This window comes from Phoca vitulina, unplaced genomic scaffold (genome assembly GCF_004348235.1).
Source record: "Phoca vitulina isolate PV1807 unplaced genomic scaffold, GSC_HSeal_1.0 scaffold9, whole genome shotgun sequence".
Classification (NCBI taxonomy): domain Eukaryota; kingdom Metazoa; phylum Chordata; class Mammalia; order Carnivora; family Phocidae; genus Phoca; species Phoca vitulina.
Genome location: NW_022589712.1, coordinates 31,148,223 through 31,220,311, shown reverse-complemented (window position 1 = coordinate 31,220,311; position 72,089 = coordinate 31,148,223). Strand labels below are relative to the sequence as shown.

The following is a 72,089-nucleotide window of genomic DNA, read 5'->3' as shown; positions in this document are numbered from 1 at the left end:
ATGGTGCTCAAAAGAGATACAGGATTTAAAATATGCTAGGAAAAAGCCATACAGTCTGTGTGAATCCAGTGAATAGTTCTCAAGTTTGTTTAGAGACCATAATTGACTTCTCGCAATAGATGGGACTGGAAACTTGTTATCCTGCATTTGGTTCCAGAACCAAGAAAGCAGGATGTTATTAACCATGCTTTAAAATGAAAAAATAATTCTTAGAATAACATCTTCTGAAAGGGTTTTCAAGTCCCCACTAAAAGAGCAGTGGGTTGGGCGCCTGGGTGGCTCAGATGGTTAAGCCTCTGCCTTTGGCTCAGGTCATAATCCCAGGGTCCTGGGATCGAGTCCCAGTTGGGTCTTCTTGCTCAGCGGGAAGCCTGCTTCTTCCTCTCCCTCTCCCTCTGCCTGCCGCTCTGCCTATCTGTGCTCTCTCTCTCTCTCTCTACGTCTCTGTCAAATAAATAAATAAAATCTTAAAAAATTTTAAAAAAATAAAAGAGCAGTGGGTGTAGCAAGCCTAAATTTTCTAATCTAGCAAGACCCCATCCTACGAGAGATTGTTGCCAGAGGCTATGTGTCCCCCCGTCAGAGTTTCTGGAGAATCTAAAACTGCTGATATTTGCAGGGCTCGCTCACTTTCTTCTCTAATTAAAGATACCTGGTAAGTACATGCATTCACAGTCAATACAGTCCAGAATTTAACTTGATAATACAGTAGATATAATTTGGTATCTTCCTACAAATCCAAAACCCCAAAATAATGTACCTTTACAGGAACAAAAATAAGGCTGACTTCAGTATATATAGAGCTATGAGGAGAAAAATTTGAAACTAGAGAATTTTATATGCAGGAAATGTACTTATGGACTGTGAAAGATGGTGTACTATATTCAAATGTTCATAAAACATACTACCCATGTATTTTTGAAAAAAAAAAAAAGAATTATTTGCAGAGAAGTATCAGTTGCTTGTGGAAGGCATGAGAATTAGGATCTCAAGAATTGGGAAATGAAGTCTTAGAAGGACTAATAATTAGCTTTTTACAAATCAAACAGAGGATTGAGTTTAAATAATTCTGGTAGGGGTATCTGGGTGGCTCAGTCAGTTAAGCGTCTGACTCTGGGATTGAACCCGTGTCCATGTTGGGCTCCCTGCTCAGCAGGGAGTCTGCTTCTCTCTCCCCCTCTGCCCCTCCCCCGCTTGTGCTCTCTCTGACTCTCTCTCTCAAATAAATAAATAAAATCTTAAAAAATATATAATAAAATAAAATAGTTCTGGCAAATTTTTCTTTAAAATTGAAATGCAGTTGATGAAGAGACACATCTTTTAAAAGCAAGTTAGAGGAAAATCATACCATTTACAAACTGGAAGCAAGCATTGTAAACAGCCTTGCCTGTGAAAGAAAAGCTTCCACCTGGACTTTAACAGCCTGGCCTGCCAAAACTGTCTACACCCCTGATAAGAGCTCTCAAAGTTCACAATTCATTTTAAGAAAATAGCAATAGCAGCACAGAGAGGGGTCAAGACAATTAGGAAAGGTGGCTGGCTACTCTAGAGGCAGACAAGTGAGAACCTTAAACAAAATTTAGTAAAAACACCCAAGAATATCAAATTAGCACACAGAAAAGGTTCTACAACCAAAAGAAATGATATCAAGGTATTTTTAAAATCCATAAAGAATTTATAAAAGAGAATAATCACAGCTGAAGACTAAGTCACTGACTCTGGGAATCAAATGGAAGAATATCACACATACTAAGCTATAATACAAAGAAAGAAGAATTCACTCTTTTTTTTTTCATAAATATGGAGTGAATGCTTTCCCTCCATCAGACACTAGGTCCTGGGGTGACCAGACACAACAAAACTTCCTGCCCCTTGAGGAACCTACATTCCAGTTTGGGTGAGGGACACAGACAATAAACGTGATCAATAAATAAGAAGTTAGATTGCAATGTTTGCTAAGGGGAAAAAATAAAGCAGAGAAGAGAGAGCTGCAATGTTTGGGAAGAGGATTGAACTTCAGGGTAAGGTAGCCATTGAAAACTTAAATAAGAAGCTGACTCTGAATGAAATACCTGAATGAGGGGCGCCTGGGTGGCTCAGTCATTAAGCGTCTGCCTTCGGCTCAGGTCGTGATCCCAGGGTCCTGGGATCGAGCCCCACATCGGGCTCCCCGCTCAGGCAGGAAGCCTGCTTCTCCCTCTCCAACTCCCCCCGCTTGTGTTCCTGCTCTCGCTGTCTCTCGCTCTGTCAAATAAATAAATAAAATCTTTAAAAAAAAAAAAAAGAAAGAAAGAAATACCTGAATGAACTGAGGAGCTAACCACATGGATACGTAGGGGAAGAGCAATCTAGGGAGAGGATCAAACTCAAAGGCCCTGAGACGGGAACATGATTTAGTGTGTTTGTAAAATTAGCAGATTGCAGTGTGGTTGGAGCAGAGCCAGCAAAGCAGAAGAGAAGAGATGGGGAAATGAGGGAGGCTGTACAAAGCTACACTGAATAGGGCCTCACAGGTCAGAGTAAGAATTTTAGCTTTGCCTTTGAATGAAAAGGAAAGACACTGGTGGGTTTGAACCCAGCAACATGATCTGACATGTTCTGGCAGATTCACCCTGGCTACTGTGCTGAGAACAGAGGCAGAGGGTAAGGACAAAGGTGAGGGAAGCTGCCATTATAACCTGGTGAGGGAAGATGATGGTTTGGACATAGTAGTGGTGGGGAGTGTAAAGAGTAGTGGCCAACTTTGGAAATGTTCTGAAGACACAGCAGACAGGATTTACACATCGACTGAGTGCAGGCTGGGAGGAAGTTATCAAGGGAAATAGCAAGGCTTTTGGTTTGAGCAGCTTGAAGTGGGGGGCTCCCATTTACAGAGATGGAAAGGATGGTGGTTGGAGAAGGGCAAGGAGCATGAGAAAATTGGGAGTTGGGTTTTGAATTTGTGAAGTTGGAGCTTCGTGCTAAAGAGTGTGCCTTTTAGTGCCCACTGCCTCTGTTCAAGTCCAGTCAGACCTGGCCATTCACCTGTTCTGTGCTTTTGGACAGCTACCCAACCTCTTGGGGCTACAGTTTTCTTACGCAAAAAAAAAGGAGGGGGGCCTGGATGGCTCAGTCAGTTAAGTGTCCGCCTTCAGCTCAGGTCATGATCCCAGGGTCCTGGGATTGAGGCCTGAATTGGGCTCCTTGCTCCATGGGGAGCCTGCTTCTCCCTTTCCCTCTGCATGGGGCTCCCCCTGGTTGTGCGCTCTCTCTCTTTCTCTGCCAAATAAATAAATAAAATCTTAAAAAAAAAAAAGGAGAAAAAAAGAAATCTATTTCCTGGGCTTTTATAAGGCTGGAATGAGTTAATATTTGTAAAGTGTTTACAATAGCATCCTGTGAGTAGTGTTTATCAAATAAGTAAACATCCCAGAGGAATGTTATAGACATGTTAAGGAAATGTGTAAAAAGTATCCAGAAACCTTTACAAGAATACACATATATTCAAATCAATATGAAAAAGATGCATCCTAAAGGGTCATTATAGGCAGAGGGAAAGGAATGGGCAAAGGGGGATAAACAGGGAAAAATCAAAATGAAACAAAAGAAAGAGGGGTAGTGTGTCATAAGGGAATGGGCTGTTTTATTAACTGCTATAGTCTCAGGGCCTGGGAAATGTCTAGAACATGTACTGAGCACAAAAATGAATAAAGGCTTGAATGAATGAACAAATAAACTGAGGAGTTCATTAGCTCATTTCTGTGCCCCCTGGGGCCTATATAAAATAAGGCACATACACTTAGCCTGGCTCTGATTCCAAAGATAAGAAAGAAAATCTTATAGTCATCCAGTTAGAAATTCTTTCATTGTGGTGATAGTATTACAGGTGTTTGCATATGTCCAAACTCTCAAGTTGTACCTATTAAATGTGTACGGTTCTTTACATATCAATTATATGTCAACAACACCGCTTTAAAAAAACAAAGAAGGAAAGACGATCTGGCTACCATAGGATTTATTTGTAATTTTGGGAGCCAGAGGGCAGTGGAATGAGTTTAAAAACTATTAAGGAAATAGCAACTCAACAGTCCTATATTCAGTCAAAATGGTAGTCATAGGAAGGCAAAAGAAAGATAACAAATATGCATTTACAACCACCTTCTGAGAAACTCTAGGAAATACTCTAACAGTATAAAAATTAAATCAAACCAAAAATTTCTAAATAGCAAGAGATGAAGAATAAAAGCAACAACAGTGAGTAATATTATCTGAATTAAGATTTATTTTAACACAGAAAGGATTATAATCATAGGACACAATATAATGCTTGTTACATAAGGATTTTTGAAATGAAAAACACGTATTTCAAGAAAACACTTAATGTTAACCTGGAACTTGAATTCTCAACTATCTCAATGTCCCCCCAGTTGTTATCAGGTTGGTAAGAGGCTAGCAAGTTAAACTTCTTGACAAGATGACAAGATGTATAGCTAATCATTTATTTTGGCAAGTTTCTCTAGCAGTATTTTTTAAATTTTAAAATGCCCATGTTGTTCAACACAGCAGTAGTTTTTGTAACAGCGACAGAAGTAAAAACTAAAATAGTCTGAACTTCTATCAGACATATACACATCAGTAGACATGATATATGTTCAATAAGATGTTAAATTAGGATGCCTGGGTGGCTCAGTGGGTTGAGCGTCTGCCTTCGGCTCAGGTCATGATCCCAGGGATCAAGCTCTGTGCCAGGCTTCTTGCTCCACAGGGAGTCTGCTTGTCTCTCTGCCCTTCTCCCCACTCATTCTCTCTCTCTCTCTCTCTCTCAAATAAATAAATAAATAATAAATCTTAAAAAAATAAGATGTTAAGTTAAATGAGTTGGTTCTTTTTACATAGAGACATAGGAAGATGTCAATGATATCTTGTCAAGTAAAGAATAAAAACATTGGGTGCCTGGGTGGCTCAGTCGTTAATCGTCTGCCTTCGAGTCAGGTCATGATCCCAGGGTCCTGGGATCGAGCCCCAAGCCCCACATCGGGCTCCCTGCTCAGCGGGAGGCCTGCTTCTCCCTCTCCCATTCCCCCTGCTTGTGTTCCCCCTCTCGCTGTGTCTCTCTCTGTCAAATAAATAAATAAAATCTTTAAAAAAAAAAATTTTGCAAAGTGTTTTAAAATACCATGCATAGGGATACACATACTGACATACACACACACACACACACACACATATTTGTATAAGCATGAAAAATAGGTATGGAATGGTATACTCCAAATTCTCAGTATCATTTATTCAGACATGGTGAGATTGAAACTAAAAAAAAAATTAAAATTAAACAACAACATAAAAGAGAAATAATACCAAATTTTAGAAAAAAGTTTTCCTGGGTGGCAAAATAACAGGTGACTTTTACTTTCTTCTCTCTAATTTCTACATATTCCAAGCTTTCTACTATGAGAATGTTTCACTTTCATAACTAGAAAAAGTTATTTAATAAAATTAAATTGATTGTCTATGAATTGCTCCAAACCAAAGTTTAATGAAACTTGAAAAAAACTATTGGTGAATAACTATTAACAAATTATACAATTTGTGCTCTTTGCACTTGTTAATTCTTTATATGAGTTATTGATCCACTTTAACATTATAATAAAATTAAATTTTTGCTAAATTTCTGAACTGAACCCATATCCTGTTTTTGTTCTATACAAATTTAGGAATATAATTAGAAATAAGCTTGATAATAATTTTATTCCAAAAATATGTTTGCAGCTCCATAATCTATCCAGTATTCCTTATTAAAATACTAAAAGTATTTTTTAAAAATACTTATTTTATTTTTTTAAGATTTTATTTATTTATTTGAGAGAGATAAAGAGAGAGAGAGAGCACAAGCAGGGGGAGTGGCAGAGCGAGAGGGAGAAGTAGACTCTCCACTGAGCAGGGAGCCTGCTGCAGGGCTCAATCCCAGGACCCTGGGATCATTGAGCCGAAGGCAGACACTTAACTGACTGAACCACCCAGGCACCCCCAAAAATACTTATTTTAAAGGCAAGAAAGAGTCAAGGGGCAGGAGAAACAATGTTTTCATATATTTAAGTCATGAGTCTTGATAAGGGACATCACTGGAAGCAATCTGTTTCCATCTTGAAGAAACAGGAAACATGGCAAATTCCATTTGTTTGCTTATCCATCAACATGGACGGACAGAGAAGAGAAAAAACAATCTCTAGCAATATTATGAGTAGGTAAATAGACTATACTTGAAAGTTTTTCTGCTATGTAGATCTGCATAAGATAATACGTATCAGATTTAGGTCATCATAACTAAAAGATTAATAAGTTAGTCAATCTAATATATGGCATGTAGACACAAAAAGACACGCACGCACGCACACAACACACACTAAAGAGTGAAGTCATTCAACAATGGGCCATGATTTTTCCCATGATTTGTGCAAATAAGATTTTAGTGCTGTAGTTTAGTATATAGTAACAATAACACACGATTTCATTTCAAAACCTGCAACAATCTCTATGAAGATCCTTTTCATAATGTTAAAACCAGCCAACATTCACAAAAGGAATGTCCTTCATTTACAAGAAAAGGCGATAAAAAATCACGTTTCAACATTTCAAGTTTCCTAGGTTTTCATAGGTGAATTTTTAATAAAAGTGAAACATTTTAAAAGCACATGTAAAGCAAGCTATTTAAAAATATAAAACTACTTTTCAGCTTCTCTTACTAACATAGGTTTTAGGTAACTAGATTATAGAGACCTTGTTAACTTTTCTATAAAATAATCATAAATTTTAATGTATAAGTACCAAACCACTAATAACTTTTATGATCTTCTGAGTTCTCTCAATAAAAGATGTCCTAGGCCCCCAGGCTAGTCCTTGCTTTTTGGTGTGGCTATTGAGTGCATTCAGACCTACCTTCTCAGGTAAGAGTGAACAGAGAGAGTGGATGAGCTGGGAGCAGAAACACAGCCTCTGGGAGGAGGCGCATTGCCTCTGTCCCTTGCAGAGCTGCTACTGGTTAGAGCCACCCACTGTGCTCCGATAGGCCACAGTTCACATAGACAAGTGACGCAAATATTAAAATCTGGAAAAGATAAGCCGATAATAAATCTTTCATAAACAAGGTAACAATATATTATTGGTACAGGTAACTGGGAGGTTCTTTTATTCTAAACCAGCATCAGGAAGCTAGCAGTGAGCAAGCTAAATAGAGAAGGTAAATATTACCATTACTTTAAAAATAATCTCAAACATGGGCCACCAGTAACCACAGTCATGGGTATTAACAGCATATATATAAAAACACATGTCCATTAAAACTGCCCTAATTGTTAATTGATTTGAAAGAAAAGTACTCCTGTATTAGACATCTTTACAAAGGAAATAACTAGCACTAAAAAAACAGTTCAGCTTCAAAACAGGTAACTTATACCTGCCAAAGGATTAGTTTGAAAAATTAGAATGTACTTAAACCCAATAACATCCTATGGATAGAAAATAAGTTAAAACAACGGCTTTCCCAAACTTTGTTTTAACCACAATGAGAAGAAATATATTTTATATCATGAGTCTCAACTCAATATACATGTAGGTAAGCATCCACAACAGAAGCAAATGTTTTCATTAAAAATTATGCTTACTTCATTCAACCCACTCTGATATTTTTATTTTCTTTTTTTAATAACTGGCACTTATACCCCAATAATGTTACTAATCACAATTATAGAAACTCTGTTTTAGAGGTGAGATGGTCACATATATATAGCCCATCAAGTTTTAATTCCTCTAAATAAAACTTCCAGAATGACCCTCTCACACATGGAGCCAGACCCTTCAATATAGCAAAATGACTAGCTTAACAAGCACAATTTCTCATCTATGTCTGTTTGTTATTCTGCCACAGGAAATCATAGGATCATTATGATAGACTATTACTGGTCCTAATTCTGCACTCTCTTAGCATCTACACCTATGTCTTTTCTTCACTGAGAATGAAGGTTTCTTCCCTGTCCTTCATACTTCAGCTTTGCCACTTTACTTTTTTGGCCAAAAGAATATAGACAGGAATAAAAGTGTGCCAGTTCTAAGCCTTGTCTTTTTTTTTTTTTTAAGATTTTATTTATTTATTTGAAAGAGAGAGAATGAGTGAGAGAGAGCACAAGTGGGGGAAGGGTCAGAGGGAGAGGGAGAAGCAGGCTCCCCTGCTGAGCAGGGAGCCCGATGTGGGGCTCGATCTCAGGACCCTGTGATCATGACCTGAGCCGAAGGCAGACACTTAACCAACTGAACCACCCAGGCGCCCCTCTCAGCCTTGTCTTGAGGAGGACTCCCATATTTATGAATGTCTTCCATGCCCTCCTATGCCTTCCATGCCTTCCCTGAACCATGCTCCAGGGAAGCCCACTGGTCCAAGAAGGATGAGAGAATGTGGAACAGATTGGGTCATAGAGATATGCAGCATATGGCCGGGCCGCCCTAGCTGAACCCACAGAGTCATGAACATAAGTTGCTATATTTTAAGCTACTGACTTTTGGGGTGGTTTGTTATACAGCATTTTAATGGTAACAGATTACTGCGTTAATTGTGTTTCTGAAAGAAGCCACTGAGATCTATTACCCCATTCTCCCCCTTGCAGAAACACTGACACCACACGATGGGTCACCTGTGATCTAAACAGCCATTAACAAAAGCTGCCATAGGAAAACCAAAAAAGCATAAAGTGAAAATTACCCTTTACTAAGTGAAGCTGACATTTTACTAGGTGAATATAACTCCTGTTTCAGAAATTTCCAGATATTCTGTTCAAGAAATAACATACAAGTTCACTTTTTGTAACAGTAAGTAGAAAATATCATTCATCTTTCCAAACATGAGTTCGATGTTTGCCTGAATCATACATACACCTGTCGTTTTGTGAGTAAGTTTTCTTTGCAAGTAAGTACAATGCCTCACGTAGTGGAGTTTAGTAAGCTCTAGGAAGTCAGAGATCTCATCTGCTTTGTTCATTACTGTCTCCTCATACAGTGCCTGCAAATCAGTTGCTCAACAAATATTTGTTGGTTGAATGATGATAAATTACTAATTAAGTTAATTATTCATTTTTAAAGGTTTTTCAAAGTAGTACCTGACTATGGAATTCTCATAATTTCACTTGTGTTAAATATAAAACCCCCCTGAAGTCTTCTTTTCATTTTATGTCACATTCTTTCTTTTAACCTGAACATATATTTAGCTGATAATCACTGGGTGGCAAGCTTGTGAGATAAAATATAATTATGATTCTTCCTTTCAGGTGAGTTAGATGTGCAAACAAATACAGTATGATAGAGAAAGTGTTGACTTGAACTAGAAAGGCTGAGTTATGGTAGCACATAAGAAAGACCTGGAAACCTCACATGGTAGCCAGGAAAGATTGCTCACAGGAGGTCATATATAAGCTGAATCTGGAAAGGTCTCAGAGAACTTCACAAACAGGCTATACTTATAATAGGGAAATATACACAAAAACTTCATATTTAATCTTAATAAAATAATTTCATAGTGGAAAATTAAAATCGTTTAATCAGTAACAATCACGTCTTACATTTTTATTATCTTATTCCAGCATCATTTTTATCAAAAGAAGTGTTTTGACTGTTTACGTTAGGCGTTCAAGTTACTTTTTCCTTCTTGTTACACACACACACACACACACACACACACACACACACTTAAAAAAATAGAAACTAGCAAGTGTCTAATTCCCACTGTCTAAGCCCAATGAATTCCAAGTTAATGATTAGCTTTATCCCTCTTGCCTTATTTGCAAAGAACAAAATTGAGGTATCTTGGTTTGTATTTGGAATAACTTAATATCATTTTTATAAATGGCATGTTTCAGTGGGTATGTTGATGAGGTTTTCAAAATATATATATATTTTTTTAAAGATTTATTTATTTATTTTAAAGAGAGAGAGAGAGCATAAGCAGGAGAGACAGGGAGAGGGAGAGAGAATCTCAAGCAGACTCTGAGCTGAGCGCAGAGCCCTACGTAAGGCTTAATTTCATGACCCTGAGATCATGACCTGAGCCAAAATCAAGAGTTGGACATTTAACTGACTGCACCACTCAGGCACCCCTCAAAAAATACTTTTAAAGTTATTTCTATTATATGTGAATAATATTAATTGAGGCCTTATTATGTATGGAATTAAGTACTAAAGTAGTATTTTCACTTAATCCTCATAATAACCAAATGGAGTAGATATCATTATTCCCACTTTATAGGTTCTGATGAGTTTGGGAGAATTTAAGTGGCTTTTCCAATGTCGTATTACTAGCAAACAGCAAAGCCAGAAATCAAGTTAATATTTCTTAAATACCCGACCCCATGCTCTGAAGGAAGATTCTACACTGCCTCCAGAGAACAGCTTTGTAATATGTATAGCAGTTCATTATTGAAGAAAACATCACAATCTCATAAGGGATGAAAATTTTTAATGAAATGGACTGTGTGAAGGCAGGAATGAGTCAATAGAATAATTTGCACTAATATTACTGCTTTCTTGCTATTCACATTTTCTTAGAAATGAAAAAATGTCTTTGAGAGAAATGAAAGTCTCTCCACTGACACAGGCTAGAGCATTGGTTCTCAAGGTGGTAAGGTGCCCCCCCCCCACCCGGGGGGGACATTAGGCAATATCTGGAAACATTTTTGATTGTCACAACTGGGGGGTGTGGGATGGGGAGGGTGCTATGGGCACCTAGTAAGTAAAGGCCAGGGTTGCTTCTAAATATCTTTTAATGCATGGGACAGTCCCCACAACAATTATCCAGCCCAAAATGACAATGGTACCAAGGTTGAGATATACTGGGTTAATTGATACTCTCAGTCATTATGAGTATTAAGATCCTCCTAACTAATATTTGCAGGAAAAACAACTTCAAACTACATTCTTTGGAGGAAAGGGGGACTTCAGGAAAAAAAAAAAGACACTGCCTGAAAGAATGGGCATAGGCTAGGACTAGAAATAAAATAACAACCATCCGCTTCCCAGTTTTACTGAAAACTCTATACATGGGCAGGTTGCCAAACTTCTGGGAACATGAGCTTCCCAATTATAAAATGAAGGGTTTATCAGTTCCATCACTGAATGATTCTTAATGATGGCATGATCCATGTCCCTGGATATGCATCCAGTTTGCCTGTTGGTCTGGGGTTTGAGTGGGACATCCTTGTAGATATCGTGAGCTTGATGAAGACAGAGACCACATAGGCTTTGTTCACTGCTGTGTTCCCAGGACCTAGCACATAGTATGGTGGATTGACTGCCTGAGATTTGTAGCAGATTAGCTGAATATTTGTGTCTCTAGCACAGGAGGAGTCAGAACCCGTGGTATGATTCGCAAGGCATCATTCTTTTTTTTTTTTTTTAAGATTTTATTTATTTATTTGACAGAGAGAGACACAGCGAGAGAGGGGGAGTGGGAGAGGGAGAAGCAGGCTTCCCGCAGAGCAGGGAGCCAGATGCAGGGCCCAATCCCAGGACCCTGGGATCATGACCTGAACTGAAGGCTCATAATCCTCTGGCCAACTGTATGATCCAGGAATGTCTTGCTCACGGACCTGAGAACCATCTCTTTGAAATGTAATCATTAAGGAAGATAATGTCCTTATCTCCCAGTTTCTGTGGGATAAGCCTAACCTCAGTGGACATCTCACTTCCAACGTGCAAGAATACCTCTTGTCATAAAGAGTTTATTTTTCCTTTGGTTAAAGTCAATTAGCTCACACAGATGGTCACCCCAACTACCAAGTGAATTTAGGATGAACTGTGTGGGACAAACAATGCTGTCAGTGCTTTTATTGAGCACTAGTGATCATTTATCTTGACAATATATATGTATTAGTCAGAGTTCTCCAGAGAAACAGAACCAATAGGTTGTATATTCAGAGGGAAAGAGACTTTATTATAAGAAATTGGCTCATGCAATTATGAAGGCTGACCAGGCTCAGGATCTGCAGGAGGATCCAGCTGGTTGGAGACCCGGGAGAGTCAATAGGGTGGTCTCAATCTAAAGGATAGCAGGCTCAAGATCCAGAAAGAGCCAAAGTTTCAGTCTGAGTCCAAGGCAGAATAAAGCCAATGACCTGATTCAAAGGCAATCAGGCAGAAAGAAACTTCTCTTCCTCAGGGAGAATCAGTCTTTTTGTTCTGTTCAGTCCCTCAACAGATTGGATGGGGCCCATCCACCTAGGAGAGGGCAATCTTCTTTATTCAGTCTATCAATTTCAGTGTTTATCTCATCCAAAAATATCCTTACAGAAACACCCAGAATAATGTTTTACCAAATATCTGGGCACCTCATGGTCTAGTCAAGTTGACACATAAAATTGGCTGTCACAATGGAATGGGGTATCTGCTTGGCTATATAAAAGAATGAGATTTTGTTCTATCTTTGCACTTTCTTAGCAGATTGCCCATGGTGTGCATCACATTCTGGTTCAATGTTTATTCAGTAACAAAATTGTTTTCTTTCTCGGGGCGCCTGGGTGGCTCAGATGGTTAAGCGTCTGCCTTCGGCTCAGGTCATGATCCCAGGGTCCTGGGATCGAGTCCCACATCGGGCTCCCTGCTCGGCGGGAGCCTGCTTCTCCCTCTGCCTCTCTCTCTCTCTCTGTCTCTCATGAATAAATAAATAAAATCTTTAAAAAAAAAAAAATTGTTTTCTTTCTCTTCTAGCTTTGTGGTGTGATTTTCTGGGTTGAGAGATGTTGTTTTTAGTTATATTTCCCCAACAAAAGCATTCATTAGTTGGACTAGAATAATCGTGAAAGGATTTGTCAGTCACCAGGACAGACCAGAGAAAAAGAAAGAGTAAACACTAAAGGGGAGGAATTCGATGGGACACAGGCTCAGGTCATGATGGGGACAGAAATACGGGAGGTGATGAGCATTAAAAATAAGAGGAACTCTCCCATCTTGCTCTTTCTCCTCTTTCTGGTGGAATTAATTTGCTAGGATTGTCATAACAAATGTCACAGGCTGAGTTCTAACAACAGACATTCGTGTTCTCATCATTTGGAGCTGGAGATCCAAGATTACAGTGAGGCTGATAAGGTGGGCCCCAATGCGATCTAATTAGTGTCTTTGTAAGAAGAGGAATTGGGACACACAGAGACACCAGCGATGTGCAAGACCTTGTGAGGACACTGCAGGAAGTCAGTGTACTGTAAGCCATGGAGACAGGCCGTAGGAGACAACCACACCTGCCTACACGGCAGACACAGAGCCCAGTGTTTATAATATAATGAATACGACTGAGTTCCTATCCTCAAGGTAAAAGAGTTTACATTCTAATCCTGAACTGCCATCAAACCTGTTGGTTTGTCTTGCTACTCTTGTTCCTCAGCTTCTACATCGATGGCTCACTTTGCAAAAATCACGCTTCAGTGAGTCTTTTCAGACTATCTTTCTCCAATTGTAATTGTGGTCAATACTCTTTAGTTTTCAGGCTAGATATTCTACAGTCCTCTGGCCTCTACACATCACATGAATACACATCACATGAATACTAAGCAATTAGATAGAATGATGAGATATAATTTGAATGCCCCATAAACCTAATATATCTGCCCTCAGCCATCTTTCCCAACAATGAGCAAGTGTACCTGAAATCACCTCTTTACAGTAGCTTCTTTGGATTAAGGTGTTCTCTCAGGAAGTTTCTTTTGAAATGCAAGTATTATATCTTCTGTTGTACTTTATTATAATAATTGATTGGGACTGCATCCTTAATCTCATATTTCCCATGGTGGCTTTAATGTAAACAATGAATGAAGTAAAGTTCTCAGAAGATTATACCCACCAGCATTAATAGACATTTAACACAAGTTAGCTTATGAGAACAGAGCTTCTGGGTAACAGAGTATTAAGGTGGGAAGAAAAGTTCAGGATAGATTTGGGGACAGTTCTCATAGAGGGAATCAGGGTATCAAAGATAAATTTAAATGCTCTGAACTAGTAAAAATGTACTGAAAGCAGATGTATTGAGGCAGAACGTAGTTGGCACAAATATTCTTTTCCAATGTAATGGAAAAAGATGAGTACTATAACCAGCTAGAACCATAAATAAATCAAATTCTTAGAAAAGGTGATAAGTCATGAAATGCATAAGCAAGAAGTAAAGTATCCACTTTTAGATTCATAGAGGTTTTCCTTGCGAAGTAAGTGAGGAGTCAACAAATTGTTTCTATAAAGAGCTACATAGTAAATACCTTAAGCTTTGAGAGCCACAGCCCTGTGGCAACTAATCGGTTCTGCCATTGTAACATGAAAGTAGCATAGATGATACATAAATGAATGGGCGTGGCTGTGTCCAATAAAACTTTATCTGCAAGAAAGAGTTTACTGACCCCTGATATAGATTATAGAAGAGAGACTATGGGGTTTCATATCATCAATCAAAGCAAAATGATGGGGATTCAAAACCATTTTACTGGTAAGATCCTTCTTTCCATTCTGCTACACATACAGAAGATAACTAGGGTAGAAACATCACTTGCAGTGGGGAAAAACATCAGTTGATTGAGGCAAAAATAAGGAAAAGGAAAGTCTTTACAATTCTGTTTGAATTTTCCATTTGGGGCTGTTGCCTACTGACATAAAGACCAACAGTGTTGTCACAGCAAGAAATCATGGGTATAAACCTCTTTGTAAGGTTACCATAGGCATAACTGGTTATTACTTGGAAAGTATTCCAGAAATGTCTTAGACTTAAGGCGAATTCTCGGATATGGGGAGCCTTCTCATTTCTTAACCATCCCTCAAGTTTTTACAGTAAATGTAGCAAAGATTTTATCTGAAATCTTTCCACCTTTCGTTATTTTCAGATACCCTCCCACTTCTTTCCATTGTAGAGCTCATCTTTTCAGTGAGTGGTGGTCAATGACCCCAAGTTTTCAAGAGCAAACAAATATGACCATGCCCAGAGATACTTGGCATTGAAAGGACTTAAGCAAACCAGGTCTTCAATGCATAAAAGAATGTCTCAACTTAAGGAATTTTGGGCAGATGGGACAAAAGTCTTGGTTTAAACAATGTGGCTTCAAGCCCCTGAAATCACAGTATAGCCCTGGCTTTGCCTAGGACTAAGCCTTTCCTGACACGGGCCATGCCTATAGTCAGTTGGGCAGCACCACTTCTCCTGTGAAGAAAACTGATTCAGCGAACTATCATGGCCTCCTGAAAAGTATTCCACAAAAAGATAAATACGCTTTACTATCATTTTTTTTTTTTAAGATTTATTTTATTCATTTTAGAGAGAGAGTCAGAGAGCGTGTGTGCACAGACACTTGGGGGAGGGGCAGAGGGAGAGAATCCCCCAGCAGACCCCCCTGCTGAGCGCGGAGCCCAGTGTGAGGCTCCATCCCACAACCCATGAGATCATGACCTTAGCTGAAAACTAAGGAGTCCGGTCATTCAACCGACTGAGCCACTCAGGCGCCTGTACTACCATTTTTAAATGATTTTTAGCAAGCAGATCTATATGTATTACAAGAGTCTACTGTAATGTCAGCTGCTGACCCCCCCAAACAGTTGAAACTCTGTGTATAACTTTTGACTCTCCAGAAACAACCACTAATAGCCTACTGTTTGACTGGAAGTCTTACCGATACCACGGTCAATTAACACATATTTTGCATGTTACGTGTATTATACATTGTGTTCTTACAATAAAGTAAGCTAGAGAAAAGGAAATGTTATTATGAAAATCATAAAGAAAATACATTTATAGTTCTTTAGTGTATTTATCCAAAAAAATACGAGTGTAAGTGGACCCACATAGTTCAAACCCGTGATGTTCGGAGGTCAACTGTATTCGGGTTTCCCAAGCAGGCTTTGTATTGTGCAAGATGCCACTGTGTTCTGAAATGAGTATCCAACTGGCTTAGTAATAAGCAATCAATCACTTACGGAGTGCCTCCTGTAAGCTGGACACTGTGCTATCCTGTCACCTTTAAAAAGACTGATTCTCAAGGTGGCTAAGGAATTTGGTCTCACAACAGCAAGTGGCAAAGCCAGGAATCAAAGGCAGGTCTCACTCTGAAGTTCCATTTTTCTCTGCTACCATTTTATTTCTCTCATTATGCAGACCCCTAGAAACACTTGTCTTTGGTGAGTTTAGTTAAAGTGGTTCAGTTTCCCAGAGCTTGATCACTTCTGGTGGCATTGAGACAACTGAGTTGTAGAGCTTGCAGTTTAGAGAACCAGACAGGGAAAAGAACCCTCTCCCCTCCAAAAAAGGTAACTTTGTACAGTTTGTCAATTTTCTGACTGTGTTAGCAGACAGTGTATATGTACAGGATATGACAACGATGCCCTTTACTAGCCTGGAAAAAGACACGCAGCCATCCTCGGGCGTGAAATCTAGTAGAAAGTCAAGTGACTATAGAAATCTTTGTGCAGATCTCTATATTTGTGCTGAATATTATATCTGGGGCCACTTATATCTAAGTATCTCAGCATATCTGGAGCATTTTTATCTTAAGGGCCTAGCACAGCCCCTGGAATTTAGAAACCCGGTAAATAATAGTTATGGAAACTAATAATAGTATGGAGGCTGAAAAGCAAAGTGATACTTCAAAAATTGTGTTCAGTTCAAAGCCCTGAGAACAGACCAAATGCTAGCAGGTCTCATAAATCTCTTAAAACTCCTTTCAGAAAACAGGTTGACTAATAAATAAAATCATCCTGATGCCACCAACCCTGAATATTTTCATGAATATTACAGGGAGGAGCTTTAGAGGATTGTCTATATATCTATTCTCTTGCTACCACAAAAAGAAGAAAGGAATATAGGGGGAATTCAGCTTATACATTTCAGGAAGGATATTCTCTCCTTTTGAAACTATCCTAAGACATTCACTTTGAGTGTCAATTTCTTATTGAACTTGAATCTCTGACCCAGATATTATATTCACTTGGACCTATAGAGGGCGACCTTTGGGTTTTTATACTGGATCTCTACTCCCCACGGTCCCAGAATGGAGTGTGACCCAGTATGAAGTAACTTCAACTCTCTTATCCTTTTTGTTTGTTTTCTCCATGGGAGTGGAGAAGAGGGATAAACTAGGGCAACAATTTACAATAGTGAATTTCCCACAGTGTGCTGCTGAGAACCTTCTCTCACATTTTAGGAACTCTTGAAGACAGAACCTGAACATACTGCTCATGTGGGCAGCCTAAGCTTGGTTAATGTCAGTAGCAATAAAGAGAAATAATAAGGAGGAAGAGAAGGGGAAAGAGCCATGGTGAAGGAGGAAGAGAAGGAAGAGGAGGAGAAAAAAGAGAAGGAAAGAAGAGAGAAAGGGGAGGAGGAATAACTTACTGAACTTGGACTTGTCACTGCGCAAAGAGCATTGCGTGAAATCTCTAGTTTATTCCCAATACCCTCCAAATATCTGAAGAGGGGAAAACTGAGATAATTACTACATTAGTGAAAATTTCACCTAACATCCACCTATGGGTAGGTGGACAGGGGAATCTTATTAATTATAAGCTAAGCAAGATGACATTACAACATACTAAATAGTAATTTCAGAACATTTTCCAAAAAAAGGGTGGTGCCTGGGTGGCTCAGTCGGTTAAGCATCTGCCTTTGGCTCAGGTCATGATCCCAGAGTCCTGGGATCAAGTCCCTCATTGGACTCCCTGCTGAGCAGGGAGTCTGCTTCTCCTTCTCCCTCTGCCCCTCCCCACTGCTCGGTGCTCACTCTTTCTCTCTCTCAATTCTCAAATAAATAAATAAAATCTTTTAAAAAAATAACATTTTCAAAATAGTATTTGTAATTGTCTTAATCAGTAACATCATTATAGTATATTTTTACCAACAATCTCAGAAGATAACTTTCACATCTTTATTTCACTTAAAATTAAATTATATATGTACGTAAGGAATAATTTCAGGCTATCAGATTTTATTTTCTTGCTATAATGCTTTTATAATGCTTTTATAACTACTTTCCTAGAACTAGGTACATACAATGGCAGGCTGGTTCACAATGAATTTCAGTTAAATCAACATCATAATCTGTTAAAAGAGTATTTTGGGATACTAATATTTTCGTAACTCAATTCAAAGTTTATCCAATTGACATGTCTACAAAGCACATTGCCCAAACATTAACTTTTTATTAGGTAATCTACCACCATGCTGACAGGTGGGCCTTATTTGCCTTGGCAGGAGTTCAAAGTTTCTAGAAGGTATTGATAGCTAAATAGCTATTAACACTGATAAGAGCTCTTGCTGTTATTTCTGTGGCTAGACCACCATATGGAACTGATTTCAAAAAAGAAAGAGTGAAAGAGCTCACCCTTCTGTTAACATATTCATTGATACTTCTAAACTTACCTCCCAAGACGGAAAAATTCCCACTCTTTATGTTGACAATCTTCTCCCAATTTCTCAATGCAAATTTTTTTCTCCATGCCACGTCAACAGGTATGACCAACTAAGTTCAATCTTTGTTCCAGGATATATATATGCTTTAATATTAATCATATACTTTCACCTTAGCACTCATCCTGCATTCTATCAAAGTCTGTGGCTATTAAAGCTAGAAGACTATGAGAAATGTGGCATATCTTTCCTTTAAAGGTAAGGATGCAATTAAAATCTGGCTTTAATAATCAGAGTAAATAATCAGTGTCCAGCATTTCAACCAACAATATTAATACTGAGTCTCTCAGAAAGCCACAGTCCAGTGTGGTTGTGTGAGAAACAACTTGTAACCTAAAATGCTAGTGAAAGCATTGGACATGAAATTAAAAGATTCTGGTTTGAGGATCTGATACACATAAGTTAGGAGATTAGAAAACAATACTTTGTTCTCTAAAGTAAAAATGGGGAAAAATATACCTACCTTGTGAAATAAAAGAAAATGTATGTTAAAATGTTTTGTAAACTATAAAACACTATACATAAAACATTAATGATGCCTTTACATACTCTGGGTAAGAATATAAAGGTAAAGTTTCCTTCAGATTAATGGAAAGGGCAAGAAAAGAAAAGAAAACTGGTATTGGCTTGCAGTTGGCAGGTAAAGGGGGCTGACAACAAAGAAAGGGGGTAGGAGGCAAGGGGTATAATGTCACTATAGGTTGGAGAATAAAGGAATGATAAATAGCAGCCCTGGTGACTCATGGCAGACATTAATCATTTATTGAGTGATTTCTATGTGTCAAAGTGGAAAAAGAATGTAAGATACATGCCTTTGAGGAACTTACATTCAGTGATAGACATTACTAGTGTTAACCAATATTTATGAATCTCTTCCCTTTCCTGGACATTAAGGGAAATTATACTTCCTATGCATCTAAATTTGGCATAGCTATATGACTTGCTTTGACCAATAAAATACGAGTGGGGGTGCCTGGGTGGCTCAGTCGTTAGTGTCTGCCTTCGGCTCAGTTCATGATCCCATGGTCCTGGGATGGAGCCCTGCATCGGGTTCCCTGCTCAGTGGGAAGCCTGCTTCTCCCTCTCCCTTTACCCCTCCCCCCTGCTTGTGTTCCCTCTCTCGCTGTGTCTGTCAAATAAATAAATAAAATCCTAAAAGAAAAAAATACGAGTGGAAATGACAAGTATCACTAAGAATGAAACCATTTAAAAGGCAATGTGCAATTTCTCCGTATTTTTTTATCATGCTCCAGAAACGATGGGAGCACTGGTTGATAAGGAAACAACACATAATGAAAAAGCCTGAGGTTCTGAGCTCTGACATGGAGGCTGCCCTAGAGTAGACTTTGAATAAGCAACTTTTGTCTTATTAAGTCAGGAGAATTTTTGGTTTTATTTGTTACTGCACCGTGAGCTAGCCTATCCAGACTAATACCCATGGTAAAGAGAAATCCTTGCCAATAAAAAAAAAGTTAAGTAAATATGTTGATGTTCTTAAGACCCTTTTTCCTAGTAGTGTCATTTCATGAATTAATGTTTCTGGAATTTATGCTCTTTATTCTATTGTACTTTTTAATGTGTATTCTTATAAAGTAGAATTCTGAGAAGTGAATGTAAAAGTGACAGGTGTATTATCAGAAGATGGTGTTGCCCCAAATGAGTTAATCCAATCAATTTGAATTTTACTATGGACCAGAAGTAGAAATCACTAAATCTAACCTTTATTATACAAAGTAATTGTAGAAACTTCTTTGGCACAATACCTTTCAGATATAAATATTGGGAGTATATTTTGAAGGATGTATTACATATATAGCAAAAGAAAAAAAAATCCTGTCTTAAAATTATAAATACGTGTATATATATGTGTATATGTGTGTGTGTGTTTGTAGCGTACAGTAAATACATATATTTACTGTAATAGGCAGCATCCCAGATGACCTGCAAAGATCCTTACCTCTTGGTATTTTCACCCACGTTGTACCACTGTTGGCCTGACTAATAGCATATGGCAGAAGTGAAGTCACTTCCATGATTAAGATATAAAAGACTGAAACTTCCATCCTTCCATCTGTTTCTCTCTACCTCTACCTCTAGTCTACCTGTCTATCTCATCACTCACTGTAGGAGATGCCAGTTGCCTTTTTGTGAAAACTTTCAGGCACCTCATGCATAAGGAACAAAGGCCTCAGAAAACTTCCAGTAAGGACCCGAGGCCCATTAACAGCCATGTGAGTGAGCTTAGAAGCAAAGTCTTCAGCTCCAGCAGAACTTGAGATGCCTGAACCCCTGGGACAGGTTCATTACAACTTTGAGACCTTAAGCCAGAAGACCCATTGAAACCATTCCCAGATCCTGACGCCTGGAAACTTTGTAAGATAATAAATGTTTTAAGCTGTTACATTGACAGTAATTTGTTATGCTACAATGGATATCTAATACATTTGTCAAAATTGAACAGAAAAAAAAGCACATAGGGTTTATTGAAGCCTTTAATATTTTAAACTTGTAACTGTTACAATTCTCTTCTTTAAATTAAAATTGTATGATGGTATTGAGGCTTGCAATGATGACTGCTGTTCTTAAATACACAGGGGTTTATTTTCTAATGGGTCTTTTTTTAAAGACAGTTAATGTGACCCAAAAGCACAAGATGAATTTTACTCAAATATTTATTGGATGATACAGTATCTTTTAGGAAAAGCATCTGCCACAAAAAAATGTTTATTTCAAAATGCTGTATTGCTAGTAGGATCACTGCTCTCCTTTGCAGAAGGGCATGTTTTGCACAGCGTGGGTGGGGCTGACTTCAGGGTATGTGGATAGTCTACCAGTTGAGAGATGTTTTGACTTAAAAGTTGTTCTTCGTTTCACTAAATTGTATAATGTCAACAGATTCTGCCGTTACTGAAAAAGAACATTTAAGGTCAGATTAAATACATGATTTTATCAATGTGACTTTCTGATTTCCAAACTCCAGAGGATCTTCAATGATCTGATGGTTTCACTCTCAGTTCATCAGCAATGCTTCTCTAAGTGGATCTAGTTGAGTCTTGGGGAACCAGGCTAGCTGGATATTCTTAACTGGGTAACCATTTCGTTTAAGCTTCAACTTATGGTGGAAATGGAGAGGAGAGGGGACTGGAATCTGTATTAGTTTGTCAGGGCTACCATAATAAAGTGCCACGGATTAGCTTAAGCAACAAAAATTTATTTTCAAGATTCTGGAGGCTAGAAATACAAATCAAATATCAGGAGGGTTGATTTCTTCTGAAGACCTCTCTCCTTGGCTTGTAGATGGCTATCTTCCTTTGTGTCTTCATCTAGTTTTGACTTCGTGCATGTCTATGTCCTAATCCCCTCTTCTTACAAGAACACCAGTCATAGTGGTTTAGGGTCCACCCTAATGCCATCATTTTACCTCTTTACACCCTATCTTCAAATACAGTCACATTCTGAGGTATGAAATTCAGACCTCAATATATAAATTTGAGAGGGGACACAATTCAGTCTATGAGACCTGAAATACATTGTTTAGATAATAAACTAAAAGAACAAATAAGTAAAATCATTAGAACACTTAAGCAGAGCTGAATAAGAGATATGTGTTACAGTAAAAGTGGCAATGGATTCAGATTTATTATAAGTGACAAGGCTCAGAAACTATATAAGAAATAATATAAGAATCACAGGTGCCTGGGTGGCTCAGGCAGTTAAGCATCCAAATCTTGATTTCAGCTCAGGTCATGATCTCAGGGTCATGAGACTGAGCCCTGTGTTGGGTTCTGTGCTGGACATGGAGCCTCCTTGAGATTCTCTCTCTCCCTCTGCCCCTCCCCCCGACTCACGTGCTCACTCTTTGTCTGTCTCTCTCTAAAAAAGAAAAAAAAGAAGAAATACAAGAATCGATAGCAACAAAACAATCATGGAGAATTTCTCCATGGAGCCTGGAGGTGGGGATCATTGGGGATCATCTTGGAAGAGGGCTACTATGTGAAGAGAGTGTGTGTGTCTGTGTGTTTTACATCATCATGAGGTTGATAACAAATTATATCTTTAAATGAGGGAGTGTCAAAAATTGCTCTCTGGACCACTCAAATTCATCAAGGTATAAAGAGATTAAGGAAAACATATTTGAGCATTGATCTTTTTTGGAATTGGGTTGTTTGTATTAAAAGAGCATCGCGGGCGCCTGGGTGGCTCAGTTGGTTAAGCGACTGCCTTCGGCTCAGGTCATGATCCTGGAGTCCCTGGATCGAGTCCCGCATCGGGCTCCCTGCTCGGCAGGGGGTCTGCTTCTCCCTCTGACCCTAACCCCTCTCATGCTCTCTGTCTCTCATTCTCTCTCTCTCAAATAAATAAATAAAATCTTTAAAAAAAAAAAAGAGCATCGCAAATGTTTTATGCAGAGGAAATAAAAATCACAGTTAAAAAGCATATCAAAGCTATCATAAAATACGTATGTGTTAAAAGAAATCCAGAGTGAAAACATAACCAGAGCTGGGTATGGACAGAGTAAATACCATTTCTAAAAAGTAAATTCACTACTTGTAATGTTTAAAATTAAGAAAAATCATGCTAAGACAAGCTAGTAAGTTTGTCACAGGGGAAAATATGAGATAGTATGTTCAGATGAGTAGTTCTTAGTTGATTTCCAGGAAAAATTTGAAAATAAAAACTAATATGCTTTCTCTCAGGAATTTTGGAACATACCAAATGCAAAACAAAACAAAACAAAAAACACTTTGTGGTGTGTATCTTATAGTGAATAAATATCAATAATGTTCATAAAAATTAGCTTCACTTATTTGGGCTATTTGTTTACTTAGCACATTTGGTTTAAGTTAATCAGGGTAATCTTGTGTGTGTGATGGTGTATCATACAAAGCAAATAAAGATATTTTATTTCTCCTTTTGTGAAAGAATTACAAGAAAGACACTTAAAGGCAATTTGCCCACTAAGTTGTTTTAAAGGTTTTCAATACTAAAATCCATTGTTATTTTACTTCAGGGCAGGAGTCAACAAACTTTTTCTGTAGAGGGTCAGGCAGTAAATATTTGCAGCTTTTCTGGCCATAGGGTCTGGTTAACTACCCAACTTCACCACCACAGCATAAAATAAAAACAGCCATCAACAATACTTAAATAAATGTGGCTGTGTTCAATAAAACTTTAGATATGGAGACTGAAATTTGAATTTCAGATCACATTCATGTGTCACACAATATTCTCCTTCTTTTGATTCTTCTTTGTTTTTCAACACTTTAGAAACATAAAAACCTTTCTTAGCTCACAGGCCATGCAAAAACAGATCACAGTCCAGATTTGGTAAATGTTTGGTTTAGAACCACCCTATTAATATGCTTATAGGCTGATAAGATAGGTAAAACACTGAAGAGGCACTGAAAAACACTCAAAAAAGTGGAGGCGCTCTAATAAGTTCCTAGGTGTTAAGTCCAGCTGCCTTCTGGGATAATCATTGTTAGGTATGGAGCCAAAACCAATGAACTGATGTTGAGTTCATTGAGTTTCTAACTGAAATATGCAGGGTGGCTGAGCCAGGGGAAGATGTTTACACTTTAGACAATCAGAGGTGATGTAATTTTATTTATTTATTTTTTAAAGATTTTATTTATTTATTTATTTGAGAGAGAGAATGAGATAGAGAGAGAGAGAGCATGAGAGGGGGGAGGGTCAGAGGGAGAAGCAGACTCCCTGCTGAGCAGGGATCCCGATGCGGGGCTCGATCCCGGGACTCCAGGATCATGACCTGAGCTGAAGGCAGTCGCTTAACCAACTGAGCCACCCAGGCGCCCCTGAGGTGATGTAATTTTAGCAATAAGTATATCACACATGGTTTTATTGTGATAGTCATACACATTGTTAATAGCTAGCACGTATACAGTACTTTCCATGATCCAGAAACTTGTCTAAGGACTTTAAATGCATTCAGTTATTTAATTTTCACCAAAAAAAAAAAAAAAAAATCTAAAATGTGGGTAAAACTGTTACCCTCACTTTATAGATTTTACCTTTCAAAATTGTGTCACTGTTTATCTGGCTTCTATTATCTGGGGTGTGTGTGTGTGTATGTAAAAATAGTGAACTATATACGTATATATATTTGTAATCATTTGTACAAGAGACCATGATCACTGTTATGATCTTCATCCTTCTTTTCTCATCCATCATTTTTTTAATTACACAAAATAAAAGAGAGCAAATGGAAATATTCTACCAACTTAATGAGCACACAACTGGCATTATGACTAAGAGCATTATTCCTAGTGTTTGTGCCTGGGGGTCTGATGAAGCCTTTAATGGCTGGTCCTTCTCATACATTCTCCCAAATAGAGTCACGGTCAAGAGAGGTCCAGATGGCGGCTTCACGCTGAACAAGCGTCCATCACTCGACACCTAATTAAAACATAAAGAAGTTGACTGGGTCTCCCTCTAACTTATACAACCTCGTAACACCTTCCAAAATTCAGTACAACTGGATGAAGAAACAATAAAAATAATGGCTAACTTCTCTTCTAAAAGAAATTTTGAAATGGTGCAGGGCATAAGAAAAATTGGAGCTATGGGATTGGCACTGATTCATTTATTATTGAAATGGCTATAATCAGCATCTTATAATTTACTTATTTGAGGAAGTATTCCATGAGTCAGTAAGCATAAAGCAATGGATTCGGGAGTATCTAAGAGAAATCTAGTCCTCTCAGACATAATAGGCTCCTCCAAGTGGACAGAAGGGATTGACTGAGGGGTTTTGAGCTGAGCTTCCTTCATCCCTGTCACTCACTCCCCACAGCCTCCCAACCTGCTCACTGGCCCTAGTGCCCCACAGTAGCTGTTCCGACAAGGAAGGGGGAATAAGAACAAAACCCACAGGTAAGTCAGGGGAAGAATATGGCTGGGCAGAGTTTATGCAGTAAGGAAATATTTCTGGACTTTAAAAAAAAAGTGCTTGCTTTCTTGCCTATTTCAGCCACTGGGTCTTCACCCACACAGTGAGAGGAATTCCCTTCAACTTTTCTAGGCTATCACTGCCCATGATGTGAAGGGGTTCCCTCTGGTGGGACCAGTCCTGAAATCCTTCTCGAGTCTTCTTCCTACGCAACACACCCAAAACAGTCCAGCCTCCTCCCAATAGTCTCCACAGTAATATACTTATTTATTCTTAAGGATACACTAAGAATTTCCAGACAAGAAATTCAACCTGCTCAGTGTCCTTCATGATTCCCCAAGAACAATTTTATTCTTTCCAAATGGAGATATTTTTGATATCTGTAAACACTTAGTAGGTTTTGTACTCAAAAAGTGCTTCCTCTTACATGAAATGTCAATATTAAGCAAAGGTTCTGACCTGAAATTCTCCAGGTGCAAGCTGACTTTCACTTAGCAACACCTCAGGGAAGACATACTGAGTTCCAAAAGTGCCACTGAGGGAAAACATTTCAAACCTGGTAGAAGCTGTTTCAACTGCACCACCACAAGTGTTTAAGTTTGTTGCTTTACATTTCAGCAGGGTACAAATCTAGGAGAAAAAATGCAAACCAGTAAGTCCTAAGAAAGCCAGAACTGATACACCCTCCTGGGCTAGAAATAAGGCCTATGCAAAGCCTATGCCCCTTTGTTTGATAAAATATTACGTTTTCATTAGATTAATCCAGCTCATTGATAGTTAATTCAACAACTAATTCAACTAATTCAGAAAAGTAAAGGACTTCAGGCCCTACTGCTTTCTCCAATTCGCGGTCAAACAGATTAAATCTCTTAAAGAAACGATCAGACCCTTGGTCAACAGCCATGAACTATACCTTCATTGTTCTCAAGCTAGCAATGCTTTTAATAATCAAGTGTTCTACTTTTTTTTAAAAAGGTTAAATTTAGACACGAATTTAATCTCTACATTTTTGCCTATTTCGCACAACAAAAGAACTTTAAAGTTTTAATGAACCCTAGAGTTGATCTAGAGGCAATCCCTGTGAATTGGAAAAGTCACATACTTCATATCTGAGTAAGAACCGAAATAGTTCTCACTATACTACACAGTTAAACTATACTACACTATATTACTACATAATTACTTGAATGTAAAATCTAAGTCTATGAATCATCTCATTATGCAGATGCAAAGTCCCCAAAAGCAAGATCCATATTTATTTAATTCTATCTGTACTGCACTTCCAAGCCTTATTTCAAACCACCTTTAACCTCCTGTCTGAATAAAGCAATAGCCACTAACTGGTCTCCCTGCTTCTACTTTTGAAGTTGGAGAGTAAGTGCTTTAGAGCAAGTGTGTTAAGATGGGCTACAATTAGCTTTCAGGTAAAGGAAGAATGAATACATGCTTCTATTTTATTCCCTTAACATCTTGCTGAAACCAACATTAGTTTTTTAAGACATCAACCCACACGGATAGAATGGGAGGATAGACCATGGTATAATGTTGGAAGCTGGGATGGTTGATGCAAAAATAGCAAATGATTTAGCAGACCTGAAGAAAGCCGCCAAGTCCTAAACTGGCAATGGGAGAGCCAAGAATCAACCAATCAATACTGCAGAATACTCAGAAGATTCCATCACTGGGAGCACTAGGTACCTCAGGAGCTTGTAAAGTAGTGGCTAAAGTAAGGAAAATTGGTGGGAAGTTTTTAAGGATGCCTCAGATACTGAGTCCCCCACCATGGATGGGCAACTGTCCTTCCCCTATTCCCATAAAAGATGGGGCATTTATTTCCAGAGAGGGTAAAGCAGATGATATTTAGTGGAGGTTTTGAAAAACCCTAGTTGAAGGGGATTACATGAATGAAACCTACTAAATGTTGCAACCATCTCCTTCCACCAGGGCCACATCCAACAAGATCATTGCTCCCACCCGGCTCTCTAAATGCGGCCAGCAAATAATTTAGCCTTCAGAAATAAAATTGCCAGATAAACACAGGAAAGGAGTCCTATTAAATTTGAAGTTTAGATAAACTAAAATACTAAAAATGGCTTTTAGTGTAAGTATGTCCCAAACATTGCATGGGACCTACTTACATTTTTAAAAATATTTGTTGTTGCTTTTGGGGACTGTGACACTGGAAAGGTGAGGTTCTGGCCGGGCCGAGGATATCAGATCTCCCTGTCCTCCTCCCCTTCGACCTTTCCCCAAAGCCCCTCAACAAAATGGTTTGATCAAAAAAAAAAAAAAAAGTTGTTTATCCAAACTTTGAATTTACTAGGGCATCCTGTATTTTAATTTGCTAAATTAGGCAACACTATTCAGGAAGGGAATTAGAAGAATTTTAAAACCTGAGAAACCTGACCCATCCCAAGAGGAAGTTTCCAAATATACTTAACTCAGGGATTCCTCTAGCAAAAGGCCCAGCTAGATTACCCTACTGTGAAGCTTAAAATTGGCAAGTATCACTCCTATACTCCACTTTTCAGTCAGTTTTTGGTAACGTTAAAGGGTTACCACATATATGGGGAAAGCTTCTAACATGAGAGAGAGCAAAACAAGCAGATAAAGGAAACTTGAGTAAAAAAGAGTATTTAAGCAGAAGAAGCTTCAAGGAAAAAAATTTTCCTTAATAGCCTCAGAGAGATAAAATACTGTATCCACAAAACATCAGTAAAGAAAAAAAAACTCATAAAGCAAAAAAATAGTTCTTGAAAAATAAAAACATGTCAGTGAAAATAAAAGACTCAATGCAAGCCTTGGAATATCAAGGACAAAAATTCTCAGAAAGTAAATGGAAAAAATGAAAAGAAATAGCAAAGAAAAGATTAAAAAATTAGAAGACCAATCCAAAAGACACATGACCCCAATAATAGGAGTTCCAGAAGAAGAAATGGAAGGGAGGAAATTCTAAAAGGTTTCTAAGAAATGGGAGGAAGAGGGATTCACATACAAAGGATCAGGAATCAAAATAACTCAAGAATTCTCAGTAACAAAATAATGACCTTGAATTCCATACCTAGGGAAATACTCCATCAAATATGAAAGGAAAGGCATTTTCAATCTTGTAAGTTGAAAACATTTTATCACCCATTCACTCTCTTCCCAGAACTTACAACAACTAAGGAGGTGTGTGGTATTGTGATTTATAGTAAGAAATATATATTTGGTCTTTTTCTAGTTCCTGACATAGAAGGCCCTAAAATCCTTGGAATTTCCTTAGTGATAAGAAGGGAAACGTGAAAGGAGGGGCTTTTGTTACTCATAAGGAGCCTCTTTCAGCCACACCTGAGTATGTGTGAATGATGAGATTTTTGGAAAGCTGTAAATAACCACAGGATGGAAACTGGTTACCATCTGGTTAGAGAGTTGGAACTTTAAGCCTCACCATCCCCACCCCTATCTCTGGAGGGGAGAGGAGCTGGAAGTTAAATTAATCACCAATGGTCAATGATTTAATCAATCGTGTCCATGAAATTAAGCCTCCATAAAAATCCCTCAAGTATGGGGTTCAGAGAGATTTCAGGCTGGCAAACAAGAATGCCATATCTACGTGCCAGGAAGGTGGCACATGCCAAACTCCATGGGGACAGAAACTCCTATGCTTGGGATACTTCCAGATCTTGCCCTATGTATCTCTTCCTCTGGTTGTTCATTTATATGCTTTAAAATATCCTCTGCCATAAATTCTTAGCAATACATAAAGCACTTTCCTGCGTTCAATGAGCCATTCCAGAAAATTAGCAAATCCAAGGCAGGGGTGACGGGAATCCCCGATTTACAGTCAGTCAGGTCAGAAGTACAGGTGACAACCCAGACTTGTGATTGGAGTCTCAAGTGGGGAGGGGACCAGTTTTGTGGGGCTGAGCCCTTAATCTGTGGACTCTGCATTAGCTCCAGGTAGATGATGTCAGATGAGTAAATTTCAGAAGAAACAGCTAAAAGATTCAGATGAGTAAATTTCAGAAGAAACAGCTAAAAGATTCGAAAGGGTTTGCCTTCAGAAAGAGGGACTGGGTGGATTATGGAAGAAATTAGTATTTTATAAGCCTTCAGTGCTATTTGTCTTCTTAGTTATGTCCATGCATTACTTTGCTTAAAATGAAGAAAGAAGTGTTAGAACCAATCCAGGTGGTAGGAAGGGCTAGGACATCTAGCCTGTGAGAAGGACTAAAGAACTGAAGGAGTTGAGGGGTGCCTGGGTGGCTCAGTTGGTTAAGCGACTGCCTTCGGCTCAGGTCATGATCCTGGAGTCCCTGGATCGAGTCCCGCATTGGGCTCCCTGCTCGGCAGGGAGCCTGCTTCTCCCTCTGACCCTCCCCCCTCTCATGTGCTCGCTCTCTCTCATTCTCTCTCTCTCAAATAAATAAAATCTTTAAAAAAAAAAAAAAATTAAAAAAAAAAAAGAACTGAAGGAGTTGAATCAGGAGCTGCTTGCAATGGAGCCAATGTTTATGTGAGTGAAACCTGGTGGTATAGGTCTGATAATTAAAATGTTATGTTACTTCTATTAACAATAATAATAATAAAAGTTAACATTTACTGAGGACTTTCTACGTGCCAGGCACAGTGCTAAACTCTTTACATTTATTAAATCAAACTTCCGAAAAACCCTATGAAGAATTTATTATTCTTTTTATCCTTATTCCCCTCTTAGGACTAGGTTAGGTCTTTCAGTTGTATGCTTTAATTGTCCATGGTACTTTCCTTTTACGGCATTTGTCACAGCTAAAATTAAATAGTGATTTTCTTAGTTTTCTGTTCAATCCTATCTTCCCACTAGTATTAAGTTCTATGAAGACAGTGACTATATTTGTCTTGCTCACCTTCATATCCTCAGGCTCTATCAAATACTTGAACACCGAAAGCATTACATAAATATTTAGTGAATGAAAATGAATCCATATGTTATAGATGATGAACCACATGTTTAAAGAGGCTAAAAGATTGGCTCAAGGCAGGTGGCCATTACCCAGTAAAAAAGGAATCTACCCAGAATTTCTGACTCCAGAATCTATGTTCTCACCACGTTGTGTTAAGCCCCTGAATTTAATCTTTGGTTTTTAGCAGAGTTGTTATCCCTAATTTCTTACCCTGTTGGGAAATAGCTTTACATTCTAGAAGACTGATAGGCCAGTGTTTGGATGACCCTACCTTGGTGGGAGGAAATGGAGAGGACAAAGGGTACAGAAATAATCTAAAGAGGAAAGTCTCCTAAGTATATTGGGTAAAGGGAATGAACTTCTTTCATTTAGTTTATTCCTTCTTTATTCATCAATTTACTCAGTAATTCTTTAAAATATGTAAACTGCTCCTTCTCCCATTCTCCTATAACAACTGCTGTAAATCTGTACCCAATCTTTTACTATCTTCTACTCTAGAAAATGCTACAAGCACCTTCTTTCCCCATGTCCTTAAAATTCACTCTAGAACACTCGGAAAATCTCTGTGGCAAGATGCAGAGTTATTGTACCCTTATCTCCTTTTCTTTCCCTTCTCTCCTTAGTTAAGAAATAGATTTTGGTGTTATAGAGATTTTTCTAGCATTAATTATCATCACAGTTAGACTATGAAAGATTATGAATATAATACCAAAATCCCACGTCCTCAATTCCAAGACCAACCTTCTGTAAAAATAAAGGCTTTTGTAGCACATTTGACATTGAGACCTAACTTGACTAACATAACTATATTTTTATTTAAGCTATTTAGGATGAATAGTCCCATGTTTTCCAGCAGACATATTAACATGTTTGATTTGGGGTGCTGCCCTCAGATTCTGCTGGTCACGGCTCCAGTTGAATGTCCCATAAATACTTCAAAACCAGAACATTCTAGGGGCGCCTGGGTGGCTTAGTCAGTTAAGCGTCTGCCTTCAGCTCAGGTCATGATCCCAGGGTCCTGGGATCGAGCCCCACATCGGACTCCCTGTTCCGCGGGAAGCCTGCTTCTCCCTCTCCCGCTTCCCCTGCTTGTGTTCCCTCTCTCGCTGTGTCTCTCTCTGTCAAATAAATAAATAAAATCTTTAAAAAAAAAAAAAAAAAAAACCAGAACATTCTAAGTGAACTGAGCATCTCCCCACTACCACTCAATCTGCTCCCTCTCTAGCATCCTGATCTGTCAGAGCACGGCATTCACCCAGCCACTCTTGCCAGAAACCTGGTACATTCTAGTCCTCTCAATCTGCTTTTCTATATCAAATCAGCTATAAGTTAAGTTTTCTGCATATTGCTTGACTCCATACCCTGCTCTTATTCCTACTAACATACTCTTGGTACAGGCCCTAGTAGGACTATTTTAATAATCTAACTAGTCTTTTTGCCCTAGTTTCATCATCCACAGTGCTGCCACATTGATCTACTCAACGGCAGATCTGATCACATCATGCCCTTGCTGAACACCTTCCAACAGAAGACTATCACCCAGAAAATAAAGTCCAAACTTTAGGAATGACAGGTAAGATGCTGTCACATGTGGTCCTGCCTCTAGGGTCATCTTCCACCAACCCTTGCTTCTTACATTATACCTTAGTAACACTGATCTACATACCCTACTTCTTGACACATCCACACCCCTGCTCATATTCCACTCCACCTAGAATTTCCTCCCACTCTTTTCATCTGGATAATAGCAGAAGCTCTTACATCATGTCTCCAGAAACTTCCCTGAAGCCCTGAATTAGGCTAGGTACAGCTTGTTAGTATTCCTACAACAAAATGTGCACTCTATGTTCTAGCACATGCCTACCTGTACTGACATTATCTATTCATATGTCTTTCCCCACTACTAAATTCTTCAAGAGGAGGGCCTTTACTTATTCATCCTCATATCATCAGCTCTGAATATATACCTACTATGTAGTAGGCACTCAATAAGTGTCCAAATGAGCAAGCACTGGTAAAGTGCTTATCATGCAGCAAAGAGAATGTTGCACAGTGGGCAGAGTTCCAGCACTCAAAGGCTTTTCAGTCTCAGACAACTATGTGCATAACTTCACATAATACGTCCTTGATAAAACTGAGCATAGGATGTATGAAGTACCTAGCCCAGGTGGGGAGGCGGGAGTGGTGCCACAGAAAGTGTCAGGGCAGCCTTCTTGGTGAAGACAACACCTGAAATGCACTGTGAATGGTGCGTAGGTGGGGCCATCACAGATAAAGGAAACAACCCGTGCACACGTCCAGAGGGTCTGCAGATGCCCCCACACTGCAGAGGAGGAAATGTCTCAATCTGAGAGAAGCCCAGAGCACATGTGGGTGGAAGTGAGAGAAGAGAATAGAGAGTAGGAAAAGGCACGTGTCAAAAATTTATGAGCATGTTTTGTTAAGGAATTTGATTTGCCAACTAGAAGACAGTGAGGAATTTTAAGAAAGAGAGTGAAATAATCACAAATGGCTTTTAGTAATTTTTATAATTAGAGTGTAGGAAATAGATTGGATGGAGCTGAAACTGTCAACTGGAAGCCCTGGAATAGGATGGGAGACAGATCAGGGAAGAGGAGAGCAAAACGAGAGGAACATGAAAGTTGTTTGTTCTTAGGGGTCACACCTTACCAGCCTATAATAGTTCCTCCTTTAGTGTTGGGGGCTGTGAGATACCCAAATCTTTGCAGTAGTAAACTAGTCTACTACGTATCTCAGAGGCTGACCCTATATGTCTCCAGGACATGCTTAGTGTCAAGCTCTTAATGAAACAAGATAAGCTTTAGTGAACATATAAAGAAAATGGATAAATTTCTTCAGGCAGGAAATATCAGAGGCTAATCATCCATTAAAATAATCTGTAATTTGATTATCATATCATTTTAAATACAGGTATTGTAAATAAATCTCCTGCCTTTTTTCCAGCCATTTTAAAACCGGACTGACATCTAGGATTTCAAGTTTAAGCAAACGAAAATTCAGGATGCCCAGCTAAATTCGAATTTCAAATAAAACAAAATTTTTAGTGTACAGGTATCCTCAAAAGTGAGACACTTATAATAAAAACAATCCATTGTTTATCTGAAATTCAAATTCAACTAGGGGTCCTGTATTTTATCTGGTTAACTCCCCTGACACCAAAACAATCATTACCTGTAAATAATACGTCCCTTCGACAATATGTAGTCCATCAAATGCCCCCAGGGCATAAACTTCATCTCTTCTCTTTTCAGACATCTTGTAGCTTAGATGACAGCAGAGTTTTTTCTGACAAACTGTGTAATTTCCTGTGACTCTTGTGAGCTCCAAGAAGGTGAATTCATCAAAAAAGGCAGTACCCTTAAATTCCTGATTTCCTGTTGAGAATGCTTTTATACTACCAGCGTAAGAAGCCCAATTCACTACAGGGCTGCGTGAGTGAGAATCCAGCTCTGAGAGAAGGAGTTTTCCCTCCTTTGTCTTCATATCATAATGAAATGCTCTTGGAGAATCAGGTGCATAGATGCCACTTCCTGAAAGTGATGTTGGAAATGGCATTTGAAATAGAAAAGTGAAAAAGTCTTGCATAGTTGTTATTGTTATTTTAAACTCACATTCTCTGAGCTATATACGTCATTAATTTCAGTAAAATATACTGAGAAGGACAAATGAGAGGAGATCCAACAGAGTATGATATCAAAAAGCCAATAAGTGAAACTTTCATGTAAGAAGTGGTGAATTTTTGAGGGGAAAAGAAAAGAAATGTGCATATAAGTTGAATAAAACTAAATAAATCTACAAAACAATTTAGATTGAGATGGTTCTACAGTATTTCACCAGCTAGATATGCAAAAATTAAGAGTTGGAAAACATTATATTAAGGAGTACATGCTAGCTAGGAAAAATTATTTTTTCTTTTACGTTTTTGATTACATAAAGTTTGTAAATCTTAGAGCTTACACATTACCTGTCATTCTCTTTGAGGGGTGGTGTATATTGGATGCAAGGAAGTTGACCCCCATGCCCATTGCCCAAGCTGAGTGGAATTGAATAGCTGACAAATGTGGCAAAACATTCATCCATGCTGTTGGGAAGACTATGGTATCGACATGGAAATCTTTCACCAGAGTAACAGCAGGATCATAGAAGAGTATATCGAAGCACGTGAAAATGCCAAATCTTCCAAAGATGGTGTCAAAAGTCACAACCTCAGGCTTCTTGGGTACATTGAATTGATTTTCACCCATGAAAAGGTTGTGCTGTAATAAACAGAAGATGAGGGGCACCTGGGTGGCTCAGTCATTAAACATCTGCCTTTCTGCTCAGGTCATGATCCCGGGGTCCTGGGATCGAGCCCCGCATCAGGCTCCCTGCTCAGCGGGAAGCCTGCTTCTCCCTCTCCCACTCCCCCTGCTTGTGTTCCCTCTCTCGCTGTCTCTCTCTCTCTCTGTCTGTCAAATAAATAAATAAATCTTTAAAAAAAAACAAAAACAAAAACAAAAGATGAAGGGGAAAAAAGTCTCTTTTCAGAAGTTGGCCTGGGTTTACTGTGTCTGAAAAAAGCGCAAGCCAACAACTCTTAGTCAGTGCCAATTTAATCCATGACCACTGTCTTCACAGGGAAAAAATGTAAGAGAATAGAGATTACTATAGCTGATGGGAGCCTTTGGTTCAACCTCCACATTTTATAGATATGTAGGCAGGAATCCTTATTTATTAAGACCCTCTTGAATCTTACAAGACATAGAAGTGAAATAGATAACTTCTATTTGCCAAGAACACTTAACTATTTTCTGTGGACAAAGAACTTTTCTTTGCTCCTTTCTCTTCAAAATCAAGTCTATCTGGTAGGTAGTTTCTCCTTCTAGTCTTGACCCAATGCCAGGGCATGTCTTCAAAAGGACAAAGTCTAAAAGGTAACATTATATTTCAATACAGGTACCTCCTGCTGATTCTCATACACTTCCACAGACACATTCCTATGTTTCTAAATGCATAGGAAACCTCTTGAGCCTCTTTATAGGAGTTTACCATACCTAATCATTACTTTCTATGCTTTGTCTCCATTCTGCTTCTAAAGTATGCTTATTATCTACACTAATGATTTTTCCTTCTTGTCCACTTTGTTAAACACTCAGTAACTGAACTGTTTGCAAATTAATTTTACCTTATGGTAGCGTGCCACCAGTTTTCCCTGAGAATCAAACACCACATCAGTGTTGTATTGGTAACGACCATCAGGGGGACACTGAGGGTCACTGGCATTGCATGGCTTCTTGTCCCCAATATTTGCTACAACGTAGATAGAGTTGTCCTTGGCCAGGCAGCTGAGTCTTTCTTGCACTGGGGTGTAGCCAAACCTATGTGTTCATTAGAAAAGAAAAACAAAAATGAAGTTTATCTTTTAATAAAATTCAGAATTATATTCCTTGAACCTATTATGTGATATACACAAAAATAAATTCTAAATAACATCATAGAAGGGAAAGATTAAAATAAGAATAGATTTCAGAGGAAGTACATGCTTGTGGGAATTTGGTTGTAGGAAACTATTCTAGGATAAGATTCTAGGCCATGTATTTTTTTCATCATAGCATTTATCATCATTTATAATCATGTGTTCATTATGTGTTTATCTTATGTGTGGCACATCTCATAGATATTTTGGGACAATGATACACATCTTCTGTTCACTGACCCTGGCAGAAAAGAGGAATTAAAAAAAATACTTCAAGTGAAAGAACGACAACTTGGAATTAGAATTCTGGGAAGATGGCAGAGTGGGAAGCACTAGAAATACATCCCTCCACCTAGATGATATTTGTACTGGCAGAATCTGACTGATATAACTATTTTGAAATTCGGGAGTCTATTTCAAGGCTTGTAAGGCAAATTGCAGTCAATTTCAGTCAATTTCACCTCTTAGCTCAGCAGTGGCTACCCATGCTTTACCCCACACCCAGGCCCATGACAGATAGCCATGCTGGAGCACCATGCAGGCAGCTTACAGAACCAGGTTGGACACTAAAACCCCTATCTTCCAAATATCAGGGATCTGTGTTCTGATCACTGATAACTGCTTCTGATCATGGAGGTGCAAACACCGGGGCAGGCAGCCATTGTTTTACCCCACCACCACCACCACCACTATATTGTTGCAAGTCCTTCCCCTACTGGCTAAAGTAATTTCTAGAGGATTTAAAGAGCCAGAGTTGTCTTCTCTTTCTCTTCCTTAATTTTTCCTTTTTTCTCTTTTTTTGAAATCAGACATTTAAGGATTAGGACATACAAAAGCAATCATATATATAGGAGAATTTAGAAAGTCATCACATGTGCTCCAGGAAAGACACAGGCTAAGACAATGCCTCAAAAGATCTTAAGTTTACACATCAAGCTTATGCCTAGTGCAGAAACAGCCTATAGGAATCAAAACAAACAAATAAGCAAAAGGCTAGTACTAAACCCTGGGGAAGGAGAATTTGATTTTCAGAATGATCACATTTTCAGATTCAAATATCAACTTAACAAAAAAATCATTAAGACATACAAATAAACAGCAAAGCATGGCCCATTCAAAAGGAAAAAAAAAAAAAGAATAAACCTACAGAAACCATCCTGGAGAAAGACCAGATGGCAAACCTACTAGACAAAGACTAAAACAACTGTCTTAAAGATGCTCAAAGAACTAAAGGCAAATGTGGAAAAAGTCAAGAAAATAATATATGAACAAAATGGAAATATCAATAAGGAGTTGGAAAACCTAAGAGAAACCAAAATGAAATTCTGGAGCTGAAAACTACAATGACTAAAATGAAAAATTTACTAGTGGAATTCAAAGATGGATTTGAGCTGAAAGAATCAATAAATTTAAAGCTAACCCTAACCTTAACCCTAATTATATGAAGAAATCATGTCCAAAAACTTCCCAGATTTGATTAAAAACATGAATATATAAAGATCCAAGAAGTTCAATGATCTCCAAGAAGGATGAACTCAAAGACACCCATACCAAGACATGTTGTAATCAAACTGTCAAAAGTCAAAGACAAAATAAAAATGTTGAAAGCCAAAGAGGTAAGTGATTCATAACATACAAGTAATCCCCAATAAGATTATCAGCAGTTTTTTTTTTTTTTTTAAGATTTTATTTATTTTTCAGAGAGAGAGCACAGCAGGGGGAGCAGCAGACAGAGGGAAAGCAGGCTTCCTGCTGAGCAGGGAGCCTGACATGGGATTCGGTCCCAGGGCCCTGGGATCATGACCTGAGCCGAAGGCAGACACTTAACCGACTGAGCCACCCAGGAGTCCCTATCAGCAGTTTTTAATCAGATACTAGAGACCAGAAAACAGGGGGCCAATATATGTAAAGTGCTGAAAGAAAAAAACTGTCAACTAAGAATCTGGTATCCAGCAACACTGTTCAAATGTGAGGGAGAAATTAAGACACTCTATGCTAATATCAAATAGACTCTAAATTAAAAGATTACAAGAGATAAGGAAGGATATTACATATTCATATTCAAAATACAAGAGAACTCTTAAAATTAAACAATAACAGTAACAACAACCTAATTTAAAAATGGGCAAAAGACTTTTGAATAGACTTTTCTCCAAAAAAAAATAGCCATACAAAGGACCAATAAGCATATGAAAAGATGCTCAACCTCACTAATCACTAGGGAAATGCAAATCAAAACCACAATGAAATACCACCTCATACCCATTAGAATGCCTACTATTAAAAAAACAACAACAACAACAAAAAAAAAAAAAACCAGAAAATAACAAGTGTTGATGAGGATGTGGAGAAATTGGAGCACAAAGACACTATTGGTGGAAATATAAAAATGATGTGGTCAGGAAAAGAACTGCCAGGAAACCAGTTTGGCAGTTCCTCAAAAAATTAAAAAAAGAGGGGCGCCTGGGTGGCTCAGTCGTTAAGCGTCTGCCTTTGGCTCAGGTCATGGTCTCAGGGTCCTGGGATCGAGCCCTTCATCAGGCTCCCTGCTCAGCGGGAAGCCTGCTTCTCCCTCTCCCACTCCCCCTGCTTGTGTTCCCTCTCTCGCTGTGTCTCTCTCTGTCAAATAAATAAATAAAATCTTTAAAAAAAAAAAATTAAAAAAAGAACCATCACATGATTCAGCAATTATATTGCTGGATATATTTCCAAAAAACTGAAAGCAGCAACTTGAAGATACGTTTGTATACTCATGTTCATAGCAGCATTATTCACAATAGCTAAAAGGTGGAAGCAACTCAAGTGTCCATCAATGGATGAAAGATAGCAAAATGTGGTATGTATACACAGTAGATTATTATTCAGCTTAAAAAGGAAGGAAATTCTGACACATGCTACAACATGAATGAACTTTGAAGACATTATGCTAAGTGAAATAAATCAATCACAAAAAGGTAAAAACCATACAATTCCACTTATAAGGTAGCTAGAGTAGTTAGAGTAGCCAAATTCATAGATACAGAAAGTAATATGATGACTGCCAGTGGCTGCAGAGATGGGGAAATAGGGAAACATTGGGGAAATAGATGGGGAAATATTGTGTTCTTTCCCCAGCTTTACTGAAATATAGTTGATATATAACATTGTGTGAGTTCAAAATGTAAAATGTGATGATTTTATATAGGTATATATTAAATGTTTACCACAATTAGGTTAGCACATTTTTTAATTAGTATAATTACCATTTTATTATTCTTATTGTGAGAACATTTAAAATCTACTCCCATTGCAACTTTCAAGTAAACAATACAATACTGTTAACTACAGTTATCATGCTATACATTATATCTCTGGAATTTATTCCTCTTATAACTAGAAGTTTGTACCCTTTGCCCGATTTTGCCTCATTTCCCCCACCACCAGCCCCTGGAAACTACTGTTCTCTCTGCTTCAATAAGTTCAGCATTTTTAGATTCTACATATAAGTGAGATCATACAGTTTTTGTCTTTCTCTGCCTGGCTTATTTCACTTAGCATAATGTTCTCAATGTTCATCTATGTTGTTGCAAATGGCAGTATTTCTTTCTCATGGCTGAATAATGTTCCACTGAATATATGTATATACCACATTCTTTTTTTAAAAAAAATATTTTATTTATTTATTTGACAGAGAGAGACAACGAGAGAAGGAACACAAGCAGGGGGAGTGGGAGAGGGAGAAGCAGGCCTCCCGCCGAGCAGGGAGCCCGATGCAGGGCTTGATCTCAGGACCCTGGGATCATGACCTGAGCCAAAGGCAGACGCTTAATGACTGAGCCACCCAGGCGCCCCTGTATATACCACATTCTTTATCCATTCATCCGTTGATGGTCATGCAGGTTATTTCCATGTGTTGGCTATTGTAAATAATGCTGCAATAAACATAGGGGTGCAGATATCTTTTTGAGATTGTATGGTATGTTCAGATTTTCTATTTCTTCATGATTTGGTCTTGGTAGGTTGCCTATTTCTAGAAATCCATGGATTTATTTTAAGTTGTCTGATTTGTTGTCATATAATTATTCAGAGTAGTCTCTTATGATTTTTTGTATTTCTGTGGTATCACTTGTAATGTCTCCTCTTTTCACTTCTAAAAATATGGACTGCTTCAGGAATTTGCATGTCATCCTTGTGCAAGAGCCATGCTAATCTTCTGTATTGCTCCAATTTTAGTATATGTGCTACCAAAATGAGCACAAGCAGAATTATTGTTCAATGGGTGTAGAGTTTGAGTTTTGCTAGATAAAAAGTGTTCTGGAGATGAGTGATGGTGATGGTTGAGTTAACAATATGAATATACTTAATACCACTGACTGTGCATTTAAAAATGATTAAGATGGTAAACTTTATGTGTATTTCACCACAAAAAAAAAAATTAGAAAAAAAGACCGTTGGAGGTTAAGAAAAGGGAAATCTTGTTCAGGGAACTAGTCAATCTGGCTGGAGCAGAGACATTGTTAGGGAAGAAAAGGGAATTTAAAAAGATGCATCTGGGGTCATAAAAGATAGAGCTCAGCACAAGAAGTTAAAAACTTCTTTCAAATTTGATAGACAAAAAGATTCTGAGGACAGAAGTACCATGATCTGAATTTTCTGTAAGATAATAGGCCATTAGGGTATAGAATATACTAGAATAAGAGACTAAATGTAGGGAATCATAAGGAAGTTTTTGCAATAGCTCAGATTAAAGGCAACAAGGATTGGGCTAGGGCAGTGCCAGACAGTATGGAAAAATGGAAATACTGGAACACTTGTTAATGCTTGATTTCTTTAATTCTTTTTTTTTAAGATTTTATTTATTCATTTGAGAGAGAGAGAGAGAGGGATGGAGAGAGAGGACGAACATGAGCAGGGGGGATAGGCAGAGGGAGAGGGAGAAGCAGACTCCCCGCTGAGCAGGGAGCCCAACACGAGGCTCAATCCCAGGACCCGACCCAGAGATCATGACCTGAGCCAAAGGCAGATGCTTAACCTATCTGAGCCACCCAGGTGCCTCTGATTTCTTTATCCTTTATCATGTTACCAGTAGTTGTCCCAATAAAGCAATTAAATGCAATCTTCAAAAGTGAGAACCACTACATGTAACATATAGCCATATTTATTCTCTATTGGCACAACCTTTAAATAATAAATGGTTAATAGTAGGTAGGTTATTGAAGAATAGCTGAGAAGGGTAAAGTAACTGTTGAATGAATGGAAATTTAGTGCCATCTGCTGGCAATAGTAGTAAAAGCTTTCTTCGAGTATCAAATCTAGACCATTAGAACTACAAATTGGTACAATTAATATAAGCAAAACCATAGCAATTACCTATAAAAACATGCCCTTGAAAAAGACCAAGAAGGATGAGAAACCACATCTAAAAAAATTATTCTAATGCATTATATATAAAGAATGACTATTTGATAGTTTTTCTCCCTCTTTTGCTTCAATTAATGTCTGAAAGACAGATGTAAACACATCAAACCACTTGAAACATATTTAGCCCAAGTCTTTTCAGATTTCCACAACTGGCAGAATATACTGGTACATGAAATAGAAATCTGGTGTTAGGGATTTCTTAAACAGTCCTGATTACATATTTCCCTCCTGTCTCTATTAAATCTTGAAAGTGCATCATATATTCAAATATATTTACATTTAAACTACATTTTTCAGACTGTTTGCTATACCCAGGAAAGATTACAAAATGCTTTGTTAGAACACACACCCATATGACCTACTCCCTCACTTCTTCCAAGTCTTTACTTAGATGTCACCGTGAAGCCAACTGATGACCAAAAATTTAAACCCCGTGCTTGCCATCAGATTCACCTGTCCTGCTTTGTTTTTCTCCATAACATTTACCTTTACTACATATCATAGATAATAGATAACTAAATAGATATTATCTTTGTTTCTTCATTGACTATCCCCTTACACTAGAATATAAGCTCCAGGAAGGTAGATTTTTAATCTATTTTGTCCACCCTACTGTCCAGAATAGTACCTGTACGTAATAGGTACACACACAAAAAATTGTTAAATAAATGAATGAAGGCAAGGAATGGAGATGCTATTAGCTGATAGAATATAGGAAAGGCAACCAGACTCCTTGAAATGGAATGCATGGAACAGCCACGTGGGGATTTTCAGGAGGCCCTTGGAAAAATTTGATTCTAGGAAAAGGTCATTCAGATACAAGTGAAGTCAACACATGATGGAAGGGCACACAGAGTGCTTGCCCTTTAGAAACTGAAAATCTGGCATGAAAGGTGGTCAAATAAAAAACAATTATGATACAATGAAATATGAAGAAAGTAGATGATTAAGATAAATAATACTAAACTTGTCAAAATCAAGGTGTCTCTATAAGGATTTATAGTAGTTAGTTTGTGTGGTTTGAAGAGCAATTCCAAAAAGGGAGTTCCTATGATGTTAGCAGTAGTGCCTATAGAAAGAAGTGAGGTAACTGAGATGATTCTCTTAGATATATAAGGTATTTCTTGGTCTACATTAAAAATAATAGTGCTACTTTCATCACACATCATATTTCTTTAGTCTGGGCCTGACTTAAACCACTTACACTGTTCTGCTACATCGACAATCACCTTAAGCTCTTGGGATTTCATACACATGAAGCTCATTTAGCCATCTTATTGACATAAAAGGAAAATTTTTAATTCTAAACTAACATGACTCTATTTTGCCATTTTCTTATGCAGTTTTCAAATTACAGGCCCACATAGGGCAACAATTTTCTCATCACTGGTAAGAAGTCAGAAGACTAGAGTTTGATTCTGGCTCTCCCGCTAACCAACTACCCCTGTAACCCTAAGCAAGTTATGCTACCGTCTCTCCAGTGGAAATATATTCGCATTGAATTTGATGATTTCTATGTTACCTTCCAGCACTGATTTCTGTGATTTCACAATTCATAATCACTTTCCTAATAAATGTATCCTCAGAAGACGAAAAATAATAAAACTATCTTGAACTTAGAGTTGATAGTGGATCCTACGCAGTGATCTACTACAAAGCCCTCCCAGGTAAAGTAAGTTCATGTTCATGATTGGATGGTCCACCACCTGTTTGGGATTATTACCTTTTGGGATTATTACAAGGGATCCAGTTCACTCCAGGGTCTGGGATATCCTCCAGGTATGGGTAGATAGTTTCCCTGGTAAAGTTCCAGCCATAAACACCATCTTCTGGAGTCACAATAATATGTGCACCCTGTTAAAAATATTAAAATATTTCTCAGTTAAGCAACAATCCAAGACGGGGTCTGTAAGGGGACCTGAGGAACTGAGTAGATGAGCAACAGCCATCCAGGCCTCTTTTGTCTTTCAATCTTAATCCTTTGTTTTCTATATTTTTATAATTTATTTTCTTTGCACAACTGCACTGTCTAATCTCACCATCACCATTTCTACATAATGTTCTCCTTCTTTCATAAACATCAACAGCTTTCCAGGTTATTCAAAGGGCTGCTATCCACTGCAGTTGTTAAGTGTAAACCCAACTCTTCTCAAATTCACCCCTCTCCCTGGACTTCAGGTAGACGTTGTGCCCGAGTGTCACGGGATTGATTTATACTCAAATTCTCTGTTCTACTTCCTGCTCCACTCCAGCCTTCCCTGCTCTGTATCCTGCAAAAGTGATTCTGGCTCCTCAGAAGGCAGGCACTCAAGACATGGTTCCCCAAAAGGTGCCAAGCCCAGAGGTACATCCCGAGCTCACCTGGGCACCTTCAGATGGGAGCTGCTGCGGCCTTTAAGAAAATAGTTCGACTGAGATTGAAAGAGAACCCTCAGAATTCTTAATAATCTTTAAAATGTTTGTATTGTCTAAGAATGTGTATTGGTAGATATAAGTTATATGTATGTATTCATGACTCAATCACACTTCACATATTCCTCCTCTACACCTGATCTACAAATATCTTGTTTAAATCATATCCATTCGAACCACACACTTATACTTAACCCTTCATTCAACTCAAGGACTCACTATGCATTAATATGTAGTTTATCTTGTAATTAGAATGAAGTATGAAGTACATAATACATCTTGTTAAGTAATTTCCAACTTAACTTTTATTTTGATGTTATCAACTAATCCAAATACCTGCACAAGCTGAAGAGCACCAAAGTATACCAAGGCTACTGATACTCTGAGCACAGCACCTGGTCCTGACCTGTTTATCCTCCACCCTCCATGTGTAGCAAAAGAGAACAGCAAAGTTGTTGAATGTACAGCAAGTTCCTCAGAGGCATGCTGCTCCTTAATGATGGAAGCCATTCTTTTCTTAACTTGGTCTCACTATTAGGGAAGTGTAATAGAGCCCTTGTGGTCATAATTTTGAGAAGGAGGTAGGAGTCTGATTGTACAACAAAGTTGTTGGCTACCCTGACACATATGTCTTCCAAAAGTATAACTGCACCGGACAGGGACCCTGGCTCCTAAGACCCCACCCTTCCTCTTGGTGGAGGCCAGCACGCTTGAGAGGGGGTACCTGGTTTGCTGCTGAAGTGATTGCTGCCTCCAAAAGATCCAGATTTCGGTTCATTAATGCCAACGCCTCTTCACGGGACACTGGTATCAGGCTAGCATTAGGCAATATCACTGCGTGTTCATAAACAGCTGCAATAAATGTATCCCGGGAGCTGACTTTTAAGACACAGAAAACTGAAACTGCCACAAAAGCCAGCAGCTGAGAGGTGACCATGCTGAAGTCTGACGACTGCCAATAAACAGAGCAAGTCCTCACATGTATAGAGAGAAAACACAATTAATCATGTGGTCCCCAGGACTTACTACCTTACAAGTAAATTACAAAATCTACTCTAAGCAAGCCTTATGGTATTGCATCGTAGACATAGATGTAAACAAACCTTATATAACAAAAGACTCTTATTGCAGGGATTTGTGAGGATCTAATAAGGAAATGTATGCTTTCGTTTTCTAGGTTTGTCATCACAAACTTGTTTTCACATTACAATCTTGTTTTCTGGAGACAAAGATGGGGGGCGTGTCAGAATATTCTTTTTGCATTGTTTGTTTAAGTAACTTTAATTTAAAATAATCAATATGCCAAAGTGTCACATTTTGGGGTGGCCTGCTCTTGGTTCCTATAGTTCCCTCCTCTGAAACTTCTATAGAAGTTGAGCTGGCAGATTGTTTTATCTCACTGAACAGTCTTTCAGTACTGACAATAGGTTAGTTGAATTAAACTCACTTCAGAAGGCTGTGACGCTTATGGATTTTCAAAGTTATGCCTATGGTTCAATTAATCATGTAATAATAAGAGGCACTTTTATGAAAACAAAAACAACAGTTAAGATTAGATAAATTATAAAACTGGTTTCTGAGTTCTGAGAGTAGCCAGTTGAGAAGATTTCTAGATGTCAGGCTAAAAGCATCTTCAAATAGGGTGAGGGCCAGCAATGGCAACCTGGTAGACTCTTGGTTTGTAGGTCAAGTGTCTCTGGTGACCTTTCTTTTTTTTTTTTTTTTTTTTTAAAGATTTTATTTATTTATTCATGAGAGACAGAGTGAGAGAGAGGCAGAGGGAGAAGCAGGCTCCCAAGGAGCAGGGAACCCGATGTGGGACTCGATCCCAGGACCCTGGGATCATGACCTGAGCCGAAGGCAGACGCTTAACCATCTGAGCCACCCAGGCGCCCTCTGGTGACCTTTCTGAGTCACCCACACAGGAAGATGGTCTATACATGAGTTGTTGTGATTTCACTCAAGTTGCCATAAAGCGGTTTATATTTAGTGTGCAGGGCTTCAAGGAAAGGGGAAGTTTTATTTATGAAATGATTCCAAGTCAAAATTATGGGAAAAAATTGGAGATGTTAACTAGGAGTTGTGGCCAGACATGGAAGGAAACTAGAAAAAATTAGGATCTAGTCTTGTTTATAAAGAACTGTTTTTAGAATCTAATATCCATAAAGGTGTGTTTAACTTAAACCTGATTTTCCTCTTTATAATCACTCTCCTTTTACCAAAGATAGCCAAATTAAGACTGATTTGTTTATAAAATAAACCGAGGGGGGAAAAGCGAACCTTGGCCTGATTATATATGTAAGTTCAGCAAGAATAGCAATTGATTATATAGAGTCTTTTAAATCTGCTTTGCTGCAACTTTTTACAGGGAATCTCTAGATTGAACTTTTAACAGCCTCCCAAGGCCAGAAGCCAAGCCAAATACTTGCCATCAGACCTTGCCTGTAATACTTAAAGATTTGGATTAATTCCTCTCTTTTGAGGTCTGCAAAATATCCTGAGGTTCCTGTACCTGCCAAGAAGTGACGTTCTTTACCTGTAAGGTTGCTAGCAACCCCATAAGCAAGGTATTGGGCTGTTTTCCCAAAGGGCCTTATTGGCTCCATATAATCAACGTTATTTCCTTAAAGCTGTCTGGTCATACCTAAGTTTTTAGCAAGTCTCCCTCAAATATGACATTCCAGTCAAAGCCTCAGTAATATAATCAATGTTTCCAATTATGTTCTGATACAAGGAGAAGAGATTATTATTGAATTTATGCAAATGAATACATTACCATGAAAATATAAGAACATTCACTGAAAATTCTGGAGGTATCAGATAGAAAGAAAAAGGTAAATGTTTTAATTTGTTGAAAAGTTTTATTTTATCAAATTGCTGGAGGTCATAGTTAGCTTAAGAGAAAGTTTCCTTAAATCTGGAAAAACAAAACCTTAAAAGATCAACAATGTTTCAAACAAAAAAGTCATAAAAATTATAATTGTCCTAGGGCTCCTGGGTGGCTCAGTCAGTTAAGCATCTGCCTTGGGCTCAGGTCATGATCTCGGGGTCCTGGGATTGAGCCCCACATTGGGCTCCCCGCTTCTCCCTCTCCCTCTGTTCCTCCCCAACCCCGTTCTCTTTCCCTCTCTCTCTCCCTCTTTTCCTCCCTCTCTCTCAAATAAATAAATCTTTTAAAAAATTATAATCGTCCTCAGTTCATTTAGTCTCATGTTATTAATTTTTGTTCTGCTTGAATCCAGTTTTCCTACTAGTTCCAGAAATTCTTAACATGTTTAGTTTTATGATCTTAAGGTTATCAGAAACCTATACTCAGGGTTCTTTCCATAAGTCTCATTGAAGATGAAACACAGTTGCAGGAAGCTTTTGTAAAAAGCATCTGAGTCTACAAATGACAAAGGACTTAAAAACTGTCCATGATTAAAGATCCAATTAGAATTCATTACAATGTGATTGACAAGGAAATTTGGTTATTTTTGGAATACATTACATTTTAAGATAATAACATACCAGGACATATCATACTTCTAGAAGTTTCATACAATTTCCAGAATAGTTACTTAAGTAGCATGTATCTACACAAATATAAGACAGTTTAGTATTACTTGTTTGACAATACTTCCCATGTAATTTAACATACCAAACAAGCATAATTTCTCTCTTTAATGATGAGAAACAAAATCACTGAAATGTGCCAAGGGCCCTCTGGAACATTTCAGTTAGATTGTAGTCAAAAGACTTTATTTTAGAATTTGATTTTAGGGGGTGCCTGGCTGGCTCAGTTGAAAGAGTATGTGACTCCTGACCTCAGGGTGATGAGTTCAAGCCCCATGTTGGGTGTAGAGATTACTTACCTTAAGTAATCTCCCTCTTTCCCTAATATATATATAAGACCTTTAAATATGTAAGACCTTTAAAAAAATTTTGATCTTTGGAAGTTTATCAAAAAATATCAAAAGTTTCAAGCATTTAATTAAAGAAGAATCACAGATCATTATAAAACTGTTAAATGATTTAACCAACGTGACAATAAGAGATTTTAAAGGCAAATACAGAGGATTACATAGTTGTAAACAAGTCTTAGCTCTTTTAATATTAAGAAGACTGTCTTCTCGAATGATCACAGATTTGATAAAAACAAAACATAAAATATTTTTCTAGGCAGATTACACAAAAGGTAAAGAAAATTTTGTTTGTAATTTCTCATAAAAAGCAAACCAATCATCTAAGAAAGTTTTTCTAACAGAGAGAAAAACCAAATTCTAATTTTCCATCAGTGTTCTTTTGATATCAAAACTCACTCTTAAATATACTTATTCTAATCTTAGCTATATATAAAATTTTTCAAAGGGTTTTTTTTTCATAAATCTTCTACAACTTTTATTTTTATTAATTAATTATTATTATTTTTTTTTACACACAGATTTTAAGTTTTCCCTTTTTAAATAACTAGGCTCACTTTAGGAAAAATTATTTTTGCCCTCAACAAAAATGTATTGCCATTCCTCATACTTTTTCTTACCAAAAAAAAATACATCTTACAGAGTTGCTTCCCTTATAATTCTTAGCAGCTTTAGTCACATGGTAATTATAATTCTTAATACTTAGAAACGTTAATTTCTAGTGAAGTAGTAAACAACTGTAAATTGTTTCTCTAGCATTTTTTAGATCGGCAAATTTATGAATATATTTCATAATTTCTAGAAACATGTGCTTCTTCAAGTACAATCTTTTAATAAAGAATACAACATGCTTACCAGCAGACCCAAATTTTTAGTTTCTCTGGAGTAATAAGGAAACCACAAGTAGATAAACCTATGTTCAGTATTTAATGTTTATTATTTTATCTTATTTAGAAATGACCTAGATATTCAGTGAATTCAACCTAACTCATCACTTTGCAAAACTTCAAGGTTTCAAGTTGCCAGAAAGATTCGGGGAAACTATCTTAAAAGTTTACCTAAAAACCTTTTAAAATTTATATCTATTCAATTTACTTGTTCTTAACAATGATGCTTACATTACCCATAAAAACTATAGGAGACATCAAAGTCAGTTACCCTTCCAAGCTAATTATTTTTTAAAAACAGAGATAGTATCAGCCTATTTGACTCTAAGTAAACTGAGGCAGAATAAGTGTTTTAGTTTTAATGTTGATAATTTTAAAGACATGTCTATTTTAATTAAACCGACAACCTTAAATTAGCTTTAACACCAAATATTCTCCCAAATCATGTGAACTTGAAAATAAGCGCTTGCCTTCAAACTAACTAAACAGGGCTCTTTTACAAACTAATTTTAGTAATACCATCCAGATGTAGAAAAATATCTCACACTTAAAACATATACATTGTTAAAAAGAAAACCACAGGCCCAATATGGCATTACTTAGGTTAAAGCTCCAAGTCAGTAAACCAAGACTTAATACCTAAACTAACTGCAGTTTCAACTCCCCAGGAATGTAACCTTTAACCAGACAACATGGAATTTCCTGGTCAACACAAGAAGTTTATTGAGAGACCCCTTCCATTTCCCTTAGGAGGGCAAATTGCCTACAACAGTGGATTCTTTGCTAATAACTGTCTTTTTCTACCCCATCTCTACCTTTAAAAACAGTTCCTTTTCTGTAGCAGTTTGGAGTTCCTTTCTAATTGTTGGATGGGGTGCTGCCCAATTCATGAATTGATTAATAAAGCCAATCAGATCTTTAAGATTTACTTTGATGGATTTTTCTTATTTAACAATATGGACATACATACAAACATACATACAGATGTAAACAAAGATCTTACAGTTTTTGTTTTGTGGAGAGAACATTATAGGCCTGATTTTTATATACCTTTTCTCGCTCTCTTTTTTTCCTTCTGGTGAGAAACTTTTTTTTGAAGTTTATATTTCAAAGAATGGCTCTTAGGTCCTAGAGAAGAGGAGGGGTAGAAAATTTATACCACAGAGGCACAAAGAAAGTACCCAAGTTTTCTCCAAGGTGGACTTTTTGGGACATATTGTCCACTTATAGAGATGCTAGCGCCTGGGCACAAGAGCCCTTTTAGCAATTTGTATTTTTATTTTTTTTTTATTTTTATTTTTTTTTTTAAAGATTTTATTTATTTATTTGACAGAGAGAGAGACAGCGAGAGAGGGAAGAGAAGCAGGGCGAGTGGGAGAGGGAGAAGCAGGCTCCCCGCTGAGCAGGGAGCCCTATATGGGGCTCAATCCCAGGACCCTGGGACCATGACCTGAGCCGAAGGCAGACGCTTAACTGACTGAGCCACCCAGGCGCCCCTGTATTTTTATTTTTTAAGTAAGCTCCACTCCACACCCAGCATGAAGCCTATCACAGGGCTTGAACTCATGACCCTGAGATCCAGACCTGAGGGGAGATCAAGAGTCCGAAGGCACTGAACCACCCAGTTGCCCCCTTAGCAATCTGTATTTTTAAAAGCCCTCTTCCCCTCCCTGCCTTTTTCTTCAGCCTCGGACAATTGTGGATTGTGTTTTCATTTCAAAGACATGATAAAATTATAACTCTAAGGAACAGAGAAAGAATGCAAGTTGGTTTGTTTGTTTTAAAGAAATCTGAGATAAATGCTATTTAAAAAATTATTTCTTTTCTTAGGTACAGGACAATTTTGTTCCAATATTCTGATCTTTTACAGTATCTATAAAGCATTGAGAGGAATAGGCAAGGTTTTGAGATTGGTAAAATAGGTGGGCTTTGACTTGTTTTTAGAGTTGATTTCTAGTTTTGTAGCGATTTTTAAGACAGACAGTTGTCTTTAATTCCCCCAAAGATTTGGATTTCAGCCTGAATATCAAGGGATGGACCTGCCTTTTTAACTAAACTTTATGTGTGTGTGTATATATATATATATACACATACATACACACACCAGGGACATGTTTAACTAAAATGGGAATCAAAAGCTTTATGCCTTGGTAAACTCTGTATAAAGCGTTTTAATAAAAGCTTTTTTCTCTAAGTACATAATTTAACCTTGGGCTTTTATTATATTAGGCCCTGCCATCAGCCTTCCACTGATTAATTGCAGGAGGGCCTAGGAGAAAGTTTGGTCATCTGCCTCCTCTGTGAAAGGGGGCTGGGTTCAAGCGGCCATTTGGCTTGCCTAATAATCATAGGATCAAAGAAACTTCCCTTAGCAGCCAGTCAAGTTCTCTTTGAGTGAAGTTGTGAATAGCCAACCACCTTTTTAATTCCTCTAAATTTGGTAGGATCTTTTGAAAGTGGAGGAAAAGGGGCTTTATAATTTAAAAGATCTGCTGTTGGGCGCCTGTGTGGCTCAGTCGGTTAAGCGACTGCCTTCGGCTCAGGTCATGATCCTGGAGTCCCGGGATCGAGTCCCGCATCGGGCTCCCTGCTTGGCAGGGAGTCTGCTTCTCCCTCTGACCCTCCTCCCTCTCATGCTCTCTGTCTCTCATTCTCTCTCTCTCTCTCAAATAAATAAATAAAATCTTTAAAAAAAAAAAAACATTTAAAAAAAAAAAAAAAGATCTGCTCTTGTTCAAGGGACATGAATTCCCTGTGTGTTGGGGGCGCGTTGGGGCGGGGCTGCGCCATTCAAAGATCTATCTGCCAAGGTCATTGCAGAGAAATGCCTAAAGCTGGCAGAGCCTGATTACAGCAAAGTAAGCCCTACTGGGCGCCTGGGTGGCTCAGTTGGTTAAGCGACTGCCTTCGGCTCAGGTCATGATCCTGGAGTCCCTGGATCGAGTCCCGCATTGGGCTCCCTGCTCGGCAGGGAGCCTGCTTCTCCCTCTGACCCTCCCCCCTCTCATGTGCTCTCTCTCTCTCTCATTCTCTCTGTCTAAAAAAAATAAATAAAAATTTCAAAGTATAAAGACTAATCTTAGTAAGCCCTACTGCCTGTCCCAGGTACTTCTGCTAAACTTTCGGTTTGGCTTCCAGCATTTGTAAGAGTAGTCTGCATACTTTGAACTTGAGATTAAGCTGGAGTACTGTCTAAAAAATCTTGTAGGGAAAGGGAATAGATGGGTCAGATTTTAGGAAGGGAAATTTACAATGGATGTAGACATTAATTTTTGTCTTAAGTCTAATTTCTGTTATCTTGTCAAGGGAGTCCTTAAGGATAGCCTTATGCTAATAAGAACATTGAGAGCTCACCATAAAGAGTTTTTTTTAATTTAGCCAATTTTTTTTTTAAGATTTTATTTATTTGTCAGAGAGCGAGTGAGAGAGAGCACAAGCGGGGGGAGCAGCAGAGGCAGAGGGAGAAGCAGGCTCCCTGCTGGGCAGGGAGCCCAATGCGGGACTCGATCCCAGGACCCCGGGATTAAGACCTGAGCCAAAGGCAGACACTTAACCAACCGAGCCACCCATGCATTCCTTAATTTAGCCAATTGATGAGTAGGATCTTGTTTTTAATATCAATTAATAGCCACTCAAACCAATAAGCCTTTTTATGGTTTGGCCAAAGATACAAGAGATGTCCTAGAGAGGGCATAGCTGGTGAAGCCCCAAAAGTCTACTCCCAAAAATAGTCTAAGAAAGCAAAGACCTTCAGGGACAGGTGGTAAGAATGATGTGGTGTTATCAGCTGTCTCAGGCTCCCACAAAGGTGCGAAGCTTCCACACAGACCTGCCAATCTGTGACAGCTGACAGGTGCTACTGGAATGGATTTTTCTAGCACTAACAAGCAATGAAGGTGGAGACGACCAAGGCCCTTACAGTCTAGGACCTCTTAAGACAAACTCCCCTGAGAGCTGGCACAACTGGGCAAAGAGAATGCTGCTTGTAAATGGGTATCTCCAATCCCCAGTCTATTCAACTGGCCCCCTAAGTACACCCCAGTAAATGCACCTTCCCGAAGGCAGAGACCAGAGAGAATGTTCTCACTGGTCACAAAGCCAAGCTCTTAGTACATAGAACAAGATAAAAGGAAAAACCTCATCTAGTTTTTACACCGGGGACCCACAGCAAAGTATGCCCTCATAGACATTGTCTGATGAGAACTGCGAACTCTATGCTTTATGGTAATCCCCTTTACCTAAAGACACGGACAAAGGAAATCAAAGACCATCTCTGGAAGGAAACAGATCACTAGCCAAACAGTAGTACCCTACCAGATTTTTTACCAAGAGTCGCTAAGCCAAAGGAACTAGTTCCACAAATATTTTCTCCTGCTAATTTAATTTGAGAGAAAGAGAAAAAGACTGTCCTTACTCTCACGCCACCAGATCTCACGGACAGAAACTCTGGGAGGCCAACATGGTAAGAAATCTTACCTTCTGCCGGCTGTATGTCAGATCTCCCAAGATCTTGAAGCTGCAGAATCTTCCCGGGCAAATATCCAGCGGAAGTTAACCCAGCCAGCCACACCAATGGCAGGGGAAGAACAACCTCCTGTGCTTTCTCAAGGATTTCCAGCTGGTCTAAGAATTAAAGGGACATGAGACAGATTCACAGAAGGGGGGGTAAAAAAGTTTTATTACGTGCACACAGAGGCCCCGTAATGACACGGAGACCTAAAGAAATGACCAAGGCAGGCTGTTGTTATATTTTTTAGACAAAGAGGCAATAAATCTGTGAGGAATTGACAGGACAAAGAAAACTTAACTTGGGTAGCTTCAATTAGTAAGGAATTCTAAACAGAATTTGGGCTGGGGTAGTAAATTAATAAAAGGTAACAAGGGTTGTTTATATAGCCTTTTTGACTCTAAATTTCCTATGTCTGGTGATAAGAATCTCTTTACCTCCTGGTAGAGATAGACCGCCTTTTACATAAACAATAAGAAGTCAGTGTTCTTGTTTTTAAGATCTTTTTAAAGATTTTATTTATTTGAGATAGAGCGAGAGTGACAGAGAAAGGGAGAGAGCACAAGCAGGGGGAGTAGCAGGCAGAAGGAGCAGCGGGTTCCCTGCTGAGCAGGGAGCCCAAGGTGGGCTCGATCCCAGAACCCTGAGATCATGACCTGAGCCAAAGGCAGACGCTTAACCAACCGAGCCACTCAGGCATCCCTTAAGATTTTTATTTGAGAAAGAGAGAGAGAGAGAGAACACGAGCAGGGAGGAGAGGCAGAGGGAGAGAGAGAAGCAGACTCTCTGCTGAGCAGGGAGCCCAATGCGGGACTCGATCCCAGGACCCCGGGATCATGACCTGAGCCAAAGGCAGATGCTTAACAGACAGAGCCACCCAGGTGCCCAGAAAAGTCAGTGTTCTTTTTGTATTGGCTGTTTCTTAAGTAACTTTAATTTAAAATAATCAATATGCCAAAGCGGCACATTTTGGAGTGGCCGTCCTTGGCCCCAAGAAATCTTTTATGTGGAGAGAAGACTTGATTAATACCACCAGACTCTGCAAGGATGGAGAGGATTGCCTCTTTAGAGAGAAAATGTGACATCCCACTGCCTGGAGTTGGAAGGAGACCCACAGCATCCGGACCATTCACTGACAGCACCCCAGGTAGCAGGCCCCAAAAGGAGCTCAGCAGGAAATCGTGCCCCGCCCAAGTGGAACGAATGAGAAACAGGGGAAAGGAGGGGAGAACAAAGAGTGAATGGGGTATGCACTGCCTCTCACACTTCTCTATGTCCCTAGCACCTAGCACAGTGCCTGGTACACAAAAGACCTAACATGTCATTTAAGGAATTGCCCCAGGACTGCCACTAGCTTGCCATAGGACTTTGGATACTTTATCTCCTCAGTCATTCCAGCTAACCCAGGTGATCCAGTTGATCCTGCTGATCCAAAGGAGGTCATCCAAAGGAGGTCAATGCACGAAAACCAGTCATGGGATTAGAGGGTTGGAATTTTCAGTCCCACCCCTGACCTCAGGGGAGAGGACAGGGCCTGGAAGTTGCATCAATAGCCAATGGCCAATGATTTAATCAAGTGTGCCTATATAATGAAGGGGTTTGGAGAGCTTCCGGGTGGGTGAACACGTGGAGATGTGGGGAGAGTGGCATGCTTGGAGAGGGCATGGGGCTCTGGGACCCTTCCCTTGCCCTGTGCATCCCTTCTACCTGGCTGTTCCTGAGTTACATCCTTTTTAATTAAACTGATGTTAAAAAGAAAACCACAGGCATCACTTAGGTCCCCAAGTAAGTAAACCAAGACCTAATACCTACCCTATCTGTCATTGCAACACCTTGAGAATGTAACCTTTCACCAATCAACACAGAATTTCCTGGTCAATTCTAGAAAATTTACTGGTAGGCCCCTATCACTACCCTTAGGAAGGCAACCTTGCCTAAACAATGCGTCCCTTGCTAATAAATTCCTTTTTTTTTTTTTTAAGACTATTTATTTGAGAGAGAGAGTGAGAGGGAGAAGCAGACTCCCCGCTGAGCAGGGAGCCCAACATGGGGCTCCATCCCAGGACCCTGAGATCATGACCTGAGCCAAAGGCAGACACGTAACTGACTGAGCCACCCAGGTGCTCCCCCCCTTTTTTTAATGCCTTCTCTCTGCCTTTAAAAAGTGTCACCAGCTACACCCCAAGACCTGACCTTTACTGCTCACTTGCTTATACTCACCAACTCTTGTCCCACGTTTTTCCTTAAGCTCTTCTTTCTAGCTTATCTCTTAACTCAGGTAAATACCAGCCCTCAGGCAATAGTGACTGCCCTGACTAGACCTCCAGCCAGCCCAGACCAATGAGACCAGTTTGAGATTAACCCCTGATGCACACCTGCACTGATGGACCAACAACTACCTCTACGTCATTCTATTACTAAAATCTCTGCCCAAGGAGAAGCACGAGCCTCATTTACATAACATGTAATGTACGTATAACACATTTCCTTAAGGCACATGTGCCACCTTATGCCCACCTTTACATAAGATGATGAGGCCTCCTAATCTATAAGTATTCATCTTTTTTTTTTTTAAGATTTTATTTATTTATCTGACAGAGAGAGAGAGACACAGCGAGAGAGGGAACACAAGCAGGGGGAGTGGGAGAGGGAGAAGCAGGCTTCCCGCGGAACAGAGAGCCCGACGTGGGGCTCGATCCCAGGACCCTGGGATCATGACCCGAGCCAAAGGCAGACGCCCGAAGACTGAGCCACCTAGGCGCCCCTCTATAAATATTCATCTTAACCCTAAATAAAGAGAATCCATTCACCTTTGCTCAGAGAGTCACTGCTTTGGAAGCCATCCCGTGATCTCCGTATTTGCAGCAAATAAACCTTTCTTTGTGTGACGACTTAACCTGGCGCAGTTCTGACTCACCCAGGAGCAAACTCGCGTTGGTTCAGTTACAAAATCTGTCTCTTGTTTAGCTCAGGGGAGCTCTCCCCTATTTGCTAGATAGGATGCTGCCTGATTTATGAGTCATTTAATAAAGCCAATCAGATCTTCAAATTTACTTGGTTACCCTATTTTTTTTTTAACAGATTTGGTGGCAGCATCTGGATCTGAAGCAAAATTCTGACTGGGTTTGAGAACAACGGGAAACACAGGTGTGGTGCTCTGTGAACACTTTTTTGAGTTCACTGTCTTTCTCGCTGTTTCTGAGGGCCATTGGCAAGTCCCTCTCAGTTAAGCTCTGCTCTTTTCGAATTCCAGCTCCTGATCTAATTGGCTTTCTCATCCAGGGTAAACAGAGATTCTAATGGGAGTGCCAGTCCTTAGCCCTTGGCTCAGTCCCCAATTCCACGCTGGAATCCCTTCTTCATTTCCAGCCCGTCATCCCCCTTTACTGTGGTTTGCTGGTTTAGTCCTCTCCCCAGTTCCAGTCGGCAGTCTCCATAATGAATTCTGCTGATTCAGTCCATGCTGGGAATTGCAGGTGGTGGACACAGCCTTCTCTTGGCCAGTCCACAGTGACAACTTTTGATTATTGCTGTTGTATTGAGGTACTCATGTTTGTCTTGTTTTGTGTAAACAAAGGCTTAGCTAATGGGATCCTTAAAATCAGAAGAGTCAAGTGTGCCACCTTTTGGCACACTTGCTTATTTTATGTCTAAAAACAAAACTATGGTGCCAGGAGCTGTGACTGCTAAAATTTTACTAAAAACAACACAGAATTATCACGGCCATGATGGAGAACATTTCAGTTAGATAAGGTCATCTAACAAATGCACTTGAAAGCAAGGGTTCCCAAGGTAAACAGAATGGATACCTGTTTTAATTGGTAAGGAGAAGCCTCCAAAAAGTTTCAAAATTCCAACAGTTTCATTGAAAGATCCATTGCAAAAGGCTAATGAAAAATTAGCAGGCTGCCCCAAGACAGGCCACTTTGGCATGAACATTATTTTGAGTTAAAAGCCATCAAAACCCAGCAGATCCAGGAAAAACTCTTTATCTCCCCCCTCAACTGCCTCCCTGTACTAGGAAAATAGATATTAACAGAGATTTCTCTTTACCTAATAAATCTATCTGCATAAAAGGCCAAGTTTTGTTTTCCAAACATCTCCTCAACTTCCTGCTGATGATCTTTCTCACCTTTGTACCTTCAGGCCCCTACCCCTCTTCTTAAGTCTTTTAAGCTTCATGTAAGTCTTTGGAATTTCATGCCTGTGTGGATCCCTGTATGTATGAAATTAAATTAGATTTTTGCCTGTTCATCTGTCTCATGTCAATTTGATTATTAGTCCAGCTAGAAGGACCTTGAATAACAGAAGAAATTCTTCCTCCTCAACACACCTTTGTAAATATTAGATTTTAATACTGCTTATTATAAACTGGACTAGATCCTGATTTCTTCTAGTGTCCTCCAACGCCTAGCTCCAACTCTCCAAACTAACAATTTTTTAAATTTTTCTCTCACCTTTCTGACTTGGAATCATTTAAAAACTAAAACTGCCTTTTTCCCTGAAGCTCTACAAACTGAATATAAACCACTTGATATAAATTTCAGAGAAATCACCACAATAGCTCATTTAAAAATAATCTTCGTGTCTCTTGCTCTGTGGGGCACTCAAAAACATAGCCTGACATCTAGAACTCTTCTCGACTGGCTACCCTTAAAACTAAGAAATTGGTTTATAATTTGATCTCACTATCAACCATTGTTTTTCTTTTGTTTCCATAAAAATGCCTCTTATTTAGGGGGCACCTGGGTGGCTCAGTCGGTTAAGCAACTGCCTTCGGCTCAGGTCATGATCCCAGGGTCCTGGGATAGAGCCTACATTGGGCTCTCTGCTCAGCGGGGAGCCTGCTTCTCCCTCTCCCTCTGCCCACCTGTCTCTCTCTCTCTCTGTGTCAAATAAATAAAATCTTAAAAAAAAAAAAAATTCCTCTTATTTAGTACCTGATTGCTTGAACCATAGGCCTAACTTTGAGAACACACCCGCATCACTGCCTCTTGAAATGAGTTTAACTAAACTGACCTATTGTCAGGACAAAGAAACTAGTTCAACAAGATGAAAAAATCCACCAACTCAACTTTTAATGTGTGAAACTTCAGGGAAGTTTCAGAGGAAGGAACTGTAGGGGCAAAAGGCCAGCTGCCTCATGATGGGCCACTTTGGCATGAAGGTTAGTTTGAGTTAAAAAAGTAATCAAAAGCCAGCAGATTCAGGAACAGCTCTTAATCTCCCTAACTGCCTAAAGAGAATTTAGATAAAGGATCTGCTCCAGCAAGAGAGCTATCACCATAGATAATTCTGACTATGTCATGACATGAACTAGGTGTGGCAGACAGGGAGGAACCTTGCAAGACCTGTCTGATCAAAGACCCCCAGGTCTCCTTTTTTCTGAGTGGTCCAGCAAACATATTTACCAACCATTTACTCTTTTTCATCTTCCTGTGAATTACATTCCTTTCCTTTGAAGTCCCAGACCCCCACCCCCTTCTCCTTACTGCAGAATGATATACATACCTCATTTTGCCCAACTCTCTTTGGAATTTCCATGTGCATGTGGATTCCCCATACATATGAAATGAAATTTGATTTTCTCCTATTAATTTCTCATTATCAGTTTGATTCCCAATCTGCCTAGATGGGCCTTTAAAGGGACAGGAAAGTCTTGCTCCCAGACACACTGACAACAAAAGACTCTTAGATTGATGTAACTCCTACTGTTCACCTCTATCCTCCTTTGAGTACTCGTTCTACTAATCGTCTGTCTGAATTGTTTTTCCACTCTGAAAAGACTACATAATTGTAAGCAAAAGTCTGCCAAGTTAATGGTTTTACAGACAGTCCCATTATCTACCTTCAAAGAAGGGCTCCCATAGAGATCCCCTCCCAGAGTTGAAGAAACTGAGGACTTTTCTGGTAAACTGCAACATCATCCCCTTAAACAGCTAAGGGAAAACTCCGGTGCATACCAGAGCTTACGGATAGGATCCTGAATAAACTGTCAAAAGCTAGTGAAGAATGGAAACTCTTACCAGAATCAGTTCTTCTGAATCTCTGTCTGTGGTGCCCAGTCTGGAGAGGAAAATAAAATCTCACTGTTGTCCCTTCATTTCCAAATTCAAACCCATTGTGATTGCTCTTTCGCCAAAGACAGCAACGGTCTTGTTGCTTGTTTCCTTTTGCCTTACTAGGCTTGGCTTTCTGCCTGCCTGATACAAGTAAGTTACTTCTTTCCTTTGGGCGTCACTCTGTATTTGTGAAATATAGTATCCTTTGCACCCTCTTTGGGGATCTGTCAGACGCCCACGCCCACAGGGTGTTACTCAATGTTCCCAGAAAACAAAAACCTGATTGGATGACAGGTGCAGGGAGGGTTAATCAGATTAAAACAGCCCACCAACAAGCCCATAAAAACCCCTAGATTAGAAACTCTGCTGGCGGGTGCCTGGGTGGCTCAGTCGTTAAGCGTCTGCCTTCGGCTCAGGTCATGATCCCAAGGTCCTGGGATCGAGCCCCACATCGGACTCCCTGCTCCGCGGGAAGCCTGCTTCTCCCTCTCCCACTCCCCCTGCTTGTGTTCCCTCTCTCGCTGTGTCTCTCTCTGTCAAATAAATAAATAAAATCTTTAAAAAAAAAAGAAACTCTGCTGGCCACCCTCTCCACCCTCTCGGGTCCCCTCCCTCCTTGGGAGCTTTGTGCTATCACTTTGCTATCGCTCAATAAATCTTGCTTTGCTGCCCACCACTCTGTCTGGTCTACCTCTTCATTCTTTGAAGTGGTGTGACCAAGAACCACAGGCACTGACAGAAAAAAATCCTGTAACAAAACAAAATACTAAAACATTGATTACTAAACATAGGTTTCTCTATTTTTGGCTTCTAATTACAAAGAAACTAAAAGATATCTGGAACTGTTCATGCTACACTGGAAAATTTAAAAACGCATATGCTTCTAAATATGAGATACATTCATAAATTTGCAAATCTAAAGGATTGTGGTAAAAGAGTTCACTTACTACTTAATTTTCACTAGAAATTGAAATTTCTAAGACTTAAAAATTTTAATAAATGTAACAATTTATTAGACCACTGGAAACAATAAGGCAAAATAACTTTATATGCAAAGAAAGTAAGATGCATGTTTTTGGTAAGAAAAAAGTATGAGGAATAGAGATACATTTTTGAGGAAAAACAAAGTAATTTTGTCCTAAAGTGAGGCTGATTATTTAAAGAGGGAAAACTTAGGACAAAATCTGAGTGTAAAAAAGAAAGTTGTAGAAGTTTTGTGAAAAAGGAATCTTTTGAAAGAACTTTGAATTGTGATCCAGCTGGCTTCCATGCAAAGGCAGAGGCAACAGAACTATAATGATTGTAACACACCTGGATGAGGTCCATTCTGCTTCTGCAAAAATGGCTCCTCATTGCCAGGCTTTTGCCATCCTGATGTCCCTATAACAGGGCAACAGTCTGCTCCTGAATCAGAGAAATTGAGATGGGTAAATAATGGCTCTAAGTTAAATGAATAGTCGGGACTATGGGAAACCCAAGATGGCTGCTTGGTTTTTCCCAGCTCCTCGACAAACCCCATTTTCTGATTTTAGCATTCCTTCACCCACTGTAATGCATTTGAGATAACTTGACTTATAGACATTAGTGGAGAAACTTCTATGAAATTGCAAAAAAAAATAGTCTGCCAATAACATCTAACTCGTCAGACATGTAATCCTGAAAAACTGATTTTGTCTCCAGTGTCCTCAAACCTCCTTCCTGTAGACCCTTTGAGCACCTGCAGCTAGACTTCATTCAGTTGCCACTTAGTGTGGGTTATCAATATGTCCTTGTTATTGTATGCATGTTTTCCAGATGGGTTGAAGCCTTTCCCTACCACAAGACTGATGCTCTCACAGTGGGAGGGGACCTGCTAAAAAATGTGATTCCCACTTGAAGTATACCTTCTATAATCTCCAGTGATCAAGGCACCCACTTCACTGAATCATATGAGCCTTAATGAAAACCTTCCAGACTTGGAATTCCCTGTCTCCCTGTGCCCCTCTCTGTCAAATAAATAAATAAATAAATAATCTTAAAAAAAAAAAAAAAAGACTTTCTACTTTAACTGAACATGAAACTCCTTCTTCTTTTCCCTTCCTTCACTCTGGCATTGGCCTGGAAAGACAACATCCTCATCTTTATCTCCCAGGCCACTGCTAAGATGGGTAACCTCTGGAATTTAGAGCCACCTTTTATTTCAGCCTAGGAAGCTGAAATCTGAGCCCCTACATCTCATTGGTAGACTCCCCTGAATATGCATAATCAAGTTAGAAAAGGTCTACCAGAAGGCTTTCATGATTCATGATTCACTCCTTTTGGCAGGTTCCTACTTCCTGGGCAAGGGATAAATATAAATGAGGCTGTGATCAGGAACTTCTCCTTAATTCATGAAATTGTTGCGGAATCCATTGCAAAAGCAATAGCTACCCAACCAAGATCCTTAGACGCTCTGGCCAAAGTTGTTCTTGATATTAGACTAGCCCTCAATTATCTGTTGGCCCCAACTGCAGTCCCCAGATTAACACTTCTGGGGAAGATTAAAACTCAATTACATAAGATCACAAAATAAGCCATTTGGCCTAAAAAGGTGACTCCTTCCATGGGGTCTTTCTTTTTTATTTGATTTTGATTAGATTGGGTCTTGGGGACTGATGAGGAGAACAAAGGCAGGGGAAATGTAGATAAAATTAAATTTCTTTACAACCTGCAGCCCATTGATAAATACCTGAGACATGCAGAATGTGACATTCCTCAAGAAACTCACAGCTGCCTTAATATTAACGCTTTGCCAGAGACTAAAAGCATCCTTAGCTTGACAACAGCCAGACCTCCAGATCCTCTAAGTCTTCTTTAACATAACATATAGAAATCCCTTTAGAGACTTCTGTTATCTCTACCACCCCCCCAACTCCAAAATATATAATCAAAATCACATGTCACAACCAAAAGTACAGCTCTTCCTGCCCATGGGTCCTGTTACCTTGCTTTACTAAAAGCACCTTTTTGTAGCGAAAATGTCTCAGGAATTCTTTGACTACTGAGCTCAACGCCCCTGCATCAGGGACCGTGGCTTCAAAGTGCACTCCAAACATTGAGAATTATTCTGCTTATAGTAATCAGAATAACCTCCCTGGTGCATTATATTCTTTCAAAAGCTTTAAATGCATCAGATCAGAAAAGGAACCAAGGATGACTGACTTAAAGAATATAAACCTCAATTCATAACCTGGAAATATCCATAGACAAAGGGAAAAAGTCATGACCAGTGAAAGCTACACAAGGGATCGATCAGCGTGTAAGTTTCAAGGACATCAGAGCAGTAGCTGAGAGTGGCATTCATGCCTTAAATTTTGATCACGTCTCTCAGTTAAGCTGAAAGTCTGATCAAAAGGAGGGGATTGTTGGAAAACCACAGGACCAAAATGGCATCACTTAGATTAAGTCAGTAAACCAAGACTTAATATCTAACCTAACTGCAGTTGCAATACCCCCAACGGATATAACCTTTCACCAGTCAACATTGAATTTTCTGGTCAGTTCTAGAACATTTGCTGATAGGCCCCTACTACTCCCCTAAAGAGGGCAACCTTGCCTAAACAATGCATTCCTTGCTAATAAATTCCTTGCTTCTTCTTCCTTTTTTTTTTTTTTAATGCCCTTTCTCTGCCTTTAAAAACCTCTTTTTGAGCTCAGGGGAGCACCCCTCTGCTTGCCAGATTCATGAATCATTTAATAAAGCCAATCAGATCTTCAAATTTACCCAGTCGATTTTTGTTTTTTAACACTGGTATTCCAGTAAGTAAAATGTTTCTGGGGCACCTGGGTGGCTCAGTCAGTTAAGCGTCTGCCCTTGCCTCAGGTCATGATCCTAAAGTCCAGGGATCAAGCCCTGCATCAGGCTCCTTGCTCATTGGGGAGTCTGCTTCTCTCCCTCCCTCTGCTCCTCCCCCTGCTCATGCTCTCTCGCGCGCTCACTCTCTCGCAAATAAATAAAATCTAAAAATAAAATAAAATAAAATGTTTCTGAGGTCTGTGATCCCCTATAGCAAATTAACCAAACTGAAGGAGGGGGTCCTTGGATGCTCCTTTCCATAGCCAGGCAGTCAGAAGCACAGGTGAGAACCTGGGCTTAGAATTGGCACCTCAAGGTGGGAGAGGGCAGTTTTGGGGACTGAGCCCTTCACCTGTGGGACCTGAGTCAGCATTATAGTGTGTTCTGTATGATTAAAGATGAGAAATCTGCCTCTGTGTTGCTACTAAATATATATGCCTAGATATTAATATTGTTAAAAAGAAGACAACAGGCCCAAAATGGAGTCACTTACTCTAAACCCCACCAAGACTTAATACCTAACCTCATTGCAGCTTCAGCTTCTCCCTGAAATGTGAACTTTAATTAGCCAACCTAGAATTTCCCCAGGGCCTGCACTAGGAATTAATCCTTAAACTCCCCTTAGGAGAGCCACCTTGCCTAAAATAATGCATTGTTTGATAAATAATTTCTTTTTTCACTCCCTCTCTGCCTTCAAAAACCTTCCCTTTTCTAAAACTCAATGGTCAATGGGACTTTTTTAAGAGATGAAATGCTGCCAGATTCAAGAATCATCAAATGAAGCCAATACGATGTTTAAATTTACTCAGTTGAATTCTTGTTACTTAGTAACATTTAATGACTAGAACGCTTTCGACTTCCTTATGGACATTAATCCAATTGATACCGTCCTTTACAGTGTAAGAATAAGAATATATGTATGTGTGTGTGTGTGTATATATATATATGCCATAGGACTTAATAAAACTTTTTTTTGAATCTAACCATTATTCTGTGGCTTGAACTGGCTCCCATAAAAAGAAAAAAATTGTTTTTGCTCACCTGTGAATTACACTCAGCTGCCTGAGAAATACTAGTTGAAGCCAGAATGACTTCTCTCTCCAAAGAAAGAACGTAGGAAGACACTGCTCTGAGGATTGTTGTTGGTCAGAGCTCCTCATTTATGTCATGGTAAATAAAATGAGAGGGGTGGGTGAGAGGGGCAGGAGATAAGATAAGACAGGTCAAAGAAATAAAAAAAAAGCTTGCAGTGTTAAAAGATAAGGATCAAAACAACTGCCAGAGAGGCAGCTTGGTTGTTTAGTTATGGTGATTAGGAGCTGAGAAACCACTGGGATCAGGTGATTCTGCAGTTCCAGGGGCTAGAGAGAGGGAGCAGAAGTCTTTTACGTAAGATGCATGGGGTGATGTGGGGTGGTGAGGAGGCTGGGACCACCATGTACTGATGCAGCCCCCAGACAACTATCTAGGGGAGACAAGAAAGAAGCCTAGAAAGGACCAGCACGAGGCCATTAGGATTGAGTATCATAGCCCTTGGAGAGAGAATCCAGACCTGATGGGAGCCGAGATAAGGTCATTATCTGCTGCCCAGAATATCTCTAGCCTCTTGGAACTGTGTTGAATTAAACCGAATGGAAATAGGCATCTGGGAAAAGTCTAGGAGAGCGATTGTCATATCCTTGGTGAGAAAAAGGTGTCTCTAACTCAGAGCGATCCTCAGCCACTCCCCCATGAACCCGAGAGCTCCCCCGCTCTCCAGTGTATCTCTTCCCAGAGTTAATCGGTGACCAACAGAGAGAAAAAGAGCTCAGAGCCCGGGGCTGAGGGACCAACGGTGACTAGGGGAAAGGTGACAGGGTGGCCCTTTCTAAGGAAGCTCCCTGTCCAGCACAAACTGCCACAAATCTGAGTATCCAGGGGGTTTACTTTTACAATAGAATAATTTCAGAAGGGAACAGGGTATGGTCCGAAGGAGATAATTTTTTCATTTTTATTTCCATTCTAAGTATCTAATTTCCATACAAACAGAACTTAAGAGTAGAATAAAGAGAAAAATGGAACAATTTTAATTAGTTAAAATGTTACTCCTAATTTTTAAAAAAGTTATTCATAATTACTTTACAAGATGACCTTGTTTTTTAACCTCCTGTATCTTAATCAACTAGGATCAACTACCCTCTGCATATTCAGTGTTCACCCTGTGTATTTATAAGTGATAGAAAAACATTTGTGTACATTAGAGTAGTTAACACAAAAGGAGTTTTCTAAGGCCCCCTCCATTTAAATACATGTTCAGCTATACATACCCACGCTTACACATACTTACATCGCACCTACATGGAGGATAAAAGCAGCTCCCACAAATGAGTCTGTGCTAAATCCAAGATATAAAATATAAAACACGGAAGACACATCCACTGCTTTTTTTTTTATTATGTTACGTTAATCGCCACACATTACATCATTAGTTTTTGATGTAGTGTTCCATGATTCATTGTTTGCGTATAACACCCAGTGCTCCATTCAATATGTGCCCTCCTTAATACCCATCACCAGGCTAACCCATCCCCCCACCTCCCTCCCCTCTAGAACCCTCAGTTTGTTTCTCAGAGTCCATAGTCTTTCATGGTTCATCTCCCCCTCTAATTTCCCCCCGCTTTTTAAATTTTAAGTTTGTTGTTTCAGCCAATTTGTGACATCTATTTTTTTCTTTTAAAGTCAAAGTTTTGTTTTTGTTTTTTTTAATTTTATTATGTTATGTTAGTCACCATACAATACATCATTAGCTTTTGATGTGGTGATCCATGATTCATTGTTTTCATATAACACCCAGTGCTCCATGCAGTACGTGCCCTCCTTAATACCCATCACCAGGCTAACCAATCCCCCCTCCCCCCTCCCCTCTAAAACCCTCAGTTTGTTTCTCGGAGTCCATAGTCTCTCATGGTTCATCTCTCCCTCCAATTCCCCACCCCCTCATTTTTCCCTTCCTTCTCCTAGTGTCCTCCATGCTATTCCTTATGTTCCACAAATAAGTGAAACCATATGATAATTGACTTTCTCTGCTTGACTTATTTCACTTAGCATAATCTCCAGTCCCATCCATGTTGATGTAAAAGTTGGGTATTCATCCTTTCTGATGGCTGAGTAATATTCCATTGTATATATGGACCACATCTTCTTTATCCCTTCATCTGTTGAAGGGCATCTCGGCTCTTTCCACAGTTTGGCTATTGCGGACATTGCTACTATGAACATTGGGGTGCATATGGCCCTTCTTTCCACTACATCTGTGTCTTTGGGGTAAATACCCACTAGTGCAATTGCTGGGTCATAGGGTAGCTCTATTTTTAAATTTTTGAGGAACATCCACACTGTTTTCCAAAGTGGCTGTACCAACTTGCATTCCCACCAACAGTGTAAGAGGGTTCCCCTTTCTCCACAACTTCTCCAACATTCGTTGTTTCTTTCCCTGTCCATTTTTGCCATTCTAACTGGTGTAAGGTGGTATCTCAGTGTGGTTTTGATTTGAATTTCCCTGATGGTTAATGATGATGAACATTTTTTCATGTGTCTGTTAGCCATTTGTATGTCTTCTTCGGAGAAGTGTCTTTTCATATCTTCTGCCCACTTTCTGACTTGATTATTTGTTTCTTGGGTGTTGAGTTTGAGAAGTTCTTTATAGATCTTGGATACCAGCCCTTTATCTGTAGTGTCATTTGCAAATATCTTCTCCCATTCTGTGGGTTGCCTCTTTGTTTTGTTGACTGTTTCCTTTGCTGTGCAGAAGCTTTTTATCTTGATGAAGTCCCAAAAGTTCATTTTTGCTTTTGTTTCACTAGCTTTTGGAGATGTATCTTGAAAGAAGTTGCTGTGGCCGATGTCAAAGAGGTTACTGCCTATGTTCTCCTCTAGGATTTTGATGGATTCCTGTCTCACATTGAGGTCTTTCATCCACTTTGAGTTTATCTTTGTGAATGGTGTTAGAGAATGGTCGAGTTTCATTCTTCTGCATGTGGCTGTCCAATTTTTCCAGCACCATTTATTGAAGAGACTGTCTTTTTTCCAATGCATGTTTTTTCCTGCTTTGTCAAAGATTATTTGACCATAGAGTTGAGGGTCCATATCTGGGTTCTCTATTCTGTTCCATTGGTCTGCATGTCTGTTTTTGTGCCAGTGCCATGCTGTCTTGGTGATCACAGCTTTGTAATATAGCTTGAAATCGGGCAACGTGATGCCCCCAGCTTTGTTTTTCTTTTTCAACATTTCCTTGGCAATTCGGGGTCTTTTCTGAGTCCATACAAATTTTAGGATTGTTTGTTCCAGCACTTTGAAAAATGTCATTGGAATTTTGATCGGGATGGCATTGAAGGTATAGATTGCTCTGGGTAGCATAGACATTTTAACAATGTTTATTCTTCTGATCCATGAGCATGGAATATTTTTCCATCTTTTTGTGTCTTCTTCAATTTCTTTCATGAGTGTTCTGTAGTTCCTAGAGAATAGATCCTTTACCTCTTTGGTTAGGTTTATTCCGAGGTATCTTATGGTTTTTGGTGCTATTGTAAATAGAATCGTTTCTCTAATTTCTCTTTCTACAGTTGCATTGTTAGTGTATAAGAAAGCAACTGATTTCTGTGCATTGATTTTGTATCCTGCTACATTACTGAATTGCTGTATGAGTTCTAGTAATTTGGGGGTGGAGTCTTTTGGGTTTTCCACATGAAGTATCATGTCGTCTGTGAAAAGAGAGAGTTTGACTTCTTCTTTGCCAATTTGAATACCTTTTATTTCTTTTTGTTGTCTGATTGCTGTTGCTAGGACTTCTAGTACTGTGTTGAACAATAGTGGCAAGAGTGGGCATCCTTGACGTGTTCCTGATCTTAAGGGAAAGGCTCTCAGCTTTTCCCCATTGAGGATGATATTCGCTGTGGGTTTTTCATAGATGGATTTTATGAACTTGAGGAATGTTCCCTCTATCCCTATACTCTGAAGAGTTTTAATCAGGAAAGGATGTTGTATTTTTTCAAATGCTTTTTCTGCATCAATTGAGAGGACCATATGGTTCTTCTCCCTCCTCTTATTAATGTGTTCTATCATAGTGATTGATTTGCAAATGTTGAACCACCCTTGCATCCCAGGGATAAATCCCACTTGGTCGTGGTGGATGATCCTTTTAATGTATTGTTGGATCCTATTAGCTAGGATTTTGTTGAGGATTTTGGAATCCATATTCATCAGGGATATCAGTCTGAAATTCTCCTTTTTGATGGGGTCTTTGCCTGGTTTGGGGATTAAGGTAATGCTGGCCTCATAGAATGAGTTTGGAAGTTTTCCTTCTGTTTCTATTTTTTGAAACAACTTCAGTAGAATAGGTATTATTTCTTCTTTGAATGTTTGGTAGAATTCCCCAGGGAATCCATCAGGCCCTGGACTCTTGTTTTTTGGGAGGTTTTTGATCACTGCTTCAATCTCGTTACTGGTTATTGGCCTATTCAAGTTGTCAATTTCTTCCTGTTTCAGTCTGACAGCTTATAGGTTTCCCAGGAAGGCCTCCATTTCATCCAGCTTGCTCAGTTTATTGGCATATAGTTGTTGATAATAATTTATAATAATTGTTTCTATTTCCTTGGTGTTAGTCGTGATCTCTCCCCTTTCATAATTTTATTAATTTGGGTCCTTTCTCTTTTCTTTTGGATAAGTCTGGCAGTGGTTTATCGATCTTATTAATTCTTTCAAAGAACCAACTTCTAGTTTCGTTGACCTGATCTACTGTGTTTCTGGCTTCTAATTCATTGATCTCTGCTTTAATTTTAATTATTTCTCTTCTAATGAGTGGCTTAGGCATCATTTGTTGCTTTTTCTCTAGTTCTTTAAGGTGTAGAGTTAGTTGGTGAATTCAGGATTTTTCTGGTTTTTTGAGTGAGGCTTGGATGGCTATGTATTTCCCCCTTAGGACCGCCTTTGCAGTATCCCATAGGTTTTGGACCGATGTGTTTTCGTTCTCATTGATTTCCATGAATTGTTTAAGTTCTTCTTTGATTTCCTGGTTGACCCAAACATTCTTGAGCAGAGTGGTCTTTAGCTTCCAAGTGTTTGAATTTCTGCCAAATTTTTTCTTGTGATTGAGTTCCAGTTTTAAAGCATTGTGGTCTGAGAATATGCAGGGGATAATCTCAATCTTTTGGTATCGGTTGAGACCTGATTTGTGACCCAGTATGTGGTCTATTCTGGAGAAAGTTTCATGTGCGCTCGAGAAGAATGAGTATTCTGTTGTTTTAGGGTGGAATGTTCTGTAAATATCTATGAGGTCCATCTGGTCCAATGTATCATTCAAAGCTCTTGTTTCCTTGTTGATTTTCTGCTTAGATGATCTGTCCACTGCTGAGAGTGGAGTATTGAGGTCTCCTACAATTAACGTATTGTTATCAATATGACTCTTTATTTTGGTTAACAGTTGGCTTATGTAGATGGCTGCTCCCATGTTGGGGGCATAGATATTTACAACTGTTAGATCTTCTTGTTGGATAGACCCTTTAAGAATGATATAGTGTCCTTCTGTGTCTCTAGTTACAGACGTTAGTTTAAAATCTAATTTGTCTGATATAAGAATTGCTACTCCAGCTTTCTTTTGAGGTCCGCTGGCATGGAAGATTGATCTCTATCCCTTTACTTTCAGTCTGGATGTATCTTTAGGTTCAAAATGAGTCTCCTGTAGGCAGCATATGGATGGGTCCTGTCTTCTTATCCAATCTGCAACCCTGTGCCGTTTTATGGGAGCATTTAGGCCATTCACGTTGAGAGTGATTATTGAAAGATATGAATTAATTGTCATCATGTTGCCTGTGAAGACATTGTTTTTATAGATTGTCCCTGTAAATTGCTGTTGTAGATCACTCTTGGGGTCTTTCTCCTTTTATAGAACCCCCCCTTAATATTTCTTGCAGGGCCGGCTTAGTGGTCACATATTCTTTCAGTTTCTGCCGGTCGTGGAAGCTCTGCATCTCTCCATCCATTCTAAATGAAAGCCTTGCTGGATAAAGTATTCTTGGCTGCATGTTCTTCTCATTTAGTCTGAATATGTCTTGCCAGGCCTTTCTGGCTTGCCAGGTCTCTGTGGATAGGTCTGACGTTATTCTGATGTTCCTCCCTCTGTACGTAAGGAATCTCTTCCCCCTGACTGCCCTTAAGATGGTTTCCTTGGTTCTAAGATTTGCAAGTTTTACTATTACATGCCGGGATGTTGGCCTGTTTTCCTTGATCTTGGGAGGAGTCCTCTCTGCCTGTAGGATGTGAATGTTTGTTTCATTCCCCAGATTAGGGAAGTTCTCAGCTACAATTTGCTCAAATACATCTTCTAGTCCCCTCTCTCTCTCCACTCCCTCCGGGATTCCAATTATTCTGACATTGGAATGCTTCATGGTGTCACTTACTTCTCTGATTCTATTTTCATGGATTCTGAGTTGTTTTTCCCTGGCCTCCTCTTTTCCCTTTTTATCTATTATATTGTCTTCCAGGTCGCTTATTTGTTCTTCTGCCTCAGTTACCCTAGCTGTTAGATTATATAGATTGGATTGGATCTCATTGATAGCATTTTTAAGTTCTGCCAATTCACCTTTTATTTCTGCCCCTAGAGACTCTATGTTGCCATTAATTGATTTCTCCATTCTAGCCATTGTCTTCACAATTGCTAGCCTGAATTCCATCTCCGACATCTTGGTTATATCTGCATCCATTTGTAAATCTGCAGCATAAGTCATAATCTCTGAGTCTTTTCTGTTTTGGGGGCTCCTCCTCCTAGTCATTCTGTTGATGGGTGTTTGAGGGAATGTATAGAGTCCAAATTATTGACCAGAACCCAAGCAAGATGCACCTGTTTTCTTGGGACCTTAGGGTTGCTGGCCTCTTGTTTTCCCAGCCTGTGTTCTGCTGGAGGGGCCTGCCGTGCTGTTACTCAGGCAATCCTGTTTGGGCAGAGTTGCCCTGCGCCCCTGTGGTGGGTAATGGGCTCAGCGGGAATCAGTTTTTGGGACTTTTGTTCTGTGGTGGCTTTCCCTGGTGGCTTTCCGCGTCTCTTCCGCGAGTCAGGGCAGAAGAGACCATTTCCAACCCTCTGCCTCAGAGCAGAGAGACTGCAGTCTGTTCTTCAGTGAGCTCTCCAGGCCACACCGTCTCCGTTTTTGTCTGTGCTGCTATAAACTGCAGTGTCCTGGGTTGTGCGCCCCTCCAAAACGCTCCCAGTCCTGCCTCCAGGTCGGGGCACCTCTCTGACGTTTGTGCTTCTAAAACCGCCAGCCGCTCCCAGTTCGCGCTCGGGACCCCACCGCTCCGGGTTCCCGCCCTGGGGGCTGCCCTAAAGTCCTTTCCCCGCTGCTACCAGTCTGCGAGTCTGTGCCTGTCCGCAGCGCGCGAGGCTGTCGCTCACCGGCGGTGCAGGATCCCCACGTCCAGGCACCCTCCCGCCTCCATTTATCCTCCAATATCTGCCCGCGGAATCACGGCTCCCCGCTTTGTACCTCCAAACCAGCCACCTGCAATATTCTATTTGTAAAGATCCAGATCTTCTTACATCTCAGGCTGGTTTTGTGGGTGCTCAGAGTGGTCTGGTAGATATCCAGCTCAATTCCGGGGACCAGTTGAAATAGGGTCCCCTACTCCTCCTCCATCTTTCCTCTCCCCCTGTGACATCTCTTTTAAACAGACATGAAGCATTTTTTTTTCTCCCTTTCTTTGCCAGGGCAATCCTGAAAGTGTGCCTGTGGAAGGAGATCATGGTCATCTCCTAGGTCCTTGCCCTAAGCGGCGTGGAGGGTCCTTCTCAAACACTCTTCCGTGCAGGGCCATAACTAAGACAGGCAGAGAGGCTCCGCCCCGGCTCCTCAGACGTCCATCTCTTGAAATCTGATCAAAGAAAGCAAAGGCTGAACTCCAATGCAGAGCTTCGGTTTCCAGCCCAGAGGCCCTTCTCTGACAACCTTACTCTAAAATAGTAACAGGCACAGAGGATTTGGTGTCAGAAGACCCATGTGTCAGATCTAAAGTTCGAATAGGAGAGATTTAGGTGAAAGGGCATAAGTAAACTATGGCAGAGGCGGTTAAAAAAGATGATGTATAAAAAAAAAATCTTTTAACTCATGATAATAGTATCATTATTGCTCTCATTATAACAACTTCTTAAAATAACATACCCATGAAACAAGCTGTAGATGCATTATTTAATGTATTTAACTTGGGCCTTCTACACCATGCAAATAAAGAGAATATTAGTTGCCATCATCCACAATCAATACTTCTTTTTTTAGTTCCCCATAACCCTCCTGTTGCCTTGGATCGCAACATCACATTTATGTAG

General features: G+C 39.3%; 2 protein-coding genes and 1 non-coding gene across 3 annotated transcripts in view; all 3 read right to left on the bottom strand.

The window, feature by feature from the left end:
* Window positions 1–24,438: 24,438 nt before the first annotated feature.
* Window positions 24,439–49,621, bottom strand: LOC116634776 (pantetheinase). Its single transcript, XM_032408313.1, has 8 exons — window positions 49,405–49,621; window positions 44,290–44,539; window positions 42,877–43,007; window positions 35,463–35,655; window positions 34,263–34,554; window positions 33,470–33,828; window positions 25,812–25,982; window positions 24,439–24,859 (listed from the first exon to the last, which is right to left on the bottom strand). The coding sequence occupies exons 2-8, from the start codon at window positions 44,500–44,502 to the stop codon at window positions 24,677–24,679; spliced, it is 1,542 nt and encodes a 513-aa protein (XP_032264204.1). The 5' UTR covers window positions 44,503–44,539; window positions 49,405–49,621; the 3' UTR covers window positions 24,439–24,676.
* LOC116634851 lies at window positions 39,885–39,989 on the bottom strand. Its single transcript, XR_004300071.1, has one exon. It is a non-coding gene; the product is annotated as a U6 spliceosomal RNA (small nuclear RNA).
* A 21,891-nt stretch (window positions 49,622–71,512) lies between the features above and the next one.
* The window catches only part of LOC116634700 (vascular non-inflammatory molecule 3-like), a 12,947-nt gene continuing 12,370 nt past the window's right edge, over window positions 71,513–72,089 (bottom strand). Inside the window, 1 exon segment of the mRNA XM_032408254.1 lies at window positions 71,513–71,638. Coding sequence (XP_032264145.1) covers window positions 71,513–71,638 — 126 coding nt within the window.

Coding starts and splice junctions, on each gene's coding strand:
- LOC116634776 (XM_032408313.1), bottom strand. CDS start 44,502: ATGGTCACCTCTCAGCTGCTGGCTTTTGTGGCAGTTTCAGTTTTCTGT. Junction 34,555..35,462: donor TGGTGGCACGCTACCATAAG/GTAAAATTAATT, acceptor TGTTTATTACAG/CACAACCTTTTCATGGGTGA. Junction 25,983..33,469: donor AAGGGACGTATTATTTACAG/GTAATGATTGTT, acceptor TTTTTCTCCTAG/ATTTGTACCCTGCTGAAATG.